The sequence below is a fragment of the Eurytemora carolleeae genome, unplaced genomic scaffold (genome assembly GCF_000591075.1).
Source record: "Eurytemora carolleeae unplaced genomic scaffold, Eaff_2.0 scaffold1184, whole genome shotgun sequence".
NCBI classification, from domain to species: Eukaryota; Metazoa; Arthropoda; class Copepoda; order Calanoida; family Temoridae; genus Eurytemora; species Eurytemora carolleeae.
This window is the reverse complement of record NW_019397161.1, coordinates 858-72,946: the sequence shown is the minus strand read 5'-3', so window position 1 is coordinate 72,946 and position 72,089 is coordinate 858. Positions and strand designations below refer to the sequence as shown.

At 31.0% G+C, this 72,089-nt stretch overlaps 3 protein-coding genes across 5 annotated transcripts in view; 2 read left to right on the top strand and 1 right to left on the bottom strand.

Annotated features, from left to right (window-relative positions):
• The window catches only part of LOC111712422 (glutamate-rich protein 3), a 23,310-nt gene extending 20,033 nt beyond the window's left edge, over positions 1-3,277 (top strand). Inside the window, exons 17-19 of the mRNA XM_023487019.1 lie at positions 886-1,087; positions 1,778-1,853; positions 2,897-3,277. Of these exons, the coding sequence (XP_023342787.1) occupies positions 886-1,087; positions 1,778-1,853; positions 2,897-3,064 (446 nt within the window). The 3' untranslated portion in view covers positions 3,065-3,277. The remainder of the gene's footprint in view (positions 1-885; positions 1,088-1,777; positions 1,854-2,896) is intronic.
• A 1,006-nt stretch (positions 3,278-4,283) lies between these two features.
• On the top strand, positions 4,284-6,683 carry LOC111712424 (uncharacterized protein YFR016C). Its single transcript, XM_023487024.1, has one exon. The coding sequence runs from the start codon at positions 4,284-4,286 to the stop codon at positions 6,681-6,683; it is 2,400 nt and encodes a 799-aa protein (XP_023342792.1).
• Positions 6,684-22,367: 15,684 nt separating this feature from the next.
• LOC111712423 (uncharacterized) lies at positions 22,368-67,279 on the bottom strand. Of its 3 annotated transcripts, XM_023487020.1 has the most exons (27): positions 67,116-67,279; positions 66,661-66,725; positions 61,701-61,751; positions 61,537-61,593; positions 61,371-61,415; positions 60,742-60,807; positions 57,141-57,205; positions 48,301-48,468; positions 48,064-48,109; positions 47,377-47,584; positions 42,062-42,111; positions 39,691-39,758; positions 38,224-38,878; positions 37,539-37,634; positions 35,794-35,976; positions 33,269-33,602; positions 32,858-32,906; positions 31,522-31,587; positions 30,911-30,991; positions 30,027-30,293; positions 28,417-28,514; positions 27,517-27,671; positions 27,180-27,220; positions 25,795-25,858; positions 25,128-25,312; positions 24,052-24,397; positions 22,368-23,218 (listed from the first exon to the last, which is right to left on the bottom strand). In XM_023487020.1, the coding sequence occupies exons 4-27, from the start codon at positions 61,564-61,566 to the stop codon at positions 23,174-23,176; spliced, it is 3,411 nt and encodes a 1,136-aa protein (XP_023342788.1). In that variant the 5' UTR covers positions 61,567-61,593; positions 61,701-61,751; positions 66,661-66,725; positions 67,116-67,279; the 3' UTR covers positions 22,368-23,173. The 3 variants fall into 3 exon arrangements, with proteins under 3 accessions (XP_023342788.1, XP_023342790.1, XP_023342791.1); XM_023487022.1 differs by lacking the exon at positions 66,661-66,725; XM_023487023.1 differs by lacking the exons at positions 57,141-57,205; positions 60,742-60,807; positions 61,371-61,415; ... (2 more) ...; positions 66,661-66,725; positions 67,116-67,279 and adding an exon at positions 53,011-53,126.
• Between the last annotated feature and the right edge of the window lie 4,810 nt (positions 67,280-72,089).

The following is a 72,089-nucleotide window of genomic DNA, read 5'->3' as shown; positions in this document are numbered from 1 at the left end:
GACTTTACTTATCAATGATTTAACATTTAAATGTCTCTAAAATCCAACTATTTATTTATATAATAAAACAAGACATTTATGTATATGTTGCGTATAGCTGGTCAAACGGCGGGACCGATTGGACTGAATTTTCTTGTGGACACTCATTGGTGGCTGAGGGGTGTCATTGGCCAAAAAAAAATTTCAATTTTTTTTTCAAAATTTTTTATTTTTATTTTTCCACGGGCAACGCCGGCCCCTTCAACTAGTAAAATATAATTAAATAACTTCAATCTAGAACGAGTTTGTGATCTCGTAGCTCCTCAAGTTGTCATATTACGCACAAGTACAGTAAAACCCTAAACAAGCCATACATCAAAAGAACTCATCAAATGTCGTATTCTTCACTTTCTGATAATGGAATGTGGAAGGTATTTAGTTTTTTAATTAAATGATTATATAGAGCTCTATAAAACTGTTCCCGCATATTCATGGCTATTTATTTATTTTCACAAATACTGAGATTTACGTAAAATAGTATAAAATTTATTGAAAAATTGTCAAGACGACATTTGATAAATTCTTCCGATGTATGGTATGAGAAAATTTATCCGGTTGCATAGTAGAAATTCAAAACATTTTGTTAAATGTTCAACAAATGTTATTGAGTAGTTGACTTCAGTCTAACGTAGAATGTACAGGGTTACTCAAAAAGGATGAGACCTCAGAGAAAATGTACACTGACATATTTCATTATATTCATGACTCCATGCAACTTCTTTTTTTCGTTGCCAAATCATTAAATAAGTCTTTTACAGACCACATTTGAGACAGAAGACTTAGTTTTACATTCTCATGACTGAAAAAAAAACACTTTATATAACATTTCAATAATATATTTTTTAGATTCCCCTCTGTCTCCTTCCCCCTCTCCTCCCTCGAGACCTAACAGGAAGTCTTCCAATGGAGGCCAGGGAGCTCAAGGAGCTCAAAGAGGTCAGGAAGGTCAGGAAGGTCTAGCTAGAGGTCAGAGGTTGACCTACACCGAGAGAATGGAAGAGGAGCACACCTACACTGCTGTAAGGGGAGATAGACATTATCTTAGAAGGTTTGATAGATTCTACCTGTCTGTATCTTAACATACAGTGAAACTCATAAAATTAAGGAAAAAGAAGACGACCGTTTATAAAACATAAAACATTACACACAAAAGAATTGTGCAACTTTTAAAACAATTGCTTTATTCGCTTCAAACTACATCAAGCAGTATTTAGTTTGCTTGGATATCGTCTTCTTATCCTACAGTTTCCAGGCTCTCACTGTAATTTTTAGAAGTGTGACATTTAACCAATGTTATTTTGCTCTAAAATTTTCTAAAGTTTCTAAAATTTGTTGAGCATTATAGAACATTCCGAAGTTTGAACTTGTTATTTTGACGTAAACTTATTTTTAAATGGTATATTGCTAAAGAAAATTGTTGTTGGGGAAGTTACTTTTTTTACTGCACGGGGAAATTGATGTTGGGAAAGTTGCTGTTGGGAAATTAGAAATTAGTGTTTTTTGCTTCCTTTTGCAAAATTTCGCGAAATTTTTTGTTCGCTTGTAAGTTTGTAACCCTTTCTCCAACTGTAAACCTCAGTATTTATTTTTTTCAAGTTTTTAATCATATCAAGCTTTAAGTTAAAATCTACCTTCAGTTCTTTTCACTTCAAGAGTTCAAGGTCGTTATCTCATTCTTTTTTGGGCACCCCTGTATGATAAAACAACATATTCTGGATATTTGACAGTTTTTGTTTAGGGAGCAAAAACCCCGAGAGGAACCTGAACCTGAAAATCATTATGAAAGTGATTTTGAAAATGAAAAACAAGATGCTGTAAGTTTTAAATTCAAATTGATTGATTATTAACAATAAGAAACACGAGAAACATAAAAAAGCCATGTTCATTTAAATTTACGATTTTTAATGGATGACATGGCATGTTATATACAGTACACCCCGGACTAACCAGAGTGAGCAGCATTCGGTTTCTTCTATTTGAAATCAAACGTGTTTTGGTCTATATTCAATAATCATTTACTTTACGGATTTGTTTATTTTTTACATTTTCATTCAAAGTGCATATGCCAACAAAAAAAAACTTTATAAAAAAAGGCTAACAAATTATGTTTGATTGGTCAAATTGTGATTGAAAGTCACAGCTTTCTGGAATATTGACAGAACCGTTAGATCCACGTGAGTAGTTCTTCAAAGGGTGTACAGGGTGTCCCACGAAACGTGACAGTTGGTAAATAGTTTTGAATGTCGTCTTCCATAGACAGTATTAGATATTAAAGGCTGTTTGCAGTTTATTTCGTTTAAAAACTATTTTGCTCAAACATATTTTACTTTCAAGTTAATTTTACTATAAAATTACTCCTATATTATATTTTTATTATTGTCTTTGGTATTAAACAACTTAACAAACTGTGGAAGAAGACATTCTAAACTATTTACCAACTGTCATGTTTCGTGGGACACCCTGTAGGTCCACCTTAAAGGCACTGTAAACTTAATTTTGATGAGCCTGCATGTATAGATGAGCAATTCACAGCCTCCTTGACAAATAAAATCAGGAATTTAGATTTTTTCAAAATTAAAACTTTACACTCCTTTTAGTTTCACTTACAGACTTAAACCAGCTTTAAAATTCTAATAAATTTATCCTTAATTTTTGATTTTTATAAAACACTGACAGAAAAATTAAATATTTATAGAGACCAAAAATTCGTCACACAGAAAGAATCTAAATAATGACCAATTTACAATAAAAGTTAAAAAGTTGCTATGGAGAAAAGAATGTTTCAAAAACTCACCAAATGGAGCTTTTTTCACGTTACCAACTTCCTAGATTTACATTGTGAAACACTTATTTTTAGGAGTATTCATATGAGGAAGAAACTTATGAAGATGAGAACTCAGAGAATCCTGAGGAGAGCAAAGAGTATGAAAATGATTCTTTTGCTGATGAAGTTGAAGGATCCTGTAGATCCTCTTTGTCCAACACTCCGACTGATTCTTCGCAGAAAGTAAGTGAAGCTGATTAATTGAGAAAACACACTTTAAAAACACCAGCAGGGAATACCATTTTGAAGACGACATTTTACAACTTTATTAATTTTTTATTGTCGTCTGAAATTCTTTATGCCTGGTGTTTGTAGAGTCTGGATGATGTGAAAAGAGATCTATTTTAGTCAACATGTTTTGGCCACAAATATACATTTTCACCGGAGAAGAATCGGGGGGGGGGGGGGGGGGGCCGTAGTGTTTATGACTAAAAAATCTTATTTTTGAGAATTATCGATTTATGTCATGACAATTCAACTTGATCATTAAGGCCCAACAAAACCAAATATTATCTACAAACGGAATGCGAAAAATTGACATCTTAATTAAAGCCCATGATATTGTGCAGTGTGCAGTGTGCACTGTGCTGTACACAATGAATCCTGTTTTTGACTTTAATAGGTCTCTGCTATGGTCTATGAATGTTTTATAAATGTACAACTGTACGCAATGAGAATTGTACAGTCTAACCCGCTTGGTAGTTAGACTAAATTAAATGTAAACTGCTTTTGAATGTAATATTATAGGCCTGTGTTAGTTTTCCTTCAATTTTACCAAGAACGCTTATTCTTTGACATTTTGCTTTTTTGAAAAATAAATCCAGAAACATTAGATTCTTCTGCCTTAATGACATGAATCATTAAATTTTTTAAAAGATAATTTTTAATAACAAATGAAACCATTTAAAATTATCAGCTTTAACTGATTTAGTCTTTTTTCTTAAAAATTGATATTTTTTTTTGAATTACTTGCACATTACCACTAATACAGGCCTTAAAGTGCTTATCTATTCATTATAGAATTTGTACTGTCTTGCAACCTTTTCTAAAATTAGCTTCAACTAAAAGCCATATTGAATGTCGCCTCATTTTTCAAACCTAGATTTTCAATTAGTCTTTAGTATATTGTGCTTGTTTTTATCATCTAATGTTATTTTTTGTAATTTTACACCTGTATCTTGTGAGAATAGTGAAATCTGCAATACTGGCAATTAATAAAGTTCAAGTGTTTTTGTTTGTTCTAAATATATGTTTGTTATAAATAACTATTAATTTAGTGTAGGCAAAATCTAGATTAGAAATATTCCAGTTTATTTCTGACAAAAAGCAAAGACACATTTCATTTCAGGAAAAAATTCCTCGGAGCAGACAAAAATCCGCAAAATTGAACTCTGAACCAAAAACGAGACAGATATCCAATATGAACACCACTTTAAGGAAAGAAAGAAAAACAGAAACGGAAAGTGATTCTATCAGTGATACATCTAAGCAAAGAAGGAAAAGATCAAGCTCAAGGCCGAGACAATCTTCTGTTAAAAAATCAAAAAATCTGTTAAACAATAATGCTCTTGATAAAAAACTGGTCAAACCAAATGCAAGGAATACAGACAGGAAATCAAACGAAGGGGAAAAATCTTGCAAAATATCAAGTTTTAGACTTGTTGGACTAATGGGAAAATTTATTTTTGGAAGAAATAAACTGTCTCTGGGTTTAAAAGAACTGGCTGGCGAAGATAATAAAACATCTGCTGCTAGTGATAATTATCCCTCTGAAGTTATAACTAGTAAAGATGAGGCTAGCACAGATGTTGATATAGACTTAGATGAATCGATAATTGAGGAACATTCAAAAGTAAATGATCTGAAAAACTTTGATTCAAATGATAATGAGATTTCTGAAAAAATAGATATTGATCTAAATGATCCCGAAGTTGCCAATAGTACAGCTAAAATCCAAGCAAGTTTCAAAAGAAAACAAGCAAGAAAAGAAGTGGAAAAAATCAAAGAAGATAAGAAACAAGCTTCCAAACATAAAATAGAAGAAGAAATAGACATTGATCTAAATGACCCTGAAGTTGCAAATAGTGCAGCTAAAATTCAAGCAAGTTTTAAAGGGAAACAGGTCAGAAAAGAGGTGGCAAAGATGAAAGAAGAGCATATTCAAAACCCTTCAAAGGAAAATGACACTGATATAGATACAAGAGAGGCTAAAATAAAAGCAGATGAAGAAATAGACATTGATCTAAATGACCCTGAAGTTGCAAATAGTGCAGCTAAAATTCAAGCAAGCTTTAAAAGAAAACAGGTCAGAACAGAGGCAGCCAAAATGAAAGAAGAACAAAGTCAAAGCAATTCAGAAGGAAACATTGTCAAAACGGAAACAGAAAAGATAGAAAAAAAGGCAAATGAAGAAATAGACGTTGATCTAAATGACCCTGAAGTTGCAAATAGTGCAGCTAAAATTCAAGCAAGCTTTAAAGGGAAACAGGTCAGAACAGAGGAAGCCAAAATGAAAGAAGAACAAAGTCAAAGCAATTCAGAAGGAAACATTGTCAAAACAGAAACAGAAGAGGCTGAACAAAAGGCAAATGAAGAAATTGATCTAAATGATCCAGAAGTAGCAGATAGTGCAGCCAAAATTCAAACAAGCTTCAAAGGGAAACAGGTCAGAAAAGAGGTGGCAAAAATGAAAGAAGAAAATAAAAAAGATGCTACCATAGTAAAAACAGATGTTAATTTAAATCTAGAACAAGCGGAACCAACTGAGTGCTCAAAGCTTGAAGATTGGAATCCCAAAGAAACACCGCAAATTATTGAGAATGCTGAAGAAGATATAAGTGTTAGATCTAGTGTGAACTGGGAGGATCCTGATATAAATGACACTGCAACAAATATTCAAGCTGGTTACCGAGGGTGGAAGGTCAGGGATGATATGAATAAGAAGGAAGAAGAACGAGCTGCTACAAAAATTCAGACCAGATACAGGGGTTACCAAGCTAGAAAAAATGTATCTAAAATTCGAAAAGAAAAGAATAAAAACTTAAAAGATAATTTAGAGGAACCCAAAGAGATTATTGTTGAAGATACCTCAGAATACACCGAATATGATTCTGAAACTAGTTATTATTATGAGGATGAGGATGATGAATCCGAAGTCTTAGACGAGCGACCAAAAACACCTGAAACATCTGTTGCAAAGTTTGCGGAAAAAACAGATTCTCAAGACTCCACCAAATTATCAGGGTTTAAAGCAATAGGAATGGTTGCTCGGCTTATGAAAAAAAGAAAGGAAAAGTTGGATGATGAAAGAAGACAATCCATTGTATCAAAGGATGATTCAACAATGGAAAAGAATTTGTCCAAGGAAAATCAAATAGCTGAATTAGTACCCAAAGAGCCCACTGCAACTGAAAGAGCAGCGGAACAAGTTTCAACAACTGAAACCACGTCAAAAATCACCACTGAAGATTCTGACCATAAATACACTTCAGATGACTTTTTAGATGGAGATGAAGAATTAGAAGATTCTGATGCAGAAACAGGTTCCGAGAATGAGGAGGAAGGCGAAGAAGATGAACAAGTTGTTCAGGAGGACAAGAAACCGTTTTTTCTTCTAAAACGTCTTGTTGGAATAATGTCCCTAACGGGGGGTCCAAATATAAAGACTTTTAAATCCAACAAAGTTGGGATTCTGGCAGAGGTGAAGGAAAACTCGAAGGAACATGAAGAACAGGAAGAAACGGTTCCAAAACCTCCTGCTGAGATTTCAAGATCTAAGCTTGAAGGAGTGGAAGTAGTTGTGACAGACGTAGATGGTTAATACTCATTTAAAAGAGCTTAAAGAGATTGCAAAGCCAAATTTCAAGTGATCCTCCATGAATATATGACAATGTCTGATTCACAAAGATATCTGATCAAAAATATGGAAGATGTTGTTGTTTTTCTAGTTTTAAAAGCATTTGAATTTGCTATTTCTTGTTCGTTTTTCTGCGGTATAAATGTACAAATCATTTTTGTAGTGAAACCACAATTGAATATAATCAGTTTTAAAAATTACATATATTGATATATAATTAATATTCGATCAGGACAAAGCTTTTAAAGGAACCATTGTGAATCGGGCAATGCCATCTTTGCTTGTAGGGTCACTTGAAAGTCCATGGATAATATTAGGAGAGCTAGTTGATTTATTGTTAGAATTTGATCACTGATAACTTTAGATAATTGTTAGAATTTGATCACTGATAACTTTAGATAATTGTTAGAATTTTATCCCCAACATTTTTGTTAGAGCTAGGTTTTTCAGCGAACGAAAACTTTTCGCGAAAAATAATTTAAAGATAAAAAAATTCCGCGAAAACCTTAAGTATGGTAGCATTTTCCCCACGAAATTTTAAAATTTGTTTTTTCGTGAAATCCCATTTCTTATTAAAGGATTTATCCTTTTCGCTTAAAACCCTAGAGAGCATAGAAAGATATATAATAATTAGCCAAACTGCATTTTAGTTTTTAGGAGAAATGAAATTGATAAAGCATTATTGAATATGAAATGATTTATCTAGTATCTAAAGTATAATGTATGTTCAATAAAAATCATATTAATCCAATTAAGTGAATTGTCACTTTTATAAAGCTATGCCGCAATGACTTATCAAATTGTAACATGAAAATAATGTTAAAATGCTACGGCGTAAAGTAATTGCATATTCATAATATATATTTAGGATTGACAGTAAAAAATATATATCTAAGGGTTAAAATTTTTATCAGTTTAAATAAGATTTTGTCTTCATTTTCTAAAGTGATAAACAGAAAACTCTGAAATAGGAAGACGACTTTATAGAAATACTTTCATGTATTTGATGTTGTTACAAAGAAAACAGAGTTACTAGACAGAGTTTTCTGGTTCTCACTGTAGAAACACAGAAGTTCAGGCAGAAAAAATGGAGTAAGTAAACAGAGCTTAAAATTTTTGTTGTGGATATGGTGGTCGGTATTTGTATCAATACAATGAAGACGACTTTCCCTTTTCAGTTTTTATTTCTAACAAGTTTTTTCTTAAATTATAAGTTTACAAATAAACAAAGAGAAGCTGTTAATTGACAGGCTTCTCTTTGTTTCCATTTATATGTGTTAGAAGTTTTTTCCATGAACACGTAATTACTTCTCTTTATTCCTTTATAACTTTTAATTATGACTTACATAGCGCAGACTGCTCTGAAGTGTTGCATTAATTTCAAGACTGGATCGGCTGTGTTGCACGCTTTAAGGCCTTTAAATGTACCTATACTAAATAAATTATATTTTTTGTAGCCCTGGGCATATACATTTTAGAACCAAAAGTACTTGCTTTTAGCTTCAGTCTTTAAGAAGTATTTGACAAAGTTATCATCGATTTTTAGACTGAAGCAATAAGATCATTAAAGTCTCAATCTTTGTGAATAACCCTGTATGTTTGCTTGTTTTAACAGCTCAAAGTAAGCCTTACTTAATTGCGGGAATCATTAATCCCTCACAAATGGACAAAAGATGGATTTTTTAAATTATAAAGGAGCGGAGATCTTGCCACAAACTCTAATTGCAAACTTGTTATTTTGCAACCCCATGCCGGAAACCTTTGATACTAAAATAACGTCTAATTTTGAAATATTAACGGAATATTAACGGTTTACATCATCAGGTTGAACAGTTACATGGAGATTAGAAAATCAGAGTTTGTGACAACAACTCAGTTCTTCAAGCTGTTGCTTTGATCGTGATTGTGCATTTGAACGAATTGTATATTTGCCACATCCCCCTTAAAAATTAAAAACATTATAAAAATATTTAAAGTTTAATCTTAAAAAACCAACTTAATAAAGTAAGTGATTTCCTGCCACAAACTCTAATTTTCTTGCCTCATTTCTTTGCAACCCGATGACGTAGCATTTTTATTTTTAAATTTTGTTAGATAAAATAGTCAAATTTTGAAATATTATTATTGGTTTACACCATCAGGTTGCATAGATAAGATAAGAATATAAGAGTTTGTGTTAAGAAGTCCTTTACTTTTTCTTTTGCTTTTGGTAATAATTCTTTCAAACAAATGATAAAAATGAACAAGATGTTGATGATGATGTTTAATAGTAGTCTTAATCAGTTATTATAAGTGAAATGGGTCTGTTTTTACATTACATCAGTACTGTGCCTCATGTTCAATGGAATTTACCCACCCCCTTTGAAATAAAAACTGTAGACAACCAGAGTAAAGAATATGGAAATTTAACAGATTTAACAGATTGATTTCAGCTTGGATTAACAGGTTTTGCAGCTATAGCACTTCTTGGAAAAGCTCTGACAAGAATTATGAAAAACTCAGGAAAGGATCAGAGACTTGTATAAATACGAAATTTTAATATTTCAGCTGCTTATATTATCATTGGCAGTGTGTTAAAGGGACTGTAAGCGTAATTTCAAATAACCCTTTATGCAAAGATGACAATACTTGATTCACAACGGTACCCTTTAATCCATTGTTTGATCAAGAATGAATGAAATATCCTTGTTTTTCTAGCTAACATTTTAAAAATGATGGCTTCTTTGTAAAAAAAACTTTTTTACAACAGGAAATAAGAAGAAACTTGTCAGAATTCTACGTAAATAAAAATAGAAAAAGACTTTATGTTTCTTCATTTCTCTTCATAGGAAGGTTTAAAGGCCGAATTTCAGCTGTCGTTGGGCCTTATTTACGACTTGAGCTTTCTGATTCAAGCTGCATCTTATTTTCTACAAAGTTGAATTAAAAAAACTGGTTTAACATTCTATTTGGCGGATTTTCATGGTAGGAATTGGCGCATTCCGGGTTTTTATGAGAACAAGACTCAACATTGAGACTTATTCTCTACTAAAACCTTGACTAAAACCACCAAGGTCGGTTTTATTTTTATTGGGCCAAACTCCTAAAGTCGAGCCAAAGATCTTGCAGCTGTCAATGACGAGACACAAGCTGTCGTTAGAGTTGGGTCGACGATTGGGTCTTAAAGTCGGGTTTAGGGCATTACGACTCAAGCCGAAGTTTTTAAATCGCGGCCTTAGATGATATAGGTCACCGATGTTTACCAGGCATATGCCACTCTTTAAACCAAATTTCATTTGAGATAACAATGACATTTACTTTAAAAGTCAAAGTTGAAATAAAAACAGTGAGACCCATAAAACTGTTAATAAGTGGACGACATTTAAGCCATATTTTATGTGTACTATGTTGTTATATCGCATAAAGTTTTATCATGTGGTTTCTTTAACAAGTCAAAACTGTTGTGTTGTGATTCTCGGGATCAAGCATTGATCTCTGTCATATTGATCTCCGTCTTATTGATCTCCGTCTTATATAGATCCTCAAATTATATCTCATAATGGTCATACCCTTCACGGATCACTTTTAAAGAGGGATAAGGCATTGATCCTCAAATTTATAAGTGATAAGGCACTGTTCCAAAGTTGTATGGGTTTCATTATAGTGATTAGGCCCTATTCCGCAGTTGTATGGGTCTCATTATAGTGATTAGACCCTATTCCACATTTGTATGGATCTCATTATAGTGATTAGGCCCTATTCCGCAGTTGTATGGGTCTCATTATAGTGATTAGGCCCTATTCCGAAGTTGTGTAGGTCTCATTATAGTGATTAGGTCCTATTCCACAGTTCATTAGGTCCTATACCCACTTGATCATTTTTAATGAACTCTTCTTTAAGAAAGTAAGGTTTTTGATTCCCTGAAAACAGTTCCTAAAAAGAAAACTACTAAAATAAACTGGGAGAATCCTGAACTTGAAGATGCTGCTTCAAAACTCCAGGTTTGTTCACAAAAGGTGTGGGGGGGGGGGTGACAGTTATTTTAGAAAATAATATTTAAGACGAAAAACAGGTGGAAACCCGCCGAATTGGTTAAGAAACATGAAAATTACACCATAATCAAACTTCGGGCCGAATCTGGGCATGATGAATTTGCAGTTAGAGTGGGGGGGGGGGGAGGCAGAGTACTAGCCCCTTGATGTCAATTTTTCCACTTTTAAGCAACTTGAGTAAACTGCACAGTAAAAGTATACTATGTTTATAATTGGCAAAACGGGAGATTCAAGTGCAAGTCTATTTAGTTATCAATAACTTTTCACTATTCATAGCTGAGATTTATTATAAAAGCTTTAAAACCCAAGTAAAACCCGAATTTGGGCTCAGATAGAACCCAAGTCAGGATTGGTTCTATTTCGAGTTCTACCAATGAGAGACTGCTTAGAAAGTTTTCTCTCTGAAGTAGACAAGGAAATTTAAATTTTAAAAATTTGAAATTTACAAAGATACATTATTTTCATAGTATGTTTATTTTCATACAGCTTGACACTGCAAATAATTCCCGAGATTTAAATGTACAAATATAATAGATTTTACGAAATTTATCAGCTTTTGAAGACCTGAGCCTAAAAGAGTGAAAAACCCAAGGCGGTTGATTTTTACTAAACTCATGGCCATCCAAAACCCAAGTCTTGACTTGAACTCTACTTCGGTCCAAGGGTTAAAAAAAGGTCTTAAAATCTCAACTCTGGTCATAGACAAGCATTTCTTGTAAGTTAATATGTAGGCTGGGTACTTTGGAATGAAAGCAAGAGAAAGATTCAGGTAGCAAAATAAAAAACATCCTAGAAATTCGTATTTAATTAAATGTTTCTAATAAAGATGATAAATTATAATTCAAAATTTAATTGAAATGATGATTGCTAAGATTCATGTTCAAGAGACTTTAAAACAAATAACTTTAGAATGATCTTTGTATTTTAATGTTTTATGGGTCACATTGTAAACTTAACATTGTATTTCAGGCTGGAAAACAAAGAATATAAAAGTGAAAGTGAAGATTGAAATCAAGACATATTGACAAGTACTGCAAATTACCAAAAATGTTTCGAAATCTGATTCATCACTTAAAGCTAGGAAGCATGAGTTCTCACGTTCAACAGTTTTCAAGTCTAAGAGATTGTAGCTTAATGGCATGAGTCTGCATCACCATTAATATGACATGACTGAAAAGGACACCTAATATTTCTTGAGCTTGTTCTGTAACCGGTGGCATATACCTCGCATATTACTTTGTAACAATCAGGGGCTCTGTGGCAAACCTGACCTCTAATGATTGCGATGTTGTATGTTGCAAAATATTTATAAAAATTGTTTTTCCTGCTTTCCGTGGAATTTCCTTGTAAAGTCAACCAACCCAACTTAGAACTTTTATAGTATGTACTACCAACAACATTTGAGGCAAATTGTTCAAGAAGTTAATGAGTTATGATCGGACATACAAACAGACAAACGTAAAATTAAAATAATTTGCATGTAAGAATGAAATCCTTTATGTTCTATATTTAAAATAGTAATTCCTATTATCAAAGAGCTATTAAAAAGAACAAAATAAATTCAAGCATTCAAGCTTCGGAGCCATCACAAGAACTTGTAAAATGTAGTCTTGACAATTTTTCAATGTTCGTTTTACTATCATACCAAAATTTTTGTAATGGTAAAAATAGATAAATAGCCATGAATATATTGGGGCAGTTTCAGGGAGTTCATATAACTATTCAATTAAAAAACTATATATCTGAAACATTCCATTTTCAGTGAGTAATGAATACGACATTTTATAAATTCTTTCTATGTTTTCGGAGACATTTAATAAACAAAGAGACATTTTATACAGTTAAGGTATCATTTTATTGTCCAAAGATCCTATAAATATTGAATTGATTCCTGACATTTCTCATTATTACATTTATTATTAAAATTATTGCCCGAACCCATGATAAATTACAACAGAAATATATGCTTAAAGGAACTGTAAGCATAATTTCATGTCACACTCAATGCAAATATGTCAAAGCCCAATTCACAACGGTACCCTTAAAAGATTTGTCTGATCAAGTATGAATTATATGTCATAACTCATAGTTTATAATTTTAAATACTGATTATTTTCAATTGTAGTTATTTGCGCATTTCTACTGCATGAAATTGAAAACTTTAGGAATTAGAACTAAATACTTTTAAAACGAGAAAAACAACATTATCTTCCACAGTATTGACCATTATCTTCTACAATGTAACAATTATAAAAGACTAACTTGAGAACCCAGCTTTACCTAGAATTTCCCCCCCAAAAAATTAAACCCAATCAATTTAAATTGCTAAATCATTATTGTGGTTCTATCAAAAATGATGAAATATGAAAATTGGAGACAAATCGGTCCAGGGGTTCCTTCCACAGTCATGATTGTGCATGAAAACATCCAAAACAGATAAACAGATATGACTATATTACATATATATTTATATTTTTACAGACTACAGAGTAAACAAAGTACGCAGTTTTTTTCTTGTATAGATATTTAGATTAAGGCAGAACCACCAAATTTGAAAACTTTACTATGAACCTGCAGGATGTTAAAAAACACACACAAAATAGCTGTAGATTCAAGATACGGGCTCACACCGGACTAACCAGAGTGAGCAGCATTCGGTTTCTTATATTTGAAATCAAACGTGTTTTGGTCTTTGATTTACTTTACGGATGTTATACATTTTTATTCAAAATGCATATGTCAACAAAAAAGTATTTAATAAAAAAGGCTAAAAATTATGTTTAATGGGTCAAATTGTGATCGAAAGTCACAGCTTTCTGGAATATTGCCAGAACCGTTAAATCCACGTGGGCTGAAACCAGGGGAGTTGAAGTTCAGCCCCACACTGAACCAGTCATATCAGTGGAGCGTATCCCCAGAGATTCCGGAATCGACTACCTGATTATGGAGTTTGAAATACTGGCTCCCGAAGAATCGGTCTGATCCGCAGCTAGGCTAGATTCTTCTAAAAAAAAACCCTGACTATACGGAGGGGGGGGGGGGGGCTGATTCTTCTGCTGCATCTCTGCAAGAACTTAGCAGTAACCTAGTCCTCCTTTAAAAGTTCCATTTTCCAAATGCACAGTATACTTATCCTTGTTGTATTCATTTTTGGTTCTAGTCCATCACCATACATCTTATATAAGATCATATATCTTAAAATATATATATAACTATAAAGCAATAATCAAAGCAGCTTCTTAGTTTTCATATCTATATGTGTACAAGATACTTAATCATGTTTTTGTACAACATTACAACAACAAAAAATCTCAAACGTTGTTTTCCTAAAAACAAACAGCAAAATTTATTGTCGTTTAAGGGATATATAGACTCACATGTAAAAATGCTTACTGTCCCTTTAAATTTGATGAGCATGTGGTTCCTTGAAAATACCTCTGGTCTGGAATTGATAAATAATTAAAATAAATGTACCTTCATTCCTTAATTGCCTTTGAACACCTGTAAAAAATATTTTCAATAAACATTTTAAAAAAACATAAATGATTTGAATTTGGGGGGATGATGATGGACTAAACCTCCACAGAGTTAATAAATTAGATGTTAGTTTCAAACTTATTGAAAATATAAATTGGGCTGGGGGGGGGGACCCTCGTCAGTTCCAGGGGCGGATCTAGCTATTTGAAAAGGGGGGAGGGGTCACCGAACAAAACTTGTGAGCGAGGAGGGCGTGTGAAGGGGGTAGAGCCCCCCCCCCGCAATTATTTCTTAAGTACTAAGCATTGAGGTGAGTGTTTAAAGTGCTCAAAATAGCAAATTACTCTTAAAATATGTAAAAATATTGCCACATTAAAACTTAAATTTTTCGTTCAGGCATCTCGGGCATGAAAAATATTGACATATAAAAGGATAGAAAGTAATTAGGGTCAAGGATATCTAATTTTAGAAAAAAAAACTTTTACATCAAATACTTTCTTTTAAGGGTGTACAATTTCGTGAAATTTTTCTTAAATTTTACAGTGCATTTTTGAGAAAAAATGAGTACAAATAAATTTTGTGATTTCAAAAGTATTAAAAATTAGGCAATCTATGTTCATAATAATTTTTTTCTCTGTTCAAATATTTTTTAGTTCTAAAAAATGTGTTTTTTTTTCTTTAATTCGGACATTGTTTCAATTTTTTTATGTTTTGTAATTTGACTAGAATTAGGGAAAACAACCCATTTTCAAAAATACTCATATATTCAATGTCTGTTTGAAATTTGAATTTCCGTTTGTATTTATTAGTGTTTTTTAACAATTTTTATCATTACAACTCATTTCAGGGATCCATTTCTGGCTTTTGTAAAAATTTCATTTTTATAACATGCCAATAAGAATTCCAAGAATAATTTTGTCTCTGTTATATTTGTGAAAAATATCACAAAATTTTGTTTTGGTGTCCCTATGATGTTTTTAAAAACTATAATGATACTGCTGGAATCATGATAAACTTAAGTTTTAAGACATATTCAATTATTTACAGCGTTGGTTAAAACATAAAATCTACAGTTAACTTTTAACTATAGTCTCTCTGGAAAAGGGGGGGGGGTCAAAATATACACTTCACCCCCCCCCCCTTTTCAGTTCTGACGATAAAATAACCATCAACATCTATAATATAAAATGTTAAAAACCATACGAAAATGAAAAAACAAAAAAGATTATTTAAAAAAAGGGGTAGGTCAGATCAACAAAAAGAAAACAAATTTAGATCAACATTTGTTAAAAGATATTTTTCAAATATTCATTTTTGAAAATGACTGTTTTAAGACAATTATTATTTTCTGAGATTGTTTCTTCCATAAAGATTGAAAACAAATAAAAAATTACTACATTTAATATCAGAATTTGTTTGTTCTTAACAAGATAAGACAAAATTGTATTATATTTAATTTTAATTTTGAAGTGGATTTTTCTTTCGTGGAATTACAAACTATAAATTTAAACCCATGATAATTGTAGCTACTACTCAGCGTTTTCACTTTTAAAAAAAAATCAGCTTATTTTTTCATTATTAAATCTTGAATAATAGAGCTTCATCATGCAGAATTTTACTTTCAGTAAAACTATTTATACAATCTTTAATAAGTTTAATATAATAAACAAGATAGAATGACGCAAATCTAAAAAATAACTATGCATTGTCATCCATGCTTTTCAGTGTATCGTCTGAAAGGAACTGAACGCGTGATTTCAAGTCAAAGAGAATAGAATATATATAAGAGGGGAATTTACTAGAAAAAAGTGTAAAACGACCATTTTGTTGTACTGTTTCCATACTGCAGGTGTACTTTACATATTTGTGCTATATAACCTTTTGGGCCCAGGAACATCATTTTATAGAAAATCTAAAATTAATTTTAAAAGAAAACCAAATTATGAAATAGGCTGGTTTCATATTTGACCAATGATCATTTCACATAGACTCTATGCCATTCACTTTACAAATGATGATTTTCCGATATAACTATAAATCAAATTATGTTTTTATTCGCCTAATTCATTATAAATTTTATTTAACAGCTTTAAAAAATTCGAAATGGGAATGGATATTCTAGAGAACATATTGTATTAATGTACTCTACTGCTGAAAGGGACTGAACAAATTCATACCGAGAGATTTTCTAAATTCCACTCTAATATATATTCTATTCTCTTTGATTGAAGTGGCCCTCCGCGCAATAATTACCATTTCACAACAGCTTATCCTTAAAAGTGTTTTCTAATCAAGTTTATCAAGTTGGATCATGTTTATGAATTTAAAAATTATTTTAAATTGTGGTTTCTCTGCGAAAGTAACTGCGTATTTTCACTCAAAAATATTTGGAACACATATCTGACTTTTATTAATCAGATAAAGGTAATAAGGTGTCCTTACTGCTTCGGATCACTTAAAATTACGCTGAAGTCCCTTTACACCGAAAACAAAACATTTCTGGAAAAAGTTTAAATAAGCTCATTTAAACTTTTTTAATGTTTTACAATAATAAACAAAGAAGCTGATAAAATGCGCGTACTTTCCTAAACCACTGCAGTACTTTTTTCAACAGAAAAGATAATAGTTAGTTTGAAAAATAAATTTAAAGGGACTATAAAGAAAGATGAAAAGGGGTAAAGACTGAAATTAAATAAATTTAGGAGTTGATCGAGACCTATAAGAAGTCTATCTGATGCTCCTGTCTCGAGAAATTAATATAAAACTGTGTCAAAGTTTTACCAAAACTTATATATGTGAAATTTGAAGAATCTAAGTTTTACACAGATCATATTCTGCAAATATGGAACCAATCTGAAAACTTCGATAACCCAGAGGAGCCTGAGTAACTTAGAGTTGCTCCTATTATCATTTGAATTTAATAATTTGGATTTTTTCATATATAATTGATAATATTATTGAATTGTCTGTATCACATGACCAGATTTTCCACCAATGGCAGTGCAGTATTATTGTAACGTGATATTGTTAATCTGAAATGCAATTATTAGAATACAATGAATTTTTTTATTTCTCCCCCTGTCATATCGGTCAATATCATGATTGTTAATAAGAAATTGTCTCATTAATAATGCAGCTGATAGGTTAATGATGTAGGGGTTTAGAATCTAATAAATGAATAGTTAATCATAATTCCTGGTAAAAAGTCGTTAAACCAATTCTATTGATAAATAAAAAAACAATCCAGGGAAACAAATATATATATGTAAATATATATAGCATAGCTCTCAACTTGTAATGAGTTGGTTGAGCACTCTTGTTCCTATTTCATCACCTACTCATCAGGTTTGATATGGCGCAACGGTTAGCGTGTTGGACTCGTAACCCAAAGGGCTCACGGTTCAAACCCGCCAACTGCAAAATCAAAATCTAATGAATATGAGCCATACTGATGAGTCCTATTAGAGCAAAACACTGCGTCTACGGATAAACATGAATATATTTGTATTCAATATCATTTTGAAGAAAGAAATTAAATTTTCTTTTTCATTACATTTATTTTCACTACGTACTCGATGAATATGAAAAAATAATCCATATTACAAAAGGAAATTTAAATGTTACCCATTTTGATCATCGTTTCAATATAAATGTCTCTAGCCATATCTCTGTTCTATGCAATCCCTGTTTCTATTTTGTTTTTACATCACGCACCTCTGACCCTTTAGTAAAAGTAAATTCAACCTAAAGTTTGAGCGCGTCAACCTTGTTGCAACGACTAGTCCTGTTAAGTGTCCGGGTGATGCAGCAGGGGCGGATACAGGATTTAAGTGAGGGAGGTGCAAGATTTTTTAGGAACAAAAAATCGTGCCGCAGGAGAACATTTTTTTGACTTAAAAGACTCAAAAAGAGTCAAAATTAATCATTTAGGAACAATAAAAAGATTGTCCAGGAATAAGGAACAAAAATATAGGATTAGGACAGGGATTTAGGAAAAATAAAAAGATTGTTCAGGAATTAGGAACAAAATTAAAGGATTAGGACAGGGATTTAGGAACAATTAAAAGATTGTTCAGGAATTAGGAACAAAAATAAAGAATTAGGACAGGGATTTAGGAACAATAAAAAGATTGTTCGGGAATTAGGAACAAAAATAAAGAATTAGGACAGGAATTTAGGAACAATTAAAAGATTGTTCAGGAATTAGGAACAAAATTAAAGGATTCGGACAGGGATTTAGGAATAATTAAAAGATTGTTTAGGAATTAGGAACAAAAATAAAGGATTAGGACAGGGATTTAGGAACAATAAAAAGATTGTCCAGGAATTAGGAACAAAAATAAAGAATTAGGACAGGGATTTAGGAACAATAAAAAGATTTTTCAGGAATTAAGAACAAAAATATAGGATTAGGACAGGGAATTAAGGTGGGTCGGACACAGTATTAGGAACAGGAACAATAATAGGAACATTAGCAATTTAAGAACAAAAAGAAATTACTAGTTATACTTAAATGCATGAAAATTAGGAACAATATTACAATTTTGATAAATTAGTATTGATAAAGGAACATTACTAGATATGGACAATATTATAACTTAAGTCTAGTTTCTTACAAATTTCTAATTCTAAGTTTATCGTTAACAATAACATTTACTTGTTGTCGTTGATTTTTAAATTAAACTGAAGAAAAGAAAATCAAGATGTGCAGTGTGCCGTGCATTAACACCAATAAAATAAAACACAATGTCGTCGTATACTTACATCGTTGGTTATATTTATTTTTAACAAGCTAGAAAAATAATTTTTTCGTCCCTCTGATGATTCAATTTTTCAATAAATATTAATTATTAAATTTCCATTAAATAAAAAATAATCAAATAGCTTTAAATTGAAAAACACACGTGATTTATCAAATTGGGAACATTTTTTGCCTCGAAATCTCAGGGGGGGGGCTACGCCCCTCCCTGAATCTGACAGGGGGTGGGGAATGTCCCCCGCCCCCCCCCTGTTTCCGCCCCTGGGACCAGAAAGATTCACCCGGCGAATGTGCTACGACTGCCCGTGATATCTTTGTCTAAACCTGGTTTAATATCTGTTCCTATATCTGTTTTTTATATGATTCTAAATCTATTTCTATTTGTTTCTATACCTGTTTCTATACCTGTTTCTATACCTGTTTCTATATATGATTCAACGATAGGATGCCAAATCCAGGGTGTCTACATGGGCATCTGGGTTTATGCAGATGATATTATTCTGCTTTCTTCTATCAGAATAGTTCTTCGGGAAATGGTGAAAATTTGTGAACATTTTGCCAAAGCTAGTAAATTGAAATTTAGTACAAATAATTGAATCGAAAAATGTGAAACTAAATGTCTTATTTTTTCAAAAGAAAGGGTTAATTATAGTGCAAAGTGATAATTCAATGACCATAGATTGCAATAAAAAAACGAGCTATTTTCATTTCAAAAATTTCAAAAATATCAGATTAATAAATGCCAAATGATCAAAAAATGTACGCTAAACAGTTGGGACAACTATTTTTCTTCAAAAATATCCCATACAATTTTACAACAAAGTTAATTTTATAGTTTAAGGTATTCTTAAACATATTTTTATAATAAAACGTCTGTAAAATGCAAGCTCCTTCTTTCACGCATTCTATTTTTCTTCTTTCTTTTCTCTTCTATTTTCTACTCTTCTCCTCTATTTTCTTCTCTTCTCCTTTCTTCTCTTCTCTTTTCTTCTTTTTTCTTCTATTTTGTCTTCTCTTTTTTCTTATCTTTTCTTTTCTTCTCTTCTCTACTCAATTCTGTTCTCTTATCTCTTTTCTTCTCTTCCCTTATCTCTTATCATCTCCTCTTTGTTTTCTCTTTGTTGTCGACATTTAACCGGTTTTGAGATGTAGAACGCAGTACGATCCGTTGTTATGATTTTTCTCTGATTTGTTTACATTTCTAGCTTGTAGACCTAATTGAAACGTATACTGCGTTTGTATTTCATAAATAGGCATTTGGCATTTTATATTTGATATTTGATATTTGAAATTTATTTTCTGTTGCAAATGATTGTTCTGTAAATCCTTCGGATCTTAGTAAAATGTTAGTTAAGAAACAAATAAAATATATTGATGTCCTACTGGACCATGCCTGGAAAGTTCTGGTTTTACAAGAACTTTTAAATACAAGAACGAATAATTTATATGCTGAAGGATTCGATGATTACATAATAACTGAAATGGTAAATATGTTTTATAATGAGTAATAATCAATGTCGCCAATTTGTGCATAGTTTTGCATATTTTTCTTTTTTATTTTGAAAACTATATGTTCATGTAGTAAATTCAGGAGCAGTGTATAGTTCACCTATCTATATTATCTATGTTTGATTCATACTCTCACCGGCCCGACCGGTCAATCTATTTTACCTCCAAATCAATTTTTTGTTTTAGACGGACGTATATAGCCAGGGTAGGCTAGAAAGATAGCCAGGATTGTCTGAAGAATTAGAGTTAGAGACAAGTGTTGAGAGAATTGTCGGAACCTAGATTGTCACATTCAAATTATTTAAACAAATTTAAACTACACCATTTATATATGTATTTATATCTTTGTGTGTGAATAAATATATTACATTATATCTATCACAATAATTTCACTTATCACAAGACACAGAGCAATTGTACACTAATAGAAAAATCTAACATTTTTGCACAAAATTGTTTTGAGGAAAGCTTCTCATAACTTTAAACAATTTTCATAACAAAGATAGGGAACAAATTCTGATCCAAGATTGGCGGAAAATATTAGATTATTTAAACCATGTACAACAGTACAATAAACAATATACAATGTCACAATGTACATACATAATTATAAAGAAATTAATATTTTCATATTTAAAGATTTAAGAGCGTTAAAACATATTTTAATAGAAACAATAATGTTTCGAGATCAGAACTTATTTAAACATAAAATTAGTTTAATTCATAAAATGATTTGTTAAAATTTGTTCTATTAATTCATTTTAATGATCATTTAATGTCATTGAATTTTATTTCATGATTAAACATCTTTTAATATTCTTTCTCCTAAACCACTGGAAGGAATTATCAAAATAACATAAATTCTTCATCTGAGCAACATTTTGGTTAGGTTTCGTCAATTTTATTCTTTGTTTCTTGAAAGAGAGAAAAGGGTACCGTTGTGATTTAGGCATACAGCTTTTAAAATCAATTTGACATTTTCCTTAAAACAGATTATTTTATTATTAGAAATTAAGTAAACTGAGATGTATTTATTTCTATTTTGAGACAATTTTTATTGCGCATTTTCCCCGGATTTGATGCTACTTTATTTTTTACAAAGCATTCTTTTCAATTTTGTAGATTTTTATGAATTTTCATTACATCTATTTTAAATATATGGCCGTTAAGATTTGTAATTTTTTAAATATGCAAAAGGGTTGTAACGTTCTTATATTAATAATAATATAATATAGTAATATATGTATTGTCAATGTTTTCAAATCCCTCTTTGTTTTCGGCTGAAAGTAAACAAATCGAAAAGGTAATGAATATCAAAATTGAAATGATTAAAAAATGTTCTGTGACAATCTTGCATTTGAACTCGCAAGATTTTACAAAAACTATTGTAATTCATGAAAATTAAGTACTAAATGTCTATACATTGTAAATTAAAATATTTGTTTGGATATTAGTATAGAAATCTTTTCGTTTTTACCTCTAATTTACGCATGGATCTCTAATTGGATTATAAGATTTGAATAGACAGATAGATAATTAGATCTTGACAATTATGAAATTATATTTGTCTTGAGTACTCCCTAACACGTGAGTGAACCCTGATTGGAACAGAGGCTACCTCCCTTGATTTTACTAGTCTAGGTTAAAATACGGTACATTTAGTTTTTTAATAATAAAGAATTTTAATGGATTTAGATAAATTATTCTATAAAATGTAAGAAAGTTTTCACCCAAACCTCACCTATTATAAACATATTTTGATATATTTTACTAAAAAAACCGCCTCATGTCAAGTTATAAAAACATTTCCAAGTTTTTACAAATTTACTACAACTATACGATACTTATTTAGTTCACAATTTATCAAAGATATATAAACTAAAATTTATTTTAAAATATTTTTTTGTTTGGTTGAATAAAGTCTTTGACACAAACTAAAATTTGTTAATCCCAGAATTAATTTGAGGTTTCAAAGTTAGTTTATTTGTAACCAACAGAAATCACAGTTGCAAAGATTCAGGGATTAGAATATCAGAGTTTGTGACAAAGGCTTGTTTCCTTTATTGCGAAATTTCTTTACAATAAACATTAAATTAAGATTTATGTCAATATTTTGAAGTATAATAATTGAAGTAAGCAATGCTAAGTTTTAATAGCTAATCCGAAATTATACCTTTTCAAGAGGTCTTTATGATACAGTGTGTCCCAATAAACATAGGAAATAAGTGACGACTTTTATATCATCTTTGTTTCCCGTGGTATTATTAAGTACACACACATTCCTTGCATGATTCCAGTTAAGTCAGTTAATAATCAAAAGAACTAGTCTTAGGAATTCCAAAATGTGGTCTAGCATATTTGTTCCTTCAAAAATGAGGGAGATATTAAGAAATCTGTCCAGATTCTAATTTATCAAATCACAATGAAATCTTAAACATGTTTAATATCTCCGTCAATTTTGAAGATACAAAGAAGGCAGAACACATTTTCAATTATCAATTATTGGAAATCGAAGACGATGTTCAAGTCGTCTCTCAATTCCTATGTTTAGTGAGACACCCTGTATCTTATATTAACTGTTTGAAAATTGTATCTGTACTAAATCTAAACAAAATGTTTGTTGTGATATGTTGAGTAATTTTTAAGCTATTTTTTATCACAAAGGGTTTTTGTTTATTTCAAACCGGCTGACACTCCCGACAGTGGTTGAGCCAACGGTCTCTCTAAAATAAAACATGTGTTTGTTCATTAGCTTACATGCAGAATAAATTCATAAATGTCGTCTTAAAAAAACATCTTTTAAAATGTCTTCAACCCAGACACGCGCAGTTAAAGAGGCTTTCATTGTAATTTCAAGTGACCTTCCATTTAAAAAGGGGGCATGCCCGACTCACAATGGTACCATAAAAACCTGAATCTAATCAAAGAAACCACAATTAAAACCAACAAATTTTCAAAGAAAAACTCAGGTCAGGCAAAGCAGCTTTTAAGAGTACTGTTGTGAATGAGAAATGCAAGAGGGTCACTTAAGATTACGTCTACTGTAATGGTAATCGATTTTTCACTTCTTTTAAAAATCCGCCAACCGCTTAAGGTAAAAATACTGTTCTAATTTTTTTTATTATTTATAAAATGATTTAATAAGGTTTAAAGTATATTAATTGATCAGGTTTAGTTGGTTGGGAAAGTTTAGATCGAACACACAAACAAACAGACAAATAAAGATTATTATGAACCATCCGGCAATTCTACTGGAGTGGTTCATTGTGTGCGTTTGAGGGATGATAAAATCAATTTTTGGTGATGGTGATAATAGTGAAGATGTTAAGGATGGTGATGATGTTAATGATGGTGGTGATGATGATGGTGATGGTGATAATGATGATGATAGTGATCCACAAGGTGTGGTTTACGTCCCAATGTGTCTAATTGCATTAAATTCGATTGTAATTAATTCGTTTCGATTCGATTGGTTTTGTAAAAAATTTAATTTAATTATGTAGATGTGTATTAAGTCGACGTCTTGCAGTTTTTGTACAAGGACATCATCATTCACCTGACATTGGGAGCTGCAGTAATGTGAATTCTTACAGGCAGAGCACATAAAATGCGCTTCTTTGCCGCAGTTCTCACATTTGCTGTTCTCTTTCCCCAGGTTTATGGGCTCATGTTGGTACATTTCCTCCAGGGAATTCACACTTTTCCCCATTGTGTACAATTCACCCATTTTTTCCCCCGGGCGAACCCCCACCTCTCCCGCTGGTTCACATGTCCCCCCTGATCGTGCACTAGATGGCCTTTGATTTGAAGTTTCCCCTTTAAATGGACTTCCGGAGTTGCTTTTCTCTGATGATGTACTCGGTCGACTGGGACCCACTCCCTCTTTAACAGGATTTGAAAGTCTAAAAAAAGAAATATGCGTGGTTTCTGCGCTAAATTTACAAAAAAAAATTTTAAAAGGTTTTCTAAAATATGCACATTTCTTTGTAAAAGAGAGACTGAGTTCTATGAAAAAGTATAATTTAAACTGATTAAACTTCAATTTCTAATCTATTAGGAAAATTTGTTGCTAGTTTATTTATATCATATTTATATTTATGTTCAAATCTGATCAAATCAATTCATACATTTTTCTGTAGTAATATTAGAATAGTTATCTTTATTGATTTTGTTCTTTCTAAAAATTATTCGTTTTCTCAATAAAACCGTTTGTTCGATATAATCATTTTGTTCAGTAAAATCGTTCCTTCAATAAAATTGTTTCTTTTTTAGTAAAAGCAGGATCGTTTTTTAAAAGTTTGTTTTCAAAATCTTTCGAAAAATGCATTAATTTCTACTACAGTTAAACCCTAAATATTAAATAAATCGAAAGAATTCATCAAATGTTGTATTCTTCACTTGTTGATAATGGAATGTTGCAGATATTTAGTTTTTTAATTAAATGATTATGGAACTCTATAAAACTGTTCCAGCATATTCATGGCTATTTATTTATTTTCGCAAAAACTGAGATTTACGTAAAATAGTATAAAACTCATTGAAAAATAGTCAGGACGACATTTGATAAATTCTTTCGATGTATTGCTCATTCAGGGTTTTACTATGGTTTCCTAATATCATCAGTATATATACCTCAGAATGCTTGTAGGTTGAAGATGACTAGGAGAAAGCAATTTTGGTGGAGACACAGTTGGTAGACGACCCAATGATGGCACCCGGCGCTCAGCTGCCTCAATAAACATTCTGTCTGAAGAAACACGTGGATCTATTGCCGTGTTTTTTTCGCTACTCTGACTAGGTGAGAGGGCTGAGCGAACCTAAACAATTGCAAGTTTGGTTTTTGAAAAACAATAATAATGATAATACAGTGATATCCAGAAAACTTTGGGATAGAAAGACGACTTTATATCAATACCTAAGTGTATTTGAAGTTGATACAAAGCAAATAGTTTTAAAAGAACTTATTAAATCACTAATTAAGTGAAATAGGCCTGTTTAAATGCACCATAGCTGTGTCTCATGCTAGCTCAATGAACTATTTAAAGTTAAAACTTGATTCTAAAAGTCGTCTTCTTATTACAGAGTTTTATGGTTATCACTGTAGCAAATTTAATAACAATTAGCATTTTAAGAATGGTTGTTTACCATTTGGTGTTAATCAATGAATTAAAATTGCAAGTAAATTCATATATCTTCTGTAATGTAAAATAAAGAAGGTAATTCAACTTATCATGTTTATTTCACACTGTATATTGTGGCATAAGTTTAATGTTAACAAAACAATTTTGTATTTTTTCACCTCTAGATGATGAGCGTAAGGATGGTTTTGGAACTGTCCCGCCTTCTGCGCATTTAAATCATCTCTGAACAAAACATTGTAATTTACTTTTTCTAAAAATTAAAAAATTATTAAAACATATTACAAAGAGAACCTATCCAACCAAAAAGCGCATGGAACTGAAATTAATGAACCGTTATTTAATAGAATCTAAAATTGTTTTCCCTCTTCTCTATTCTAAAAAGAAGATTTTAAAAAGAATTCTCAATACGCTATTAAGCAATATTTTCACCTTGGAATTTTTACACAATTCCCAATAAAAGACTTTTCATACCTTTTATACACAAGATAAAACTCTTCGGTTATTCTATGTTCACTGTAGATGGCCAAAAGGCTTGGCCAAATTTGATACATTTTTTAGAAAATCCAAGGAATAACGAAGGCTTAATAAAATTATAATTTCTTGAAATTCCACAGGCAATAAAATCATAATTTAAAACCAAGCAAGGATAAACGGCAAGAGTAATTATGAGCAACCAGGGTAACATTTCAATTTGCTTAATCCCTTTAAATTCAATGTCCTGCTTATCTAATTCAAACAAAAAACATGCTGATTCTTTCACAACAACGGTACAAAACATTTCGGTTTCAAGGGTATCGTTGTGAATCAGGCATTGCCACCTTTGCATAGAAGGTAATTCAAAATTATGTTCACAGTCCATTTAAAGCATTAAACTCTACCAATTTAAAGTTTACAAATAGCATATTTAGTTAATCTAATGAAGCTAAGCATTATGCTAAAGAAAAGGGACTGAAATTGAAGAATTTGAGCTATGTCCAAAGAGAATAGAATATATATTAGAGAGGAATTTAGACAAATCCCCCGGTATAAAATTTGTCAGTCCCTTTCAGCCTGAAAGGGAGTTCAAAGTGTACAAATCATGTAATTTAGAATTTTTTAAAGATGTAAAATAACTTTATAAAATGAATTAGGTAAATAAAAAGCATCATTTGATTTATAGTTATAACGAAAAATCATCATTTGTAAAGTGAAAGGCATAGAATCTATGTGAAATGATCATTGGTCAATTATGAAACCAACCTATTTCATAATTTAGTTTTCTTTTAATATTAATTTTATTTTTTATATAAAATGATGTTCCAGGGCCCAAAAGGTTATATAGCACAAATATGTGAAGTACACCTGCAGTATGGAAACAGTACAACAAAATGGTCGTTTTACACTTTTTTCTAGTAAATTCCACTCTAATATATATTCTATTCTCTTTGGCTATGTCCCAGAACCACCTACTACCTGTTAAAATTCAAACCACCAATTCAAAGTTAAAGATTAGGGAAAGATTTATTAAATTCGGTCCCAATTGTAGTGTCTAAACCATGGTTACCTGATTCCTCCTCCTGTCCCAGGATATTGGACATTTCCCGCCTGCAACCAAACAGTTCAAACTTAAATTTTGATTCTTAAAAAATTAAGAATTAAATACCAATTTTTGGAATTGTAGCACAAAGAAGTCTATTTTCCTCAATAAAGATGTCCCTGTAGACCAGAACAAGAATTGCATACTCTAAAATCTAAATTGTAAATTTTCGTCACTTTTGATTTTCCAAGAAGAATTTTTACTGGTTAAAAAAATCCTCAAATAAGAGAAACATAAATAAAAATTGGTTGGACAAAAGGAAAGAGCATTGTTTGTGATTCTATGATAGTTTGAATATTCCTCCCTTGATTCCTCTGTACATTCTGTCCTCCAGGTGGTTGTTCATCCTGTTGTAGTGCTCGATCCTTTGTTCCTTCGTCATGTTCATGAAGTCAGCATGATTCACAAGAGACCGAAACTGTTCTGGAGAGGGGTAGTGAAATGGAACTTCTCGGCTCTCTGAAAATATGCATTTTTAAAAATTATATTTTACTAAATTATATATCATGTTAATTTATAAAAATCTTTATAAAAAAGCCCTTTGCTTATATGTGCATATTTGTATGTGTTAAATGTTGGCTATAGCTGGCTAATGGCTTGCTTATATGTGTATATTTGTATGTGTTTATGGGAGCTATAGCTGGCTAAATGGCTTGCTTATATGTGTATATTTGTATGTGTTTATGGGAGCTATAGCTGGCTAATGGCTTGCTTATATGTGTATATTTGTATGTGTTTATGGGGGCTATAGTTGGCTAAATGGCTTGCTTATATGTGTATATTTGTATGTGTTTATGGGAGCTATAGCTGGCTAAATGGCTTGGTTATATGTGCATATTTGTATGTGGTTATGGGAGCTATAGCTGGCCAAATGGCTTGGTTATATGTGTATATTTGTATGTGTTTATGGGAGCTATAGCTGGCTAAATGAGGAAACTCATACCCTGGGGGTAACATTTTTTATGTCTTCAAAAATCAATTTAGATTTTTTTAATATTTAATTTTTTTCAATAGAATTTAAAAGCAGATAAAAAAATTTAAAAACAAGACTTTCATCTTTTTAAAAAGGGGCTAATAAACGGGCATAATATTCCACATTCTAATTTTTTTTGAAAATGCAGTTTTCAATATTCACTGCTCATTCAGACTTTGTCCCTCGAAGTTTGTATGGGGGGGGGGGCAGACTCCAACCATACGTGTTTACCTAGACTTGTTGAGTGTGCGGGGAGATTTGGACGTATATGAAGGGAACGAGGAGGTATCTGAGGACCGTATTGAGGATGCTGTTGGAACGAGTTCCTCCTGTGTTTTCAAATTTTGATTAATAAATTTTGATCAAACCTATTATTGCTAATGTTTAGAGAGGTGTGCAATACATACTCAATAGAAGTAAAATAGCATCTTAATAAAAATATTCTTTGTGATAACCATAGAAGCAAACATAACAAGATTTTGTTAACAAATTTTTCAACATTTATTTTGAACTGACACAAGTGAATCCCCTCATTGTCAAATGTTTCAGCTATTTTCATGGGTTTAAGGAGAAATGCATCCAAAGCTGAAGAACATTATAAAGTGGAACCTTCAGCTCGATCTGGATGTCTCAGGATCAATTCTTGATCCCTAAAAATTAATTTGATTAAACTGTAAGTCTGCATAAGATGGATATAATGCTTGATCCAGAGTACTGACTTCTGGCATAAAAATGATATCAAATGGAAACCAGTGTATAAGAATAAGATTATTATTTTCTTAATAAAGAAGCCATCATTATAAAAGTACAATTGAAATTTTTTTGCTTCATTTTTCATTCATTTTTCATACGGCAAAGCAATAATGGGAATGATACTCTATATAAATCAGACAAGGTTTAAATATTAATAAGCAAAGCATGTTTTCTTTAATGATCAATTAACTAATCAAACATTTTGATTGATTAGAAACTATGCAGCCCCAAATCAAACTTAATTAAACCTTTCATACTCAGAGGCCATTACTGGCTTTGAACTAGAAAGCTGAGAGCTTCTTTAGAAAACTAACAGAAAAGAAAGAAACTCACTATGATTTAAGAAAAAAAAATTTCTCCTACAAAAAACATAATTTAAGAATATTTAAAATTAAAAATATTTTTTTTTGTCCAATTTTGGTGCTCCAATATTAAGTAGGTAAGAAGCCAAAAATGGTTTTCACGTATTTCTGGACAAGGATGAATTTGAGATGAAGGAATTTCATTGGTTCTGGAGTTTTTACCTACAAAAAGCAAAAAAATCTGTCTCATTACATAGAAAGGGCACAGCTAATAAGGGCTAAGCTTTGTTTTTTCAATTAAAAAAATAATATTTTCCTTTTCAGTGTCTAAAATATTTTAAAACAAAATTAGAATGATTCTTCAAGAAACTAGACTAATCTTAGATTAACAAAGAATTAACAGTTTGCGGATGGATTCTCATCACATATTAAAACCATTAATAGACTAGAAATGTTAGTTATGGATATCAACAAATCAAAAACAATTGGTAAAGATAGTTGTAAAAAAAAACTGATTTTGAAAATGTATCCACCCTCAAATTAGGAGTTTTGTAGTTCGAATTTGTGCTCAAACTCAGAATTTACAGATCTTTAAAAAGTTTAATATGTCTCAATTGAATCCGAAAGAAGCTTTCCACAATACTGCATACTCAGTTCAACTACCTTACAAAGCCGGTCACTCCCTTTAAATCTGGAAATATTTTTCTTATTTTTGTAAAAATTTTAGATTTGGGCAAATTGCAAAATCAATAGAAAATATTGATAAAAATCAAAATTGATAATTTCCTGAATTCTCTAAGGTTTAAAAGTCCAGGTTCTCTTGGCCTATTTTGTTCTCTATTAGGACCATTTGTAGTTACAATTCCATTTTGATCTCGAACTACTGTGTTGTGTTCTCTTACAACTGCACTATAATCTCGCACATGTCCATTTTGATCTCTATAAATCCCATTTTGATCTTTTTGGGTTCTTGCCAGTCCATTATGTTCCTTTGAGGTGTGTTGGGCCTGGACATTGGTTGGTGCAGGATCCAGTACTGGCATGTACTTCATACTGCATAGGTCACACATTGATAATTTGAGGTTTTTAAATGTTTTGCTAAAGAGATCATAAACATAATCTCCAGTTACCATCCACACAAAGATGGCAATACCCTTAAAACTTTTATCTAATCATAAATGTGGAAGAAATCATCGTTTTTCAATGTTTAAAAGTGTTTTGTTTTGATAATTTCTTCAGTTTTCAAATTTAAACGTTAAAATATAATTCATACTTGATCAGACAAAGCTTTCTAGTGTAATTTTGTGAATAAGGCATTGCCGCCATCTTTGTTTAGAGTGTTGCTTCATTTTATACTTAAAGTCCCCTTTCAATTTTCAAATGATAGAATGAAGCCTAATCTTATCGAAGAAGAGCCTGTGTAATACTTTAAAGGATTGCTATTTTCAAGGTTAACGCCCATTTAAATTTTTAGACAAGTCTTAAACCAGGTCTAGAACCCTCATCTGGAAATGATTCTAGTGTTCACTATTGACGAGTACAGATCAAAACTTAGTTGGATGTTTAGACTCAAAGCTTTGGTTTGTCTACAACACTGCAAACATATTTGTTAATGATACAAAATCTTACTTTCTTAATAGCCCATTATCAAAAATGTATGTGTGACATACCTAAAGGGTTGAGGTAACTCGGGGTAAAACTGGAGCATTCTTGGATCTCGGGCTTGAAGACCTGGAATTATGCCATTGCACCTTAAAACAAAGGAATTGAGTCTTTGCCACAAACTCTGATTTTCTAATCTATATATATTTTTAACCCAATGTCATAAACCTTAGATATTTCAAACTATTAAATCAAGAACTTATTTTGTGAGATCAAATCATCTAAAATTGTAATATCAAAGTGAAGATTCCTTTAAAGATTAATAATCAGCTACTCTACTTAGGCATTACATTTTTCTCTTTCATTCTAACCCAGCAACTAAGATTTTTTTTGTGCCAATGTACTTTATCCTAATTAGGGTTTTTATTTCAGATTATATTAGTTTTGTAGAAGATGCTGTGAATTTATGACTTGCTAAGGGTGGAACAATACTAAATCAAAACACAAAAATATCATCCCTAAAAGCTGTATATAGAATTACAGGCGTAATAAAGCAGAACTTTTCAAACATGCTAACTGCTAACTGCTGTGCAGCTTTTCTAAATGTGTTTCCCATGGGTATCTCTGTTTCCCCAAATACTTTTTTTCTCTAAATAAATGAATATCATATGAAAAACACCTCATGGCTAGTTCTTTCTTATGTTGCCAGGCTCCATTAAGCTGGTATCCTGGACCAAACTCCGCTCTAAATGAATAATTGTCAGTATTTTTTTCAATTACAGACTTCCACATAATATTATCTCTTGATTGAAAATTATGTGTTTTCTAGAAAAGGTTTCAATAAAAAAACCATTAAAATAAAGTGCTTCTTCTGAAAACAGACAAGTAATGAAAATATAAATCTGCGGAGGACTTGGAACAGGTTGAAAGGGATTGTTCTTACTTTACTGTGACTTTGAAAAGGTTTCACAACAATCGGCAAAGGGTCTCCAAGATTCAAATTCTGTTGAAGTTTGCTTTAATCAAACAAACAAATTTGTTATCCCAGGTGAAAATATAAGGCAAAAGCTTGCCAAAACTTTGTTTTAAAAACCTTAAAAGGATCGTTTTTGCCTTATATTTTCTTCTGCAAACAAATTTGCATGTTTGATAAAAATTCAAAAGATTCTGTAAAACGAATCTGGCTATTGCCCATCTCTAACTGTGACATTTTGAAACTAGATTATTTTTTTTAAAACAAAAATTTGTAAGCTATAACAAATATTACTAAGTTTGGTTCTGTGTTGTCTTTAATCCTAGGTAGGTTTGGTTAAAGACTTCCAGTCCAGCAAAACAATGCTTTTTAATTTATAAACTTTAATCAATTTAAATGAATTTACAGAAAAGCATTTATCTCCATCTTTATATAAATTTGGCTTGTCTGTCTGTCTGTCTGTTTGTTTGTATCCTTAAAAACGTCAAAACGGCTGAACCGATCAGGCCCAAAGTTTTTGTGGGATCTCTCATGACCCCAGAGAAGATTAAATGATAAAAAATTTTAAAATTATGTTTTTAAAAGTTTTTTTATTTTTTTAAAAAATGTTAAAATCTTGAAAGTTCGCAAAATATATTTTCTTTGTTTTTCAATATTACAATGAGAACATGTTCACAATTGAAATAGAAGATGGGCGCGAAGCGCCCTAAAAGCCCAGTTCTGTATACTGCACAATTCTTTAATATGTGGGATTCAAGGGGAAACAAATTTTATCTTCATTAAATTTTAGATCATGGCTTTGCTTTAAACAACCTTCCAACCTTAAATATTAATTTTATTTGAAAAACTGCACAATCTTAAAATTCTGAGAATATTTAAAATTAAGATTCCTAAATTATTTTGTCAAAATAATACTGCATAGAGTTCAGGGCCTATAAGTGGAAAATTACACTAGTAAAACTACTCCCCCGCCTCACATTTTTCAAGAAAATAAAATTTTTGGACAGTATTTAATCATGATTTTTTTAAAATGAGTGCAAACCTGCGAGCCATGTCTTGATGTGCTACTGAATGATGTCCATTCCCTAAACCTGAAGCAAAGTTAATTTCTTACATATGCATAGATAACACTGACAGGACAAAACAGAAATACTGGGTCCAGGTTGATAACCAACACATTTTTCTTATAACTTAATTAATTAGTTCAAATTAACTTTTTTTTTCAATATAAGATCAATTTTTAACTATTTATATATCAAAAAAAGCTAATTTGTTAAACAAATTTATCACACACTTCAAGAAAATTTTTGCAAAAGTTGTTGGCCAACAAGGAAGCAAAAAAATGCCCTAAATCACAAGAAATTGGGTGTATGAAGTATAAGCATGAAGAATTCAAAAGCTAAAACTATTGAAAATAAAAGCCTTGATATTATTAAGTTTACTAGGAACTTACCAAGATGAGCAGGATGTGGATAGAATCCAGGCTTAGAAGGAAGTGCATGGCTGGGGTGCACGCTTTGGGCATGACAAGAGGGTGGTATTGAGTTATGATTATGAACAGGGGCATGGATGTGAGGATGGTTGGATGGTAGAACATGGCTAGAAGGTATGATATGACTAGAGGGTAATATATGGCTTGATGGCAGGATATGACTGGAGGGCTGGATTTGATGTTGTGGTGAAGTGGGAACCACAACCTTTGGGATATTCTCAACTTTACAATGAAGAAGATTAGATCGTGCAGGAGACCTCTGCTCTGTGGTATTACTAGTTCCAGACACAGAAACCTGAATCAAAATATAATCTATTTAGACACTTCTGTGGAATAATCAGATGGAAATTTGTCTGATGGTTTTATGATAGTCATTTCTAATATATATATAGCTTTCATTCTTTAATTTCTTTAAAAATACTCTAAGTTCTGTGGCAGGAAAATTGCTATAATTATCATTATAACTGATGGTACTTTAGCAACAACAAAGCAATTGAGTTCTTGCCACAAACTCAAATATTCTAATCTCAATATCTATGCAACCTAATGGTTACTTAAATTATCTCACAGAATTCATAGCAGGGAATAGGAATAAAGGGAAAGGAAATGAATAACGAGTAGTGTATTGTAAACTTTAATCAAATTATATTCTTTGCATATTTATTTAAGTAAACAATTAACAATAAACAAGTGTACTCTCCTAGACTGTACAAATACCGAGATTCTTATGTACTGTATATACCTACAGTACACGCCTTCGATTCAGTATTCCTTACACACACTCTTTTGTTACAGACACACACACATGACGTTTCCGCCCCTGATTCATAGTTGGAAACAAATAAGATTTTCAAAATTAAGTTTGTGGCAAAGACTCGATTTCTATAATAAGTATCTATGAAGAAACTCTAATTTGGAAAAAAGTATGCTTGTATTTTCAGAGTTCTCTTTTCTCATTCCTAAATCCAAGTTTCTTTAAACACAGGCTCAAAACTATGTTTTAGCTACAGTCCTCATGGTATATATATAAATACAATATAACCAACTTTCAATTTTAACCTTTAAGGAATTGAGTCTTTGCCACAATCTCTGATTTTTTATCCCTATATCTTTGCAACCCAATGACGTAGACTGTGGAATATCAAACTAAAAACTATGTTATTACATACATGTTATGTTATTACACCATCAGGTTGTAAAGATATAGAAATTTGAACATTTTAGTTTGTGGCTAGAACTTAATTCCTTTTCACCAAGCGCAATAACACTATGCATTCACATAAATTTAGAAGTTAAGAGAAGCTGTCGAATACTAGCTTTTCTTGTTGTACTTGTAAACTTGTAATTTGAAAAAAACCTTTAAAGAAATCTAAACTAAAAATAACAAAGTCTTAGTTTGAAATATTAAAGATTTCCACTGTCAGATTGCAAAGGTATAGGGATTAGAAAATTTAAGTTTATGGTTAATACTCAGTTCCTTTAAAAGAGTAAATTAGATATCAAGATTAAGATTTCAAGCTTAACAATATCCACACTAACGTGCTGATCTCAAGTATCAACTTTCTAGCTATCATGTGTCTAAACAATTATATCTTTTAAATTTTTACTAAGAATTGATTTTGTGCTGAAATCAAGCATGTTATTTTAAAGATTAACCAGGGAAACCTGGGCAGTTCAGAAACTCCTCCCTTTAAATAGCCATAAAAGAAACATAGTCTACCCCTGTGAATAAAAAAGTGTTGAAAAATACAAATGTACATTTTTTTCACAGCCCCCTAACCCCCCCCCCCACCTCTCATGTTTGCCATTGTAGGGTTAAGGACAATTGAAAATTAAAAATTTCTCCAACCAAGTTAAAATAGTTTTCCCGTAAAATAGAATTTGTAAGCAAATTTCAGATTAGGCAATGTAAACTGATAAACTTGACTGATTTAACTTCTCATATTTCAAATCTAGCTTAAATCCCCCACTTTTTTAATTCCTTTTTATTTAAACTTTTATAATAGAATTTCTCAGAATGTATTTATTTTTTTAATTAAATACAAAACATGTTTCAATTGCAAGTCTTAATATGAATTGAACTAAAAACTTGCATTAAAACATCTTTAAATAACTGGCACTTGCAATGTTTCTAACCCCAAAAATGTAAAACGTCTAAAGTTCTGAATGTTATCAAACAAGTAAACATAGTCTTAAACTGTTTTTTCCATTGCATTACTTCTTTGCTAAACTTTAGAATTTTCTTAGTATTTTCCCTGTAATCTAAGAATCTCTAATCCCTGCTCGTATCTTTTTTGTGTTGTTTGCTTTAGCTATTTCAGTGCTTTATGTACATTTAATTTTGCTCTTTTTTCATTATGTTTTATTTTAGGCTATACATTGTGGGCTAAGTATAAAATGGTCCTTGACATAATTGTAACAAATGATTACTTTACTTGGAAAATAGAGTATTATTATTATTATAATCGAGAAAATAATCATAATACCTGAGTGTGTTGTTCTGCATGTTTAGAACCAGGCAAAGATGTTACTGGTTTACTCAGTGCTGCTGCTGCTGCTCTTGCTCCAGCTGCTCCTGTTGCAGCTGCTGCTGCTGCTGAAGATGGGGTTGTAAGTCTGGATTGTGGCATTTGACGAAAGGACTCCATGTATGCCATCTCCATTTTAGCCTAAACAAGGATTAAAAATGACTCCTAAATAAACTTCTGTAATTAATCCCCTAATATTATCCCTGCTTGAGTACTTAAAGCCAGGATACACGGAGGAGGGGGGGGGGGGGGTCAAAAAAGAATTAAAATAATTAGATCAGCATAGTGAAGTTTTGTTGAAAACTCATGGTGCAGAGGTAATTGCTTTGTAGTATGAACTTAAACTTGAGTCATTCATTTTAAAGTATGATGCTTAGTATTTGTAGTTTCATCAAAATTAATCCAGGAAAAAGACTATTTAATGCATACTTCTCTTAATGGTACAGTTTAAACAGAAAACAATTTAACTTTGGGTTTGATTAAACTATATCTAGAAAAAAAGTCCAGTGTTTAAATAAAATACTTAATTTATTCCATTATAACTTGGTAATTCGTGCATTCCTCACCTTGGAAAATAGGATTATTCAGGTATTTAGCAAAGAATATAAATTTTCTACCTGGTATTTATTTTAGCAATCTTACAAAAGGTATCCAAAAATAGGTGCAAAATTCTCAGAAGTAAAAACTTTTGTAAGCGGTATTTTTTTTTATTTAAATGGAAGTTTTAAGAATAAAAATTAATATTTCACTCTAACTCTTTGATAATCTGTCATTTTCTGAACAATCCATTTAATTTTTAAAAAGTTGTGTAATCAAAATGTTTGCATAACAGTAAAAAAATCATGAAAAAGTTTAATGGTTTCATGAATCATTTAATAAAGTGCTGAAAATATTTTTATGATAGAATTCTAATTGAATATGACAAATTCATCATTTCTAAGTTGGGTTAGGCTAGGTCAGGTGGGGTTAAGTGAACTATACTAAACTATATGTACAAAGTTAATATTTTTTCAGAAATTGCAGAAATTACAGGCACAAATTTAGAAGTTGAAAAAAGAAGAAGTTGTTCACCCTCCACTATAATTTCAGTAGAAGTAAATATTTCCACTTACGGATAGCGTCAATTGAAGGATTCATGACTCTGATTGGATAATGAGTTAGATAGAAAGATAGATGTTACCGTCATACTATTGGATAATGAGATAGATAGAAAGATAGATGTTACCGTCATACTATTTCTATTGGTTCAGAATAAACAACAAACACATGACTGAACCTTGATTTGATCAGGCACTAATGGACGCGGCATGCAGACTAATTTTCAAATCTTTTTATCTGTACGAGCTGATGTTTTAAACCTTTGGTAGGTCTGCTGAATATAATAATGAACTAGCTAAGTGTCCTGCGTTGACCCATGGAATTTTGAAAAATCAAATTTTAAATAAAAAAATCGACTTTTGAAAAATCAAAATAGATTTTTTAAAATCATTTCTTAAAGAAAAAAATCTAATTTTATCAGCCAATTTGTTACCCCCGGAGTACTTGAGGGTTCCCTCAAAAAATAAAGGCAATAGAAAATTTGAGTTTGGGGCAGGTTTTAAGCCCCCTTTTTTGAACTTTATGGCACAAAAAATCTTTTTGCTTTGTAAATATTACAATTTCTATACATTGTGTACGTAATTCTAGAATGTTAAAAAACCAACCTTTTCTAGTTGTCCGATCAATTTTTCTTTCATCGTTTGAATCTGGAAGAGTGACTCCATTTCCTGGATTTTTCGACTCTGTAGAGATTCTATGTCCTAAAAAGAGAGAACAGTCCATTTAAAAATATAAACAGAAATTATTTTAAGAAATGGATTTTTTAAATTTTTGGATGTAGTTTTGTTCGGCTGCCAGATTATATATTGAATATATCATAACTCTGTTTATTGAAGAGCTGTAAACAAGAATTTCTGATGTGTAACAGAATATATTTTCTTTTCTCCGCATAAAATTATAACTAGAGGAGCTAGGAAGGCACAAAGTTTTACCAGTTATGTAAATTACCTTCTTTTTCCGCCATCATAGTTACACCATTAAAATAAATATATATTCACACTGTTATGTATTATGTATTATGACAGAGGGAAAATTTGTCAAACTCAAATTTTTTTGCAACCTGGTAAACCATTTTTACAATATTAACCATTTTTACTATGATATATATCATTTTTACAATTTTTACCATTTTAAAATTTTTACTTTGAATGCCATTTTTACCATTTTTACTATTTTTATAATTTTACTATTTTTGCCATTTTTACCATTTTTTAATTTTTTGCTATGTTCTTACCATGTTCTACCATTTTTACCATTTTTACCATTTTCTACCATTTTTACATTGTTTACCTGCAATAGTTTATTTCTTTTCCGGCAAAGTTCATCTTTTGCAGTTAAAGATGGTTTTCTTATGTTTTTGTTTCCTTGTCCTTCCATATCCTCTTTCTCCTCATTCTTTCTCTTTTTTCCATCCGTTCTGATTTCTTCTTCTTTATTTTCTTCTTGTTTACTATCTTTCAAACTCTTTTTCTTCTTTAAGTCTATCGGACTTTCAGTATTTTCTTGGCAACGTTTCAGTTTTTTAGTTTCACTAGGTCCGGTATCATCATTATCACTGTTATCATTCTCATATCTCTTCAGGGTTCCTTCATTACCTCTCTCTTCTTCTCTTCGTACTTTCATCATCATTTCTCTTTCAACTCTTATTTTATCCGTTTCCTTTTCTACTTTCAATCTCTCTTTCCTCCTTCCATCTCCAGACTCCTGTTCTCCTTTCCCATCCTTCCAGTCGACTCTTCCATCTTCTTCTTCTTCTTTCCCATCCTTCCAGTCTCTTCCATCTTCTTCTTCTTCTTCTTCTTTCCTATCCTTCCAGTCTCTTCCATCTTCTTCTTCTTCTTCTTCTTTCCCATCCTTCCAGTCTATTCGATCTTCTTCTTCTTCTTGTTTCTCACTGTAGAATAAATTCTTCTTCACTGATATCTCCACTCCTCGGTTCTCAGGTCTAGAAGAGAAAGAAAAATTTGGTACAATCTTAGAATTGCCGCAGCCGCCTGCCCCCCCCCCCTCTCCTTTCTGTTACTATCTATCTATCTAAATTATCCTAATAGTTTTTGTATTGCTCCAAACTCACTTTTATAATTCAGATTTAAATTAACCCTATCTTGGCTGGTATATCTCAAAACATGGGGAAAGGGGGGGAATCCAAATATAATAAGTAAAAGTAGTACATTTTTATATTACGGAAAATATTATCAAATTTGCATAAATCAATTTTTTAGATTTTTTTTTTTGTAAAAAATGTAAAATTATGAGCGTCAAAAGAGACGCAAGCCAGATTCATAGGAGTACTCCTAAAACCTTTTTTTATCCATAGATGTGGAAAATAATGACGTTTATCGATAGAGGTGCTTTGAAAATCACTTTTACAGAGACCACAACTGTAAAAATCAATTTTCAAGTTAAAAACATGGATAGTTTGCTCATTCTTTATCATACAAAGCTTATATTTCCTCGTGAATCGGACCGTCTCCGTCCCTTTAATCCTTTCCTTCTTGTTCCGGTATATATTTTTCTAGGACTGAACGGAATTGAATAATTTCATAAAAAAAACTATTTCTTTTATAAGCTGTAAAATAAACACATTAAATTGTTTTCCATCCTTCAGTAAACTTGGACACGCCCCTTTATCAAATAAACCACGCCTTAGACCGATTCACACGTAATCAATAATGCAGTCCGTACATTTATTATCTATCTATCTATCTATCTATCTACATATATATCTATATATCTATCTATCTATCTTGTATCTACCTGGATTCCAGTTTATTAAGTAGGTTCCCAAGCATGTAATCGTATTGGTTCACAATATCCACCGCTTTCTGAAATAATACAGTGGTCACCAGAAATAATACAGTGGTCACCAGAAAACAATTTAATGGTTATCGTCTTCTCTCTTTCCTTTTATCCGGAAGGATTTTGTAAATTGAAAATTTTGTAAAAATGTTCAAGGCACATTTTTAACATACAGAGTTACCCACACAGGATGAGACTTCAGAGACGACTGTACGAAATTTGTATTGTCTCTTTCCATGTATTCATGATTCCCTGCATTTGTAAACTTGTGTACTTCTTTGCTAATTCATTTAGTAAGCCATTACAAGACCTTATCAAAACCAGAAGACTTACTTTAACTCTGGGATCTTTAAATCTTAAAAGTTTCAGGTCGTCTTTTCAGTGTCATTTTTTGTGAGTAAACCTGTATATTTAAATTAAGAAAGACAAAAAATATTCTTAAGTAATCTGGTTATAACAGCTGTTTTCTCTGGATTAAATGTTGAAGTGTGTTTACATGTAATTAAATCATTATTATCCTTATTGTTATTTTAACTGTTCAAATGTTTTTAAAAATAATATTCAAAAACTTATTGTTTTGACGTAATAATATTTTTGAGAGATTTTAAACTATAATTACTGTTTGAACAGGTGTACCCCTGAACTCCCTGAACAGATTTAAAGATTAGCATCTCTAGAAATGCCTTGCAAGGTTTTCAGATGAAAGCTTACTATATAGACTTTGATGAAGACTACGTAAGGAAAGTTTGGCCGAATTTTGTTTAAAATTTATTTAAATAATAATAAATATTTGTTTGTTTGTTAATCATCAAAAATTCGATTATTTGAATTGTGATTATTTTTTTATCAGAGACTTAGGGATTTATTCGGAACAGAAACAACCAAGAAAATTGAAAGAATTCAACACTTTTTAAGAAAGAAAAATGACGATATCATTCTCATTGATGTAACAGATAAATTTATCAAGGGTATAGCTGTTAATCGACGATGCAACTCTTAAAGCTTCACATGGGGTCACTTAAAGTACGTTTGACAGCAAAAAAAATTACAAAATTGGAAAACAAATGGTCACAAATAAATAGAGAAATCAAAAGAATAAAATGATATTTGATAATCAGTTATACTTTATAATAATTTAATTTCTATGTTAATTAATAATAATATATTGATATGTAAATAATTTCAAGGTTTTGTTCACATCAAAACTTTGTAACAATTGAGAAAAAAACACAGCTGCATATTCTATAATTGTTGTTAATTAAAGACATAATTGTTGTTTTAACTACTCTCTTTAATTATCATGTTTAAAAATGTGATAAAATCAAATCATTCATCGTCAACACTTTTTATATAATTAATATTAATAATTTCACCATCACCGCTAACTTTTTATAAAACTGAAAATTCATTTTTTATAGTTTTTCACATGACTAAATTTTGCCACCTGTTTTAGTCATTTAAGCTTTTGCAGATGTTACATTTATATCTACTGCAAATTATGGTAATTAAGCTGGTTAACGTAGCAAAGAAAAGCTTTAAACTTTAACAGGTGGATTTGGAAAGATTGCACAGGCTAATTTTTTATCCGTGCTTTGATTAACAAATGTTCTTTAAAGTTATAGTGAAAGTTTAAAAAACTATTAAAACAACTTTTTCCCTTTTCAAAAATATCTTTTATGAAACTATTGTGTACTTTATCATTCTTACTCAATTCATTGTGAATTTATTAAGAACGTGCTATAAAGCAATCATAGTTCAATTAGCTGAACATTATAGCACGTGTGCCATAAAGTTTTGATTGGTTCCCGGATTTTCTCCAATAAAAATTGGGTATTTCCAAAATATTTTTTTTAATTGAAATGAATAAATTGAAATTAAATTCATAATATTATTTCTGCTTTCTTGAAAGTTAAAAAGCATATCATATATAGAAATTTCCATTGCAATAAAACAAGAACACAAACGTTTCCTAAAATTACCTATAGCACTATTAGTTTAGCACGACGTGCTGAAATGTTTTTGGACAGAAATTTTCTCTTTAATCCAGCAGGTTCGAGCTATTTTAGATTTTATTTTTTTCCCCGAGCTTTAGCGAACCAAAATAATTGTATTATAAATAGTTATTAACATTATTTGTATTTTTTTGTATTTAGATCATTTTTATCCGCTATTTCATGTTAATTTATTTAATTCTTGTAAAGAATATGCTGTAGTGAATGGTTAGTCAAAATGGCAAACGTTATAGGACACTCAAATTTAAAAAAATAATTAAACAATTAACACGACCTGTCATCATCGAAGGATCCAAAAAAGTTAAGGAAAGATGTACCTTTTCTCTATGCTTTTCAAGTTTTGTTGTATTTTCACTCTCCCTGTCTCCTAAAAAAACATTTATGATTTAAAGGCAAAAATTAAGTGGATATTTAATTTTCAAACTGTATATACTATTACGGGCAACCAATGATAGAATATAAAGGATCCGAGTATTTGACACAAACTCAAATTTTCTAATCTCTATATCTTTGAAACCTGATGGTATAATAAACCTGTCATATTTCAAAGTTATATTTATTAATCTGAATGAATTCTTCATTCTTTGAAATATCAAAGGTCTATTTTGTTGGGTTGCAAAGAATTAAGAGGATAGAAAATCAGATTTTGTGGCAAAGACTCAGTTCCTTTTAACGTAAGTATAGTTTTAAAGCCATTTGAACCTGCGTTTCATACACACAAATTCAACAGTGGTAACATAAAAAAATGTTTTAATCTTCTCTTATTTCTCTTTTTTTTTAACTCTAACCACCCCGTACACAACCCACGGGTCATGACGGATTCATAAATAAAAATAACAATAAAATATAATTTTTTACATACATATAGATAGATTATGAATGACGGAATTTTTATTTGCAAGAATGTGCCACACCCTAATGTATTCTGGTATATAATTATAGGATTATGTATGTGCCACACCCTAATGTATTCTGGTATATAATCATAGGATTATGCATGTAAAAAAATGACAGGAAATGCATTAAAGGGACTGTAAGCTCAGATACTCTTGATATGATTAATAATTTGGAAGATCTGCAAAAAAAAGTCACACTTGCAGGGAAACCACAGTTGTAAATAAATTATAAACATTTATATATAATTCATTCTTGATCAGACAAAGCTAGTAAGGGACATGGCCATATTTGCATGGAAGGTCACTTGAAATTATGCATACAGTCCCCTTAACCCTATTCAGGCTGACGTCTGGTTTACCCAAAATAGTTCTATTTCCTTATTCTGATAAAAATCAATATAATTTGATACATTTTTGAAAAGCCCATGGGCTCTACTTTAATAATCTACAAAAAATTGCAAATAAACAGAATTTCAAATTTTTATTGAAATATCAAGTCATAAATTTATTTGTGGTATTGGGAGTAAATGTGGATTTACTAATATTAATGGATCAGCTTTTAAATAAAAACAGTAAAACAATTTACTCATCTAGTGCCCCGCCCCCCCCCCCCTTTACAATATCCGAAAACAGTTCTTCATTAAAAAAAGTGGTAAATGGTAATTTTTTAGGGCCCTAATTCTAATCGGAGTAGTTTCACTTCTTGGAACATTAATCTTGGACATTTTGAGTGGGTTTGATGATTGGTTAAAGTCTAAGTGTATATTACAAAGATACCAGGGGAGAGGATGGGACGGCAATAACTCCAACAGGATATTGAAAAATTTTGACTCCTTAAAAAATGGAATTACTGAAGACTGAACCTCATCTTGTCCCCTTCGTTCAATGTTTGAAAGACTTTCGAGATGTTAAAGATGCTTGTTTTTCAAAAAAAAACTTGAATTTTGATACAAATTCTGTTTTGCTAGATTTAAAAACTCCTTTAAGTCCTGTCAAGAACTAGCTAATTTGCTTGGATTTAATTTGAATATAACTTGGAAAGTGCTCTGCCATGTTGAACCATTTGTAGAATTCCATTCGTGTGGTTTGTCAAATTTTGCTGAACAAACTGGAGAAGCAATACATGCAAATTTCAAACCTACATGGGCAAGGTTTAAGAGACTTGAGGAACATCCTGAACATGCAGACAGACTTCTTAAAGCAGTCATGGACTTTGGTGGTCGAAGAATAAGCTGATTTATATACTTATATAAAGTGTTTTTCATGTATATAGTAATAAAAACTGTAATAAAGGCTAGCTATTTTACAAATGTCAAAATTTTGATTTAACACCTAGTGTAGATTTTAAAAACATTTTTTTTGAACATCCTATATATATGTTAGTAAAAAATGTTTGGTTCGAGTGCAACAACTTTGAACCTGGCGGTCATTTTGGTCCAGTGTGAGGGGTATGATTGAAAAGTTTCTGTTAACAAATAAACTGTTACGTGTAGACGGATAAGATAATTTTATATAATCGCACTATTTCATCGCAGTTTTTTAATTACGTTTAATTCCTTTCTAAATTTCTAAATCTCTAAAACAATATTGTTATCCAATAAAAAAGTTTAAATAATAAAAGCGCAGATAGACCTTCGATATTTCCAACTAAGAATTCTATGAATTAAAATAGTCCTGAATCAAAGGTTTGCACCATCAATACTAAAAATTAAAATAGTCCTGAATCAAAGGTTTGCACCATCAAGACTAAAAATTAAAATAGTCCTGAATCAAAGGTTTGCACCATCAATACTAAAAATCAAAATAGTCCTGAATCAAAGGTTTGCACCATCAATACTAAAAATTAAAATAGTCCTGAATCAAAGGTTTGCACCATAAAGACTAAAAATTAAAATAGTCCTGAATCAAAGGTTTGCACCATCAAGACTAAAAATTAAAATAGTCCTGAATCAAAGGTTTGCACCATCAAGACTAAAAATTAAAATAGTCCTGAATCAAAGGTTTGCACCATCAATACTAAAAATTAAAATAGTCCTGAATCAAAGGTTTGCACCATCAATACTAAAAATTAAAATCAGAGTTTGTTGCAAAAAAATTCCCTTGATGTTGCATGTGCCTACTTTCAAAAGGCACATTTTTTCCTCTAAAAATAGGTGATTTATGTTTTAAAATTGATGATTCATACAATACTGGAAATCAATTTTAAAATACTTCAGAAAATAGTATTTCCAAAAACTTTAAAAATGTTATATTTTAATCTCGGGTAACATGCTTTTTGGACAACTATAAAATACTAGCTCGGGAATACAGCTTTGCCCTCAAACAATTAGGATTCAACTAAGAACTTTTAAATCTAGCTAAGAACGTTCTACAGAGTTAGCTAATTTGAGGCAAATCGGTAAAGGGGCTCCTGAGTTATGATCGGACATATAAACAAACAAACAGGGATATTTATAGATAACATAATAATTGTAATTCATATTCTGTATGCACCAAATAGATTGTCAAGTACAATAGATAGCAACGTATAATGTGTACACTCTCAGAATAGTTGTATTCTTACGTCACGAGTGTCAACTCAGTTTTTTATCTGACAAAATTACTAATAATTGTGATAAAGGAACTGAGTTATTGTCAAAAAGCCAAATTTTCTAAACCCTGTATCTTTGCAACCTGATAGTTTAAACCTTTGATATTTCAAACTTAGAGTGTTTAATATAGCATAATTCATAATTTGAAATATTAAAGTTCTACGACACCGGGTTTCAAAGATAAAAGGATTAAAAGATTTGATTTTGTGGCAATAAATTAAATCCTTTAGACTAAGTGCTTATCTTTATAGTGAAATATAAGTGCAATTATATGTCTTCTTTTTTCCTGTTTTTACATTTTTTATTTAATCTTGAAAAATATGTCCATTTCTCTGTTGTCTACTTTTGTACTTGTAATCTATTTGTTTGTAATTTGTAATTTGTGATCTTTTTGTTATAATCTGTATATACTAAAGTTATAACTTTTAAAATTGTGAATCCCGGGATTTAATGCAGACCTACGTAATAATAATAATTAAATAAGGGTGGAACAATTTGCCACTATTTTTAGAAAAAAGATCTGAGCTGAAAACTTTAGAATGGGATATCCTTATTTATCCCGATCGGTTAATTAAGCTACAAACTAATAACTAGAGGAGAACAAGCATTTGATATCGAGATTAAGAAAAAGAGTGGATCAAGCATTAAGTCCGATATCCACTATTCAAAAGTTCCCAGCTCAGATCCTTTAAGCACGTTTCTTAAAAGATTCTATGATAAAAATCAAAACAAAAATGTATTTTTTTTCTTACTCTTAAATTCATGCAGGCATCACGTTTTTGTAAATAATAAATCACTAGTGCAAGCAAAAATATTTTTTTCCAAAATATGTTGATTTGGCCTGGTAACAAAAAATCTGTCTTGAAACACTGAATTCAAAATTTATAAAATAATAAAAATCGGTAAAAAATTTAATAAGTTTTATGCAAAAACGAACTTTTTAGTGGAAATTTGCCAGAGTCATCCAAAATTAATAGTTTTTGGCCCAAGATCAACCAATTTTCACAATTTCAAAAAACAACAACTGGGCAATATTCAGTTGTTTTGACACCCATATCGACGTGTAGAAAAATTGAAAAATCATCGATTTTTTAAAGTACTTACGCTGACCATTTTTTGAAATTTTAAACAAAAATTTATTACGTTTTTTGTAAGTTTAATTGAGCAATTTTTGCTGCGTTTTGGTAAATTTTGAAAAAAAATTAATATTGCACCAGGGTTGATCTAAATATCAGATTTGTCATGAAGCACTTTTAATGTATAAAAACTTAAATGTTAAAAAAACGGACTGTACACGTAATTTCAAGGACGTCAGACTTAGCCCAATTAATCTACTTTGGTTGCAACAGTTAAATACTTTCTTAAGTGATAAGAATATTTGAAAACGCTGTTAACGTAAAAAAGTCTACTTTCGAGTTACGCAAGTAACAGATCAGAGCCCGCGATTTAAAAGCTTCGGCTCGAGCCGTAATTCCTTAAACCCGACTTTAAGACCCAATCTTCGACCCAACTCTGACGACAGCTTGTGTCACGTGATTGACAGCTGCGAGATCTTAGGCTCGACTTAAGGAGTTAGGCCCAATGAAAATAAAACCGACCTTGGTTGGTTTTAGTGAAGAATAAGGCTCAATGTTGGGTCTTATTCTCATCAAAACCCGGAATGCGCCAATTCCAACTATGAAAATCCGCCAACTACAACATTAAACCGGTGTTATGAACTAAACTCTGTTAAAAATTAGATGCAACTTAAATCCGAAAGCCCGAGCCGTAAATAAGGCTCAACGACAGCTTAGACCCGATCGGTATTTTATTGAATTTTTTAAATCGCCGGCTCAGGTGTACATAGCGAACAGTCATGTTTAAAGCTGTTTGAGTTCAGACTGAACATGGCGTACAGTCGTGTTTAAAGCTGTTTAAGGTCAGACTACAAATAGCGTACAGTCGCGTTTAAAGCTGTTTGAGTTCAGGCTGTACATAGCGTACAGTCGTGTTTAAAGCTGTTTAAGAACAGACTGTACAAAGCGTATAGTCAAAGGTTTCAAGGATGCCATTGTGAATTGGGCATTGCCCTTTTTGTATGAAAGTTCATTTAAAAATACGCTTACAGTCCCTTTAAGCGATGCCCATCTCTTATTACAATGCTACCTGGTATCTTTACTCGAATTTGAATAGTTTCTCCCTCGTTATTTTCCATAATAGCGATGCAAGGGGTTTCCATTTCTTCAAGGATTTTTTTCTCCTTCTCCTTTTTCTCCTTCCTCTCTTTTTCTTCGATCCAGTTCTTCACTTTCAGGCTTTTTAGCTCTTCCTTTTTTCCCCGTTTTTCTTTCTCCGTTTGTTTGCTAGTGGCATTCTGTGAAAACATAATGAAATATTTCTTTTTTAAAGAAAAGTATTTTGAAAGTCTAATATATTCAAGCTCTGAAAAGTTTTTAGAATTCATTTTAATAGAATTAAATAGTTAGTGTTTGATCATTTCAGTTTGTGCTTCTTTGGGTTAAAAGGACTGTAAGTTTAATTTCAAATTAATTAACCCCTGAAGCAAAAAGGACAATGCCCGATTCCCAACGTTACCCTTGAAGCATTCATCTGATCAATAATGAGGAAGATGTGGTATTTAATTATGCTAATTACTATATGTTTTCTGACATTAGAAATGCGCAATTGTCACTGTTATAAAGAACCCACAATTGAAAATAATATGTTTTCAAAATTGAAAACATACTTGAACAGATCTAAAGCTTTTTCGGATACCGTTGTCAGCTTTCCATGAAAGGTCACCAGAAATAACGCTTACAGTCCCTTTAAACGCAAATATTTATGATGTTTTTCCTTGATTTCTTCCGTTGAGGGTAGTATGTGTTTCCGTTTGATCTCACTATAGATGGAAGGCATTTCATGTTTAAATTTACTCGTAAAAGTGCCCTGCGTTGCTTGTAGAATTTCAAAAATGTCAAAACTTTAAAGAACCAAATTAATCCTTAAATTGATATTTCAAGCGACATCCTAAAAATGTTTACAAGAAGATTGTTCAAGATCAATATCGAAATTCCAAATGTATGCCTTAACCTGGTTGTATTCCTATTATAATCCTCTTCATCTACTACTAGGAAGGTTTCATCTTCTCCTTCATCGCCTTCTTCTTCTCTTTCTTCCTCTCTTTCTTCTTCTACTTCCTCTTCTTCCTCCCCAGCGGCCCCGTCAGACTCAACAGTATTCTCCACCAACAAGTCTCTTCTAAACAATTTTTTTACATTTTTTGACTTTTTTAAATATATGGTTGAAACATAACTTAAATAACATCCGATAAGTTTTCAAATTTAACGGTTCGTGATATTTTGGACACACTGATCCATTTTTAAACCGTAAGCATTGTTTTTAACGTTTTAAGGGTAGCGATTTGTATTGCTTTATGAGGTAGCGTTTTATGATGAATGAGGTAGCGTTTTATTAGGTATTGTTTTATGATGTACCGTTTTACAAGGAAGTGTTTTATAAGGTAATTCTTTATGATGTAGCGTTTCATGAGGTAGCGTTTTATGATTATAGCATATTATGAGGTAGCGTTTTATGAGGTAGCGTTTTACAAGGAAGCATTTTATGAGGTAGCATTTTTTGAGGTACTGTTTCATGAGGTAGCTTTTATGAGGTAGCGTTTTATGAGGTAGCGTTTTATGAGGAAGCATTTTATGAGGTAGCATTTTATGAGGTAGTTTTTTATGAGGTAGCGTTTATGAGGTAGCATTTCGTGAGGTAACGTTTGTTATGGTAGCATTTTATGAGGAAGCGTTTTATCTAAGAAACAACCCTCTCCCCACCTCCACCTCTCTAGTATTCAAGACAACTATTAAAAGCAGGTTAGCGGGAGGGGGGGGGGGGGGGTATAGGAGAGGAGAAAGCGATAAAGGTGGAAAGAGGGAGAGAAATTTCCATGTAATTATTTTTTAATAAATGTTGATTTCGTAGGAAAAATCTAATTCATTTGAGAGAATCCCGAGTTTTTTTTTCTAAAAAGTAATATCTCTGTATTTTGTAAGTGCAGAACTTATAAATCATTATTGTCCACGCTATGATTTAAAATAACAAGGGTTTAATAGTGTTCCAAAAACTTCAGTTTTCTGAAAAGGTGTTTGTCATTTTTTCATCAGTTTTTTTAGTGTTAAAGGGAGTGTTCGCGAAAAAATACGATCTTAAGTATTGATTCCTTATTTTACACTCAAAAGATAGAAGTAAAATTAGTTGCGATGGAAACCAAATTCATTTTTTGCGAACACTCCCTTTAAACTTTTGGAATTTTTATCACATGGTTAGCAAAAACTGAGCGTTTCCATAAATAAAACAGTATTTTTCCCATATTTTACACTTTTTTTGTTTATCCAATTAAAATTTAATGTTTCTCCAATCGATTTTAAGGATATCTGCATTCAAGTATTTCTTAAACTTATTCAAGTATTTCTTTAACTTATTCAAGTATTTCTTTAACTTATTCAAACATTTCTTAAACTTATTCAAGTATTTCTTTAACTTATTCGAGTATTTTTTTAACTTATTCCAGTATTTCTTAAACTTATTCGAGTATTTCTTTAACTTATTCAAGTATTTCTTAAACTTATTCAAATATTTCTTAAACTTATTCAAGTATTTCTTAAACTTATTCAAGTATTTCTTAAACTTATTCAAGTATTTCTTAAACTTATTCAAGTATTTCTTAAACTTATTCAAGTATTTCTTTAACTTATTCGAGTATTTTTTTAACTTATTCCTATTTCTTAAACTTATTCAAGTATTTCTTAAACTTATTCAAGTATTTCTTAAACTTATTCAAGTATTTCTTAAACTTATTCAAGTATTTCTTAAACTTATTCAAGTATTTCTTTAACTTAGACTTTTTTCTTAAAATATAAATACGCACAAATGAAACCGCATTCAGATTGGAATTGTCAGTCAACTTTTCCAATAAAAGGTTAGGTAAAGATTTATAGTTTTTTCGGGACATTCTGTATGTTATATCCCATCCTTAGAATGCAAAGACAAAGAGAATAGAAGATATATTAGAGGGGAATTTAAAGAATCTCTCGGTATGAATTTTGTCAGTCCCTTTCAGCCTATAAGGGAGTTCAAAGTGTACAAATCATGTAAATGTTTACAAATTATATGCAGTAGAGTACATTAATACAGTATGTTCCCTATACTATCCATTTCAATTTCGAGTTTTTAAAGCTGTTAAATAAACTTTATAATGAATTAGGTGAATGAAAAGCATCATTTGATTTATAGTTATAACGGAAAATCATCGTTTGTATAGTTAAAGGCATAGAGTCTATGTGAAATGATCATTGGTCAATTATGAAACCAGCCTATTTCATAATTTGGTTTTCTTTTAATATTAATTTTAGATTTTCTATAAAATGATGTTCCAGGGCCCAAAAGGTTATTTAGCACAAATATGTGAAGTACACCTGCAGTATGGAAACAGTACAAAAAAATTGCCGTTTTACACTTTTTTCTAGTAAATTCACCGCTAATATATATTCTATTCTCTTTGTGCAAAGATTATCCCACTAAGTATCTTTTTCCAAACTTGTATCAGGGGATAATCTACTCCATAATCCTCACTTGTTAAAATCAAATCTTTTAATCTTCAAAAATGTATGACATATTACATTTATATTCATAACTTAATTGTTAATATGTATCTATTTATGTATACATATATACAGTGATAATCATAAAACTTTGGAATAGAAAGTCGACTTTTAAACTCAAGTTATGACTTAAACACTCCTGTATGCCGAGTCCATAAGCGCCTGATCCAATCAGGGTTCAGTCATGTGTTTGTTGTCTATTCTGAACCAATAGAAATAGTATGGCGGTAACATCTATCTTTCTATCTATCTCATTATCCAATTAGAGATATGAATCCTTCAATCGGCGCTATATCAGTAAGTGGAAATATTTACTTCTTCTGAAACTATAGTGTTAAATAGTCCAATAAGCATGCGGCACCGCAGTTGTGCATTGTAATCAGACCCATTTACTTAATAAGTGATTTGCTATAGTATTGCTATTTGTTTTTAGATAAATAGAATTCAGTATTGCTTTAATGTCGTCTTCCTATTCTACAGTTTTCTGGTTGTGAACTTGTGACTGTATGTATAAATTTATATTCATACTCTATTCTCTCGCTTCAGGCCTTGATCCTATCTGCCTGAATGTATTATTTTTAAGCTAAACCAAAATCTTACAGCTTTTTTGTCAAGGGTTGAAAACTATAAATTGTTTGCCCTTTTGCCTGCTGAATACACTTTGATCTAGTCTGATTGATTTTGCATACTAAGCGTGCCATGGATCGACTCTACACTGGGTAGCTAGACTGGATAGTACAACTGATTGCATGTACAGTACTTGTTGTACAGGCACAGATCATGCAGTTTTAGAGTGGTGTGAATATTAAATCTTTTTTACTACCTATGAAGAATCTTTTAAAAAATTCTAAATTTTTAGATTTTGCTATGAAATGTTTATATGTGATATCCATATGCGCTTAGCGCTTATCTTCGATTTTAACTTTAAATTGTTTCTCTTTCTGTCGCATTTTATTTTTTTTCTGGCCATCTATAAACCTTTCCTAGGCTCATGTAAAGTCCAACAAAAATTTGGGCCCGATCGATTCAGCCGATTTGTCGTTTTTTCGCGATACAAACAGATAGACAAGCAAAGTATATAAAGACAGATGCTTCTGTAAAAAATATGTTCCTAAAATTTAACACAACTGACTTCCATCAATCCTAACATTTTTGTGTAAACTAAACATGTGTGTTCTAAAAACTATTGCTGGCCTAAATATAAAAATTTGTTCAATTAATGAAATTAAAGAAAAAATTGTTTCTAGATAATTTTCATCTCTTAAAAGTTTTATGTTATAAAACAGATATTTGAAAAAAAATTTACATTTTTATTTCATAGAAATCAGAACTGTTGAATCGTTAATTGCTTTAAAAAACATTAAACCGTATCTAAGGTATCTAAGGGATTAAGTTAATTCTCTTTAGATATCACCATTCTCTAATAACTTTTCTAAAAAATCAGAATCTACGAAAATCATCTCCCAATAATTTGTCAAAATGCGAGTCACGGATTAAGCTTTTAATATCTCTCAAATCAAAGGTTTCTGTCGTGGACCATTTTAGCTAGAAACGAGAGCGTTTCATATTATAAAATTAAGATGTCGAGGGCTACTATAAAGTAGAAGAGAATTGGTTAGGTACAACTATAAGGTACAACTAGAGGCCAAAACGTTGCGACACTTTTAAGTCGAGGCTGTTTAAACATGTTACGTCTACATTTCAGAGTTGATTATATTTGTTTATATTTCAGTGCGACTTTACTTATTTGGATGCTATATCGTTTGCACTAATGTCCGATTGAACTAACGTACTTTTGCACTAAAGTCAGCTGGTCAGTAACACTTGTGGCCGTAGCGCCCGGCCCACTAGCCTGTCCTAGCTCCAGCGCTCGGCCCAGAAATTGTCTTAACCTAACCTAATACTCAAATAAAACGTTAGTCCGAATGAACGTTAGTGCGAATGTACGTTAGTCCGATGAATCATTAGTGCAAACGATACGACACCCTTATTTGGGTCGGATCATATATCTAGAGGTCGAAATTTTTGAGTCTTAATGCTTGATCCCATCATTTAATCCCTGCAGATGGAGATCAATGCTTGAATTATTAGTTTTCAAAACTATAAACATTGATATCTACTTGATCAGAGAGACCTATTCAAAGGGCACCGGTGCGAAGCAGACATTGCCTTCTTTGCATGGAGGGTCACTTTTATTTACGCCAAAAATCCCTTTAAGAGAAAACGTTCATTCTGAACTCAAAACTACAGAAACCTCTGGAGAACGACTAAGACAAATTCTAATTTCCCGGAAAGATAAAACATTATCTTTTCGTAGCTTCATATCTTTGATCCCTATCTTTGGTAAACAAATGGTTATAATTTACAGAAAGATAACAGCTTGAAAGATTAGAAAATATTAAAAGTTGCTTAACAGGGACTATCAAAACACATTAAAAGGTTCATGAGTGTAACCTGTAAAGATTTTGCAAGAACATTTTTTATAGAGATATCTTTTTTTTCTCTTCAAAAAACACATTATGGAATTTTCAATTTTCAGAAAAGAGAAGGTAAATGGACATGATTTGCCCCTGTTTCTTAAATATCTCTTTAAAATTATAAACATAATTGATACCTTTAATAAAATTGTGTTTACATTTGCAAAATTAAAATCAGTACAAAAACGCGTAGGTTTTGAAAAAAGTAATTAATTAATTAATTTCTTTGTGACTTTTTTAACCAAAGTACTTATTCTTGTGGATAAAGGTACAAATATCTAAAATAAATATCACTATCTCCGGCTTTAAAGTTGGTCGGAGCATTATTTGTATTTCGTATCTTATCACTCGTGCTTACTCGGTTTACTTGGGCTACAAAACATCAAAAAACTGAATTTTAAACACTGAAATTTTTAAATGAAAATTTTTTTGATGGGTTTTTTCCTGTGAGTTGTACTTATGTCTATAGGAAGGTTCTATATTATCTGTCCTATAAATAGGAAGAAGCATTGGTATCTGTCCTACAAATAGGAAGATGCTAGGTTATCTGTCCTATAAATAGGAAGGTTCTATGTTATCTGTCCTATAAATAGGAAGATGCTATGTTATCTGTCCTATAAATAGGAAGATGCTATGTTATCTGTCCTATAAATAGTAAGATGCTATATTATCTGTCCTATAAATATGAAGATGCTATGGTATCTGTCCTATAAATAGGAGGATGCTATATTATCTGTCCTATAAATATGAAGATGCTATGTTATCTGTCCTATAAATAGGAAGATGATATGTTATCTGTCCTATAAATAGGAAGATGCTATATTATCTGTCCTATAAATAGGAAGATGCTATGGTATCTGTCCTATAAATAGGAAGATGCTATGTTATCTGTCCTATAAATAGTAAGATGCTATATTATCTGTCCTAAAAATAGGAAGATGCTATATTATCTGTCCTATAAATAGGAAGATGCTATGGTATCTGTCCTATAAATAGTAAGATGCTATATTATCTGTCCTATAAATAGGAAGATGCTATGGTATCTGTCCTATAAATAGGAAGATGATATATTATCTGTCCTATAAATAGTAAGATGCTATATTATCTGTCCTATAAATAGGAAGATGCTATGGTATCTGTCCTATAAATAGGAAGATGATATGTTATCTGTCCTATAAATAGGAAGATGCTATATTATCTGTCCTATAAATAGGAAGATGCTATGCTATCTGTCCTATAAATAGGAAGATTATATGTTATCTGTCCTATAAATAGGAAGATTCTATATTATCTGTCCTATAAATAGGAAGATGCTATGGTATCTGTCCTATAAATAAGAAGATGCTATATTATCTGTCCTATAAATAGGAAGATGCTATGGTATCTGTCCTATAAATAGGAAGATGATATGTTATCTGTCCTATAAGTAGGATGATGCTATGTTTTCTGTTCTATTATACTAATATTATTATCATGATGAGTCGTAATTATAGGAAGATGCTATGATATCTGTCCTATGAGTTGTAGCTATAGGAAGATGCTATGTTATCTTTCCTATAAGTTGCCATTATAGGAAGATTGTATATTGTCTCTGTCCTATGAGTTATAAGTACTTTTTATATTTAAAAAAGGCGGAGAAAATATTATACTAAAACATATATCGCATTTAAAGTTGAGAAAAATATTAGTGTTTTGAAAAGTAAGCAGCAAACTAATATTTTATGTAAAGTTTATCCTTGTTTACGTTTAGTATACCAGGTTTCAAACATTTTGAAATTCAATATTTTTGTGGATTCTTGAAATAAAATATATAAGACAAAAACACGTTGAAACAAAAATACGGGAAAAATAACACGTAAATTCAAAATACTATTTATGTTAAAATATTTCAATTTTTAGGAAAAGAAACACGGCTTATAGTCTTTCTTACTTCTCATAAATGGTTCTGAGGCTTACAACGATAGAACCATTTTGAGATAGTTTGCCTACTGAATCTAAATTATTTATTTATAACACTACTAGCCAGCGTGCAAAAAAAAAATTGCATATGTCACCCCTAGGGTATTTCGGTCCTGCCGTTATATATATATATATATATATATATATATATATATATATATATATATAGGGTGTCCCAAAAAACATGGTAATTCAGTGACGAATCTGATATCGTCTTTGTTATGAATTAACATTGTAATACCTAATTTCAAAAGCCATAATATTATTATGTCTGCTAGAATTTATTTTATGAAAAGGGTAAAAGACTGCAAAGATGTGTCTAAAATGTCTCCGCAAGATGAACAGTGAAGACGGACAAGTTTACTCTGTTTGTATACTTTCATTTTCTTGTTTTACTAAGTACAACCGTATGTAGTCAAAACATAAACAAACAAAATGTGAACATAGCAGACGAAACTCTTACAGATTACAGCTTTCTCAGTAGGTATCACTATACTAAATCAAAGAATTATTTAAAAGACGATATCGAATTCGTCACTTAATTCCCATGTTTATTGAGACACCCTGTATATAGAACCGATCAGAGCTTCATTATATGGATTATTTTGTTTCGTAGGTCTATAAAGTCTAAAAGCGTTAAACTACTTTACATTTAATATTATATTTAATGTTATATGTAATTTTATGAAGGGATGTTCATGACAGTAGCAAGACGATTTTGAAGGTCGTCTTAAACACCTTTGAAATAATTTGGGGCATATTTTCGTAATTTTTTTTTCAGACGTAAAATTGTAGAAATAAGAATAAAAAAATACCCCTTGTCCTAGTATCTGAATATTACCGGAGATATGATGAATTTTCTTCAGATTTCGACAATTTTGATTTATTTAATAAAAGTTAAATCTAAACGAAATATTTAATATCTCCGGTAATATTGAAAGCACAAAAAACCACAATATGGAAACGGCAGGGTTAGGCAAAGATTGTGTTTTTAAGAATCATAAATGTGAAAGTAGGTTGACGACTAAATGTCAAAAATAAATTCAAAATTGAAAATCCATTTTCAATTCGTCTTGCAACTGTTCTGTTTTGTTGGACGAGGGAGGGAACCCCTAGACGCCATGAGCCTCCGCTATGCAAACACAAGCCTCCCAGATTTGCTAGGCAGACTGAGCCTCAGCTATGCAGCAATGGGCATGCGCAATGCATCAAAAGTGCCTGTGTACTACAGAAGGTTTTTTGGACTTGTGTTTTAAGTTTAAATAACAGATGTTCTTACAAATTTCTCGACTTATTGGCCTTACAGGTTTCTCAAAGATGAAAAGTGCCTAATTATGACTTATAAATCTTTGATTTAAGCGATATCTTTTTTTGTAGTTCAAATTAAATCTAGAAAATTTGCATCATATCTTTAAATCTTAACATTTTTCAAAAAAGGTATTGTTTAAATCAAAGATTACAACAAAACAAACCAAGTTTACTCCAGAAATATTTCTCCAAATATCTTCCTTTCTGCGTAAGAAATGTTTAAAGTTTTATGGCTGATTTCAATTTTATTATTATTTTAAGCTTTAATTATTTCTACAAATATAATATCCCATTTTTAGGGAGTTTTTAGGATGGACATTCTAAGTTTCAGTGTTTTTAGGGAGGAAATTTTTCGATTTGACGTTTTAAATTGGAAATTTTATGGCGGAAATCGTCAAAGATAGACAGTAAAGTAAAACGGTTATCAATAAAGTTGGTTGAGATTATTGATTAAAGCAAAAAACTTTTCGAAAATAAAAAAATATTTGAAAAAAACACTTTTATTAAATAGTTGACTTACTTGTTGCGCTTTTCATTTTCGTATTCTCGTATTTTTATCTCCAGCCAATTACATTTGGGTAACTCCTAAAATGTTAAAAAAAATATTAATTTTATTCAAACAGAGAAACTTTTATTTACTTAGCCATTCGCTAATTCTCTTAATGTTTATTTAAGTTTCCCCCTTGCTAAATTATTAAATTCTATGAATATTGAATTTGGTATGATTATTAAATAATAAGATTAATAATTAAATGAGTTTGTTTAAGTGCGCTCTGTCCCAGGGTAAAATTAAACGTTAAAGGGATGGTGCCTGTAATAAAAGTGACATTCTATTTATAAAGTAGAATTTCTGTAAACAAATTTATAATAAAGAATGAGATATTTGTTATTTTTTTAAATGGAATATTATCATTTCTTCCACTTAATGAAATATTAAAAACGTCTCAGATCAAAAATTATTTTTTTTATTTTTTTTTTTTACTTCGGGATAAAACAGCAGCCTAAAGTTTTGTACAACACAAATTTGGAGCTTATAAAACGGTATCATTTATTACAAAAAAATCAAATTTATCAAAAATTAAATATTTTTTTGATTTTTTTTAGCATTATGTAAATATTTATTTCGAAAAGTGTTTAGATTAATTTCAGAATAAGAAAAAAGATGTAAATCTGATTAGGGAAAAAACGATATATAAAGTTTAACATAATGTTTATTCTGTCAAAAATATCAACGTACATGATATAATATGCATAGCATTATTAAATTTATATAAACTTTATTGAGAAAAATATAGGAACGAATTTTTGCAGGGAAAACTGGGATGAAAAAATGATTAACTTACACAAATTTAAAATTCATGCTTTTTTATTTACACGGATCTTGGGGGGAGTGTATTCTAGCCGGAGTGCTGCGTTATTGTCAAGCAATAGACAAATGATGGGCACTGATGGACATGACATTTACACAGATCGATCCAACTAAAGTGAAGAAAGGACAGCGCTAGTAAGCAGGAAACGTTAAGAAGGAGAATATTAGAGAGAATTGTTTACGGAGCTAGTGAACACAGAGAACAAAAAACAAGAAAGGACAGAAGAGACGGAAGAGACAGAGAAAAGCAAAATCAATTCTGAAAAGGAAAAACTCCTCATTTTATTTCTTTTTAGTTTTGATGACTGACTGAGAAAAGGACAAAAGAACATAACTAAATTATGTTTTAAAATGCAGCTTTCTACAAGTCATCAGCAAATCAACGCTACAGAGATTAACAAAAACGATTATCATTAACCAACCCTAATAGTTAAGCCTAATGAAAAACAGGAAGCAAGATCAGCCCGCGTAAAATAAGAATGGTAGATAGGGTTACCCATGGTCAAGTTTTTAAGACGTTGGGGTACATGACTTTTAGTCGATCTTGAGCAAAACAAAATAATAGAAAGACCTTGATAATAAACTGGAAATATGTTTACTAATATATCGTTTTATTGTATGCGTGAGCTTGTGCCCACACCCCTTTACCAAAATAAATGATTAAAGGGAATGGCCGGCTATGTAAGGTAGTTGAACTGAGTATGCAGTGTTGTGGAAAACTTCTTTCGGATTCATTTGAGATTTAACAAATTAATCCGAAAGAAGTTTTCCACAACACTGCATACTCAGTTCAACTACCATACAAAGCCGGTCAGTCCCTTTAAAGTTAAAAGTTCCTTCAAGCTAAATTTAATGTCGTGAGGCCGGACCTTCTGTTTACATAGACTTAACTCAATGTTCAGAGGATAAGGTAAAAAATCCGGGATATTTACCCATTACTGCATGCAGCACTGTCCGGCTCATCAGACTCTAGACTAGGGAGGAGTGAATTTCCGAAAATAAAACAATTTGCTTGAAATCATTACGGCGAAAGTCAATTTTTATGTAAAAAACAATTCTAAGAACAATTTCGTTTATGATACTTTTTGATTAGAGGTCATCTTCGCTAGCTAACTGGCACTGCAAGTTTTGACCTTTTTGTATTTTTCTGAGATCTGTGACACAAGTAAAATGCTACCAAATATTATGACGATAGTCCATTTCTGTGCCAAAATCAATTCTAAGAATAAATTCTTTTCTGACAGTTTTTGAGTTGAGGTCGTCTTCGTTAGCTAACGGGCACTGCAAGTTTTGACCTATAAACACCTTTTTTTCTGAAATCTGTTATTTCGCAATACGCATGCAATATGTTTTAAATTATTACGACGATAGTTCTCTGATGAAATTTTTAAATTCACTCCCCCCTACTCTAGACTCTAAAGAAGGGCGCGTATGGCGTTTTTTTTTGCTTGTTTATCGTTTGTGAACGCCCATTTAGTTAGTTTTGTTCAATCGTTCAAAAAAAACTGTTTTCGTTTGTTCTTAAAAATATCGCTTATTTTCCATCTATTTTGTTTGTTCGTTCGAAGTCAAATCGTTTGTTCAGTAAAATTGATAATATTTTAATTAATTGTTATAGTTTTTCTACTAATATTGCTTGACAATGAGGTTTTCTAAAATGAAAAACTGTTCAAGCTCGAAAAACAGGATTTTGATTATTATTATTTATCAGAAAGGTATAAATTGATTCACTTGAAATTGAAACGAAGCTCACTTTCATATTTATTTGTACATCGAGATTTTTTTTTAATTGATATTCATAATTATACGTACTCTATCTAATTGATATTCCCACGCTCTTTTAATTTCTAATTGATGCAACCTTTACTTTAAAAAGTGTAAAAGCTTTTAAGGGAGTTTTTTTTTCATCACTTGCTCTAAGAGCAATCCAGTTAAAGGGTCTGTAAGAGAATTTTAAGCGGCCGTTCGTGAAATGATGACAATGCCCGATTTACGATGGTACCCTTAAATCATTTATCTGATCAAAAATGTGGAAAACATCGTTGTTAACCCGACTCGAAATGTGTTAAATTCTGATAATTTATTCATTGCTTCTTTTAAAGCAAGAAATACGCAATTTACTTTTGCAGAAAAACCGCAAATAAATATAAACAGTTTCAAATTCATACTTGGACAGACCGATGTAAATCGGGCATTGTCATTTCTTTGCGTGGAGGGTCACATGAAATTTCGTTTACAATCTCTTTAAGTGATATTTATAATTATACGTACTTTGGCTAATTGATAATCCTACGCTCATCAAATTTCTAATTGATGTGACCTATACTATAAAAAGCTTGAAAGCTTTTTTGAGTATTTTTTTAACATTCATTATTCGCTAAAAGATAAAGAAGAATGATTTACTGCTCTCTAAAGAGAAAACGACTGATATCATAACTAAATGATCGTTTCACGCAAAACTCAAACATTTTTTTGCCATTTAATCTGAAGCTTCACTTGATCTCAGTCAGACGATAATCTTAACAAAGCGGTTCAGTAGTCTATAGCCGTTTAACAAGCTAACTATCGCTAGCTGGCTTAACGACTAGATTAAATTTGCTAACATAAGCTATTTTCTTTAAAACTAAATTTTTTTCAAAATTAAATCTTTTTCACTTCGATTTTTTTGAAATTTCGCGGGCTACGCCAAGCATCTCAGCTTGTAATGAATAAATAAATAAAAACACAAAATGAAATATTTTTAGACTCGAACCTGAGCAATCCTATGATTAGTATCCTGATCCCGTCCTTGTCCATTCAGGATCTTCTGCCTCTTCTCCTAGACAGAAAGATAGATAGATAGATAGATAGATAGATAGATAGATAGATAGATAGATAGATAGATAGATAGATAGATAGATAGATAGATAGATAGATAGATAGAGAGATAGATAGATAGATAGATAGATAGATAGAGAGATAGATAGATAGATAGATAGATAGAGAGATAGACAAAAAGATAGATATATAGATAGTAGATAGATGGATAGATAACAGATAGATATATAGATAGATATATAGATAGATAGATAAATAGATAGATAGAAAGATAGATAATAAATAGATAGATAGATAACAGATAAATAGATAGATAGATAGATAGATAGATATTTAGATAGAAAGATAGATATTTAGATAATAGGTAGATAGATAGATATATAGATAGAAAGGTAGATAAATAGATAGATAGATAAACAAATAGATAGATAGATAGATAGATCAACATATGTAGATAACAGATAGATAGATATATAGATAGATATATAGATAATAGATAGATAGATAGATATAAAGTTAGATAGATAGATAGATAGATATATTGTGCAGAAAAAAATCTTTTACCTCCAAGTGCCTTTTCATTTTCTTTTTCCTTTTTCTTTCTATTTCCTGGGAAACTTATTTTTCTTTAAACAATCAGAGAAAAGAAATTTTTTCATATTGTTAGCGACAGCAGCGCTTCAATCGATTCATTTATTTATTAATTTATTGATTGATTGAAAATAATTTCCTGTGTATGCGCAGTGGGTGGGACCGTCATCTTATTAATCACATATCTGCCCTCATTCTTGAAAATAATAATAATAATAATAATAATAATATTAATAATAATAATAATTATAATGATAATAATAATGACAAAATGATAAGAAATTTTGACAATATAAGACTCACCGTATTTTTTTTACTCTATTGCACTATCTAGTTTTGACTGTTCAGTCTCCTCTGAAAAAATCAAATTTCAAAATCATCATTTCATTTTTGTCTTTCCCTACTCTACATTCTGATTTGGATTTTTGCAAAATAAGAATTTATAACTTTACGGGAAAATGTTATGACTTTTAAATTTTTATCATAAAAGATTAAATATTTCAAAAGTTGGTTACCATTGTAATAAATATCGAAGTTAACCCCATATTTATTAAACCTGAACACACTTAGATATATTACATTGTATATTAACCTTACTACGCTTGTAAATATTTACGTAAATCTGCATTGTGATTAATCTGACTACACTTGTAAATAACGACGTGAAACTTTTAATTACCATCATTAATTTAACCTGTATTATAAAACTCAAAATATATATTAGTTGGAATAAAACTCTGTTTGATAACAGAATCAGAGTAATTGTTCCTCATGTAGCAAACGAGAGGGGACCTGAGTTACATCTTGAAAGATATATATAGACTAGGAATTACAGTGAGTTGTGGCTTTTTAGACAAGTACCTGAGAATACATATAGCGTCATATCCAGATTGATATAGACTGAAGTATTATTGAGGAACCTTGAGTTCGAAATTGAGGTGTATGTGTAAGATACACATAAAGGAATACAAATAAAGTCGTATCCAGATTGATACAGACTGAAGTATTATTGAGAAACCTTGAGTTTGAGATTGAGGTGTATCTGGATTGATAGAGACTGACGTATTATTGAGGAACCTTGAGTTCGAAATTGAGGTGTATGTGTAAGATACACATAAAGGAATACAAAAAAAGTCGTATCCAGATTGATACAGACTGAAGTATTATTGAGAAACCTTGAGTTTGAAATTGAGGTGTATTTGTACGATACACATAGAGGAATACATAAAGAGTTGTATCTGGATTGATACAGACTGAAGTATTATTGAGGAACCTTGAGTTCGAGATTGAGGTGTATGTGTAAGATACACATAAAGGATACCTGGATTTCAAGATATAGGCATTGGAATAGTTAATTTTGTGGCAAAGACTGTGTTCCTTTACAGTTTAATTTATGAATGTCGAATTCAGATAAATAAACTTGATTTCATTAACAGAAAAAATGATGAAGATAGTCCTGTTGTTTTTATGTTAATATGTTAATAAAGATAAGATAAGATATATATATGATAGTTAAAATATTTTTTGAGATAAGTTGGGTTAAGATATATATAGTTAAGATCATTGTTTTTAGATAAGATAGACAGTTATAGTTTTTTTCTTGGATCATTGTTTAGATAAGATAGATACTGAAAGTTTTATGGTTTTAGATCATTGTATAGATAAGATGAAATAAGATAGTAATAGTTTTTATGTTAAGATCATTGTTAAGATAAGGTGAAATAAGATAGTAATAGTTTTTTTATGTTAAGATCATTGTTAAGATAAGGTGAAATAAGATAGTAATTTTTATGTTAAGATCATTGTTAAGATAAGGTGAAATAAGATAGTAATAAGAAAGGAAAAGTTTTTATGTTAAGATCATTGTTTAGATAAGGGGAAATAAGAAAGGAATAGTTTTTATGTTAAGATCATTGTTTAGATAAGAGGAAATAAGAAAGGAATAGTTTTTATGTTAAGATCATTGTTTAGATAAGATAAGATAACATAAGACATCTTCCTTTTCGTTACTCAGATAAAGGTATAACAGGTCCTGTTGTACACCGAACATGTACATTTTACTTTCTAAATATATCGAACTAATCACACTTGAAATTTCTCTAACAGTCCCTTTATGATAAAACACACTTTTGGCAACGTGAAAGACCAGCTACTGGTTGCAAAATTAGATACTTTGAATCTTTATTAAAATACAGGTGCTACCCCCTAATATAATTTTATAAACAATGATAAACATTAATATATTCATTGATGTATGTAAACCTAATTACAATTGATCACCGTCCATATTTGAAATATATTATTTATTATAATGTTTTTCATAAATAAAACATGGCGATCTATCGTTTTTTTCATGGTTTGACATTTCTGGTATGATATTTAAATGTGAGCATGCATGATAAATAAATGTCCAGTTTTCAGATTAAAAACCTTGACAGATAATTTTAGTTTAGACCTTTGTACTCATATATAATGCAGTCTGAGCTGGAAACATATAGATGGATACCTTAATCTCTAGCTATCGCTTAATCTGATGTACTCATATATAATGCAGGTCTGAGCTGGAAACATATAGATGGATACCTTAATCTCTAGCTATCGCTTAATCTGATGTACTCATATATAATGCAGTCTGAGCTGGAAACATATAGATGGATACCTTAATCTCTAGCTATCGCTTAATCTGATGTACTCATATATAATGCAGGTCTGCGCTGGAAACATATAGATGGATACCTTAATATCTAGCTATTTCTTAATCTGATTCTGTCCAATAAGAGTTCTCTCATCAAATGGCGCGCATAATTTCCCGGCTAATGATTGGCTGCTGGAAATTCTGCATAAGCCACTGTATTATTATGTTATTCATCTTGAGGTTGATAAAAAGAAGGGATCAAACATTGATCCCAATATCCGAAATTCTAAAGTTTAATATTTTGCTGCCTTGTATGTAACCTTATGATGAAATAATAAATGAAAATAAAGAAAGAAATTGAAGCTAGGGAATTGAAACAGTAATGTCCTATTTGAAGGCTCATTCTTTTAGTAGGGCTGGGCAAAGGAACTTAACGAAACGGAGGTTTTCGAAAATTAGCGGAAGAGTCCGTAACGAACGGGAAATCCCGTTAATTTTTAAATCATTAATGTCGAAACTGATCAGCCGTTTTTGAAAAAATTATTAATGGCTGTGCTGTTAACGATTTTTTTAACCGTTAACGTTAATTTTGTAATAACGGTACAATTAACGGCTAGAGCAGTTAAAGATTGTTGAAAATTTTCCGTTAACACAGTTAATAAAAAAGAGATCGTTAACTAACGGTAATTTAAAAAAAAAAAATGCCGGTAACGGAACGAACGTTCTGACCTCACCATTAAAACTAACGGCTAACTAATTTTTTTTAACGCTTGTAACTAACCGTTAACGAAACGGCTAGAAAGAATGGAACGTGCCCAGCCCTTATTCAGTATCTCTGAAAATTTGTAATATCAATTTGACGTAGTGTAAGGAAGGCAATGGTTAGAATAAACAATTAAAAACATTTAAATTTTCTTTCATTAATGCAAATTTGAAAATTATAGGCAAAATAACTATATCAAAACGAGAAATTCAACATTTCTTGCATCTCTCTCATGAAAATTGCCTATGGCTACAAACGCCCTATTATACCTTCGCGATCTGATCTTCTCATCATCTTCTCATTAAACTAAAACGAATGCTCTAGTTTTTGTATTAAAAAAGATGAACACTTGCGTAGAATTGACAGAATATGCGTCATGTAATTTCATATTGTTTGTTTATATTTGCGTACGAATTGTGTAAGATCTGTAAACTGTCAATTTGCTGTCAAATTAATGGTTGTGGTTTGTTCGTGATTCAACCTTTAAATTTTTTATCACTATATTTTTGCAACCTGAGGGTGTAAACTTTTCAAATTTTAGGTTTACACCAAGAATTCATATTGTATATTGTATAACATCAATGGTTTACGACATTAGGTTGCAAAGATAAACTTATAAACTCAGAACGTTTTTTTGTAGCTGATTCGAAAATTAATAGAAATATTATTCTTTACTGTAAAAATCCGAATATCATCATCAGTTCTGGAACAGATTGTTTTTCTTCAATTTTTAAATAGTTGACAATATATCCATAAAATCTTAAAGTGACCAAAACCCCGTTTTTTTCAATTGAAAACACAATAATTATTTCTACGGAAATTGTCAAATCAAAATGATTGTGAGTGGTAAGAATGTCTTAGTTGAAATAAGTCGAATCGTTACATGGACCAAGCCAATACAAGGATTTACGAATAAAGAGTATTTATATAATGTACCTCATACCAACCCGTTTCTAATTTTTAAAATATTGGGTGGTGTGTGCATTCATAAAAAAGGAAAACAATCAAACAGGTTAAAATGTTAAATTGAAGAAAAAGTTTAAAGACGACATTTATTTTGACAATATAGTGTACACTGTACAGAATACGGGTTCAACCCGAAGATTGAAATGCCGGAAAAATTTCAGTCTTTAGAGATTCGAGGATTTACTTATTCTACTCACAGTCACACATGTCAGACCAGGTCATCGTATAATTCTACGTTTTAACTTAGCACTCCCCTCCCTCCTATATAATATATATAAATGGTGCCTCCCCTCATTAAATCTCTATCCCTCCACCCTTCCCCCTCCTTCCTCCCCTCCTCTCTTCCTCCTCTCTTCCCTCCTCTCTTCCCTCCCTCTCTTCACTTTCTGTTTTCTAAAAAGTGTTCAAAATAATAATGTTCACTCTATTCTAAAATCAAATTTTTAATCTACATTATGATTAAAAAGATGGTTCAGAAACCAATTTATGAATAGTGTCTTATTTTTAAAAAAAAGTAGTTAAGGCTCCGCCCCCCCCCCCCCTGTTCAAAACAGGGGTGCTAAAAATGAAGCTGTGTGTGAAAACTTATCATGAATTAATTCTCGTAAATTGTGTGTATACTTCTATTGATATCTTTCAATTTTATGTACTTTTGATAACCAAATATAATTTTATAAACAATGATAAACATTAATATCTTTTAAATTAAAAAAATCTGACGTATGGAAATGATCTTAAATCGTTAATTTAAAAAAATCAATTCGTTGATTTGGGGCTTTTTTCACTTCTATAATAAAAAGAAGAATAATAAGTCACAACATTAAATATTCACTTCACACAATGGAATATTATAATTTATCTAAATAAAAAATGGTAAAGCTTTTTTTTCAATATTTTACCTAAGAAATATTTGATGTGGAATTAAAAGGAAAAAGATATCTTCCAATTCTGTAGAGATACATCACTAGTTAATGATTAAAATGCACTGTGTAATTACTCTATTAGTCTATTACTCTATTAGCTCTTCCCACCGAGGCTTTTAATCTACTGAACGTATATTGAAGCGGAGCCGACGTAAATTTCGTAAAATACATAAATGCGGGAAAATTGATTAGGAGTGTTCATAGTGTACACTTTAAATACTAAACATACGTGTCAAAGAATCCGTGAAATAGTTTCTTTTAGAATATGAAATGGATCGATATTAGCGTTATTATCATAATTTAGAATTTGTTTTGTTGAAGATTAACACTTATTAAAAAGCATAAATTGGCTTCAATTCAAAATGTTATTTAATTAATTTTTTGAAATTCGATCCGTACACAATAAACAGCATAGTAATCAGAAATAGAACCTGTGATTAGGGTTTTACATTAAAACATGCTATAAACCTCATATTACATCTTCAACATGGGAGCCTCTAAAAAATAGTAAGATTAATTATTGATTACAGGATCGGTCAGATTAAAAAAAAATAATAAAAGTGATATTACAGTATTAATAGTAAACAGAATACTATTTAATAACTTGATTAGTTTTATTTATTGTGTTTCTGCAGAATCTATAATTAAGAGTCACATGCAGATAATTGATTCTTTAAAAAAGGAGAGAAACTTTGATTAAAAAGCAATAAAAATAACTGGTTACAATTTATATAGCTTTTTGAAGTCTTTCTTTAATTATAATTATGTTATGATTAATTATAAATTTATTAATATTAAGATTTATTTTGAAAGTAAAAAAACATAATAATTGATTTTGTTAACATATATTTTTCCCACTTAACTTTAATTGATCAGCGTCATATTACATTTTCTTGAATTCGGATTATTAATTTCCCGGATTTTTCAACAATAATTTTCCGGAATTTGGCCTTTTCTTTGGGAATTTTAAGTTTAAACATGAAATTAAGAAAATTGCATTAAAATTGTGTTCATCAGTTTTCTGATATTTATATATCAATGTTTTAAAACTTAAGATTTTTCGTATCTATAAATCTTCATGGGTTTTTAAAAAATGCAAACTGTTTTCTATTTACAGATTTTTTGTTCATGCTTTTTGATAAAAATATTTGCTTCTACGGTCCAATAAACTTCATTTCATTTGGTTTCGAGTCGTTTTCAGGAATTGTTATTTCAAGTAAAACATAAAAATATGTCAAACGTGTTTTTTTGATTTGGTTTGGCTTTTTTATCCCAAAGGTACTTGTATTTTTCAAACTGTAACTGTAATTTCAAGTGAGCCCCACCCCCTTGAAGAGATAGCTGTGACCAATTCACAATTGTTACCCTTAAATCCTTTTTCTGATCAAGAATGTAGAAGATATTGTTGTTTTTCGAGGTTTAACAGTAATGCGCAAGTCATGTTTGATGAGAAACCACATGCTAAAAAAAATAAGGTTTAACTTTTTAAAACATTGATATCTAATTCATGCTTGATGGGACAAAGCTTTTAAGGGTACTGTCAATTTTCTCTTAGCATGGAGGGTCACTTGAAATTATACGCCACTTACAGTCCCTTAAATTCCCATTGGACGCCCCTGTATCACTAATACATAATTCCCATTGGACGCCCCTGTAACACTAATACATAATTCCCATGGGAGTGGGACGCCCCTGTATCACTAATACATAATTCCCATGGGACGCCCCTGCATCACTAATACATAATTCCCATGGGACGCCTCTGTATCACTAATACATAATTCCCATGGGACGCCCCTGCATCACTAATACATTTTTAAAATTTCATTTAACTAACTTTAGTTTACAAAAGTTGTTCCTTCACTATTTATTCTATCATTTACAATTCCTTATCTCCAGAAAAATTTGCGTTATCAAAAGGTTATATGCTGATAACAATTCGTTAGTAAATATGTACGGAGAGTTAAAACGCACTGGTACAGATCATTTCTGTACATTTTCGAGATAGTACACAGGTTGCAAACAGTACATCAATTTGATTGCTGTCAGGTGTTCTTAGACAAGTAGTTTTACCAATGGATTAACCTTTTTCAGTTAAATTGTAAAGTGTAACTTTAGCTAAAACCGGAACATGTGTTAGTTAAAACCGTTAAAAACCAAATTGTCAGGTAACTGTTCGTTCGGTATTTTACGTTTTTAAAAGCTCTCGTTAGTTAACTATCTTAATACTATAACCAGCGTTAACGGCATATATTTTGGATATCGTTAACGGTTCCGGTCGTTAACTTGTCAGAATAGAAACGATTATTTTTTGTCAAATATCTGGACAACATTCAAAAACTTCAAAACATGTAAAACAAAAAAAATAAACATGCATAAAATTCTATAATTCAACAAAAAACAAGGAAAAATCAGATGAGATTGTTGAAAACGACAAAATACATAAAAAAACGTATTTTCACCAATTTTTTTGCAATTTTAATGAGAAAAAAGTCGCCATTTTTAAAAAATACAATCGGTTTCGTTTCTGTCTTCAACTGTAAATTTTTTTAACGGATATTTCCGTTAGTAAACGATCTACAAACTAACTGTTTTTGCCGTTCCTTAACAGACTCTTCCGTTCATTTTCTAAAACCTCCGATTTGATTGGACTACTTAAAAAGTGTTATGACTAATTTGTTTGAAGCAAAGGACTGATTGATATATTGAACCCGGCCTGTAGGTTCTATACTTAGCTTGATAAGAATTTATTGTTCCTTAGAACTCCTCTCTGCAGCCTAGGGCTGGGCAGTGGGCATGTTCTCAATATTTACAAGCCACGGTTACTTAACAAAGATATTTAGAAATTGATTAGGGTGACGATAATATCATGTGAAAATGGCTCGACAAAAATTAAAACATCATTCAAAAATATTTAAAAATATTTTTAAAAACAACAAAATACCTTACAAAAAAAGTTTTATGCAAGAAGAAAATTTGTTTAATCCATCCGTCCGTTCTTTTTTAAGCCATTAATGTTTTTTTTTCAAGCACGGCCATTGTTGTTCATTGATGATTTTAAAATTAACGGGTTTGCCGTTCGTTAACAGACTCTTCATTTAATTTCTAAAAACTTCTGCTTCGTTAACCGAACTATGCCCAGCCCTGAACACATGGATTCTAAAAATGGAGGAGATAAGATTAAGTTAGAAAAAATATGACCACCTTTGATCGGTCCCCCTTTTGCCTTCTGGAGACCGAATGTAAGAACTTTATGTAATTATAAACTTTGCCTGGCAGCTTGATTTCGCTACAAAAGTCAACCCACTTAACTAAGAATCTTTATTCCGTTGTTCTCTTTAGTTTTCCAATCAAAACAAGTGACAAGTCAGCCAAGGGGTTCATTAGTTAAGATCGGACATAGAATTACAAACAAACATATAACAGACTTACGAACTTTTCAACTTTACAATTAGATAATGTATCTCTTCCGGGGGCTTTTGGGAAGACTTTCCCCAACACCCGTCACTGTTAATTCCGGTTCAGTTCAAGACCCGGGCCGACATCTATTCAGCAAGAGTGAGCTAGCTAGCTGTACAGATTATACCAGGCAAAACGGGACGGGACGCCAAATTAGGGAAATTCTAGTGTAGTATAAAGTATATGAATATAGGGAGTGGGCAACCAGACTTCCCCGGGCCCCCTCCTTCACCCATTGAAATGAGGGAAGAAGGGGGGCCCTGGTTACTTTTCAAATCCTTGAATCACTGTAGGAAAAAGAAGACGACTTTTAGACTCAAATTATTATTAAGAATAGTCCAGTGAACATGAAACACATAAACTGTGCTTAAATTTTTTCTTTTTACAACATCAAACACATATGATATTGCTAAGACGTCGTCTTCCTATTCCACAGTTTTATGGTGACCCCTGTACCACCTCGCTCTACGACAACGCTAAACTATTACATAAGAGTTAAAAATTGCTCCATTCAATTTTTAAATTTTGTTAATTAAACTCAGTTTGTAATGTGTGTTCAATGTTTAATCATGCAATGTCTGATAATTCTGACCCTAATCAAAGTTCGATAATTATTAATGACCATATTGCTCAAATTATGTTTATTTAAACGGACTGTTCGCGAATTAAAGAAAAAAATCAATTAAGAAGTTTTTTATTCGTCTTGTTGTGGTAAATACAGAGAAACCGGACACTGGCCCTATTTATAGCAATTATTTTAATTTTAATTTTTTAAAGGAATTTCTAATTCGTATTGAACTATTTGGACATTTTTAAGATATATCTCTTGCGACCATTGCAAATTACAAAAATGTTGGCTATATTTCTATAGAAATAAACTAAGACGACATTTCCGGTAATTTGTAATTTTTTTAACTTTGATATTATTGGATACCGGGATACCCACAAAGGATGATACTGCAAAGAAGACCTGGAGGCTGACACTCTTTAAAGAAGCAAACAGTATACATTTTTTACAATCGTCTCTAAACAGTATACATTTTGTATAATCGTCTCTAAACAGTATACATTTTGTACAATCGTCTCTAAACAGTATACATTTTGTACAATCGTCTCTAAACAGTATACATTTTGTACAATCGTCTCTAAACAGTATACATTTTGTACAATCGTCTCTAAACAGTATACATTTTGTACAATCGTCTCTAAACAGTATACATTTTGTACAATCGTCTCTAAACAGTATACATTTTGTACAATCGTCTCTAAACAGTATACATTTTGTACAATCGTCTCTAAACAGTATACATTTTGTACAATCGTCTCTAAACAGTATACATTTTGTACAATCGTCTCTAAACAGTATACATTTTGTACAATCGTCTCTAAACAGTATACATTTTGTACAATCGTCTCTAAACAGTATACATTTTGTACAATCGTCTCTAAACAGTATACATTTTGTACAATCGTCTCTAAACAGTATACATTTTGTACAATCGTCTCTAAACAGTATACATTTTGTACAATCGTCTCTAAACAGTATACATTTTGTACAATCGTCTCTAAACAGTATACATTTTGTACAATCGTCTCTAAACAGTATACATTTTGTANCCCCCCCATATAAAACCCCTATTTTGAGAAAAGCATTAATTAGTTTTTTTATTTATTAAAGAACCTTATCTAATATCTTTCATGCTTAGGCTTTGTTAATGGTTAAGGACATGTATTTGTTGATTAACTGCCAGAGGTGCAGGAAACTTTTTGCCACAAACTCAATTTTTTTCCCTTATATCTGTCCAACCCGATGCCGTTCATCTTAGATGTTTCAAACTATGAATTCTGTTAAACCATATATAAGCATCAGCTTTTAAATTTGATTCTGAAGCAAAAACTAATTTCATTTCTTGAAAAATTTTTCCCCCTTTTTAAAAATAACTTTT

Excerpts from the sequence above, each read along its gene's own strand:
- LOC111712423 (XM_023487020.1), bottom strand. The coding sequence starts at position 61,566 with ATGACGGTCCCACCCACTGCGCATACACAG. Across the intron at positions 48,469-57,140 it reads GAAAATGAAAAGCGCAACAA|AAGAGACTTGTTGGTGGAGA; the intron begins GTAAGTCAACTA and ends AAAATTGTTTAG. Across the intron at positions 27,221-27,516 it reads GAATGTACAGAGGAATCAAG|GCGGGAAATGTCCAATATCC; the intron begins GGAGGAATATTC and ends GTTTGGTTGCAG.
- LOC111712424 (XM_023487024.1), top strand. The coding sequence starts at position 4,284 with ATGAACACCACTTTAAGGAAAGAAAGAAAAACAGAAACGGAAAGTGAT.